Source organism: Papio anubis, chromosome 8 (genome assembly GCF_008728515.1).
Source record: "Papio anubis isolate 15944 chromosome 8, Panubis1.0, whole genome shotgun sequence".
Classification (NCBI taxonomy): domain Eukaryota; kingdom Metazoa; phylum Chordata; class Mammalia; order Primates; family Cercopithecidae; genus Papio; species Papio anubis.
The window spans coordinates 118,814,904-118,886,992 of record NC_044983.1 but is presented as its reverse complement, the minus strand read 5'-3'; the positions used below and the strand labels follow the sequence as shown (position 1 = coordinate 118,886,992).

General features: G+C 44.6%; 1 protein-coding gene across 1 annotated transcript; it reads left to right on the top strand.

Annotated features, from left to right (window-relative positions):
* The first annotated feature begins 13,837 nt into the window (after positions 1–13,837).
* On the top strand, positions 13,838–57,199 carry FBXO32 (F-box protein 32). Its single transcript, XM_003903133.5, has 9 exons — positions 13,838–14,299; positions 20,409–20,521; positions 22,014–22,063; positions 23,274–23,366; positions 40,759–40,852; positions 41,707–41,891; positions 48,479–48,661; positions 50,327–50,470; positions 51,625–57,199. The coding sequence occupies exons 1-9, from the start codon at positions 14,184–14,186 to the stop codon at positions 51,712–51,714; spliced, it is 1,068 nt and encodes a 355-aa protein (XP_003903182.1). The 5' UTR covers positions 13,838–14,183; the 3' UTR covers positions 51,715–57,199.
* Positions 57,200–72,089: the final 14,890 nt, after the last annotated feature.

The following is a 72,089-nucleotide window of genomic DNA, read 5'->3' as shown; positions in this document are numbered from 1 at the left end:
GGTGCTGAAGCCTAAGTTCTTCTCATCTTCTGCTAAGTACCTTCAGCGACCAACAGCAACTGGAAACCAGACGGCAAGAGAACCCAGGTGAGGTGGTTTGGAGGGCTCAGCCTCCTTAGGCCTAAAGAAGAATAGAGAATGGATTGGAGAGAAGTGAAGGGGAGAGATGCAGAGAATAACCTGCATGGTCCACCCCTTTTGTATCCACTCAGCATCTATCTTGCCCCTCACTCGGGTGAAGAAATCCTCAGCATTTTCGAGACGGAGTCTTATACACTGTCACGTCATGGTAAGAGATGTCAATACAGTCATACTCTCACCTGGAACCTAAATTGTAGCGTGCCTTTCACACAACGGAGCGGAAAGGTGAGAGGGAAAAGAAAATTATAATCCATTAGATAAGACGAGCATAACAGTTACATTCCACACCTCAGTAACTGGTCATGTAACGGAAATCAACAGCCATAGCTTCCTCCTTCCCACCTCTCCTTACCCTCAGCATCTCAGATGGGTGGAGTTTTTACCTGATAGAATGACTCAACCCTTTATTTCCCAGGATCCAAGCCCTAGTGATCCTGTATTACTGAGTTGTCACAGTTTGCCATCAACCATTATGATTGCACACAGGAGTGCTAAGAAGTGACCCACTGAGTCTTTTAGGCTCCTAGACATGGTTTTTCTTGCCATTGTTAGATAGCAGTGGCCTAATTTCCCTTGATTAAGATCAGTCACTCCAGTCACTACAGTAACCTTCTTGTCTGTCTGTTGAGTCAGTAGCATGAGGATCTTAAAATGCCTAGGGGACAGTTTTAGCTTCAGATTTAATAGAAGCATGTCTGTGTTCCTCAGTGGAAATCAGAATCTGCAAATGCACCAACCCAGGGTTTCAGGGATGAAAACCCAAAAGGCTACATCTAAGTTACTATGTGTAATAGTCTCAAACGAGATTGGGCTACACCCATTCCTTCCATCCTTGGTTCCAAGACCACGTATTCTGGACATAGGGGAAACAACACCATATCGACCTCCTTCTGTAGGGCAGTATCCCTACATTTTCACAATGTTATTTCTTAGCTGGTCTTTAGAAGGTCATTCTGCAGTTCTACAAAGCCTCTGAGTGATGAGTTACACATAAGATCAGTTCATTTCACCAATAAGAGCGCGGGCCTGTACTTCTTTTGCTGTAACGTGACTTTCTTGGTTATTTAGAGGTGATATTGTATGAGTTAGCAAGACAATCAAAACTCCTCAGACTACACAATGGCGGCTATGAAAAACCAGTCAGCTATGTCTTCAGTCCCGATTCTCATTTATATGGAAGAAGAATGTTCTTCTAAATTCTAAAGTCTCTCTCTCTGTACTTTTCTCTCCTGTTGACCTCATGAAATCTTTGAGAGAGGCAGATATGGTAGGATAGGAAGAACACAAGCTTTGGAGTCAAAAGTCCTGGATTCAAATTCCAGTTCTACCACTGGTGAACTGTGTGATTCTGAGCAAGTCACCTACTTAGTTTCCTTGTGAATACAACAGAAATGTTATACCTCCTTTGTAAGGTTTTGAGGTAAATTAAATAAACCAATGTAAGGCCAGGCATGATGGCTCACACCTGTAATCCCAGCATTTTGGGAGGCCAAGGGGGGAGGATCGTTTGAGTCCAGGAGTTCAAGACCAACCTGGGAAACATAACAAGACTCTGTCCCTACAAAAAATATAAAAAGTTAGCCGGGTGTGGTGGCACATGCCTGTAGTCCCGGCTACTCAGGAGGCTGAAGCAGGCAGATCCTTTGAGCTGAGGAATTCGAGGTAGGAGTGAGCTATGATTGCACCACTGTGCTCCAACCTGGATGGCGGAGCAAGACCCCGTCTCAAAAATAAAATAAATACACAAACCAACGCAGATGAAAGTCATTCACACAATAGGCACTCAGTAAATGTTGCTCTCTTCCTCCTGCCTTCAAACTAAATTTCATGTCTGAAGCATGAATTTTAGAAATCATTTGCAACAAAACACGTGCCTTGGGTACATTTATAAAATCTCACCAAATGCACTTTCTCTGGGCTCGCCCTTGCTGCGGTGATGATACTCTTGCCATGGTTTTATAAGCAAAATCTACAGCTCTAAGCTTTTCAATGCCTCATCTTTGACTGTCACAGAGGGATAATTCAACATTCTTTTCTGTCTCAATATTTCTAAATCTGCCAGTTTTGTGCAACACAAAATCCTTTCTCTGGGCTTGAGTCCAGTTTTCTCAGCAGATGATTTCTTTTGGTAAGTCCTAATACAAATCATTCTTTCTGGTCTAATTCAACTCTTGGCCCCAGTACACACATAAGCACGTAAGATTGGAGGGGCTCTGGGGAGTACCGGGTGAAGGAGAGGGTGTGTGTATGTGACCCTGTCTCTGGATACCTCTCCTGCATGGAAGGTCTACACTGTCAGAACCAGTATGCAAGCAACAGAAATCAACCCTGGCTCAGGCAAAGATTTTATTAAAAGACTATTTGGGTGCATAGTATCAGCAAGAGGCTGAAGACACAGACTTGAGAAATGCAGGAACGGAGAAAGCTCCGGAGGACCAGGCCGCAAGAACCATAGCAAAGCTCCCACCACAGGAACCATTTGTGGTCAGCACCCCTCACCGATGCTGGCAGGAATGCCCTCCCAACAGAGAACCATCAACCTCCTTCCCTCACTCCCCCAGAAGAATGTGTCATTCGCCAAACCTTCTAGTCACATCCTGGTACCCTGGCTGGACCACAGCAGAGAGTGAAAAGATCAGATCTTTTTAGGTCCTGTTTTTGGAAGTGAGTGTGACCTCCCACCAACACTGCACGCAGTGAAGCACCCTCTAAAAATCAGGGGGCTAGCAGAAAATGGGTCCTAACCAGATGGCAAAAAAATAATAATAATAAGATAATTTTTATCATGAGTTCATCGACTTATTGATTTCAGGCCATTGCATTATTTGTTTGTTTGGTTAAAATAAAGTTTATTATAACCACTTTATAGAGAGAACTAGCATGATATATATATATATATATATTCATAACATTTTTAAGGCATTTGAAAATGGAACATGTACAGGAGTGCTGTAATCACTGGCAGAGAAAGACCATCTTATTCAAGATGGATCAGATAGGTGAAGGTAACAAGAACAGATCCCTTCTGAATGTTGTTCCAAATACAGTTCCTGCCTCTTCCTCTGGGCAGGCCTGGGCAATTAGGAAGAAATCCTTCCAGCAACACAGGCCATCTCCCCAGGGGCACAGGAAGCACAGAATTTGTTCTGTTCTTGGCCTGAAAGCCAGAGAAAGTGAAGTCTCTCTCAGAACAATGAGACTGCAGTCCTCAGGCTTCCACTCAACCATTTATTTCTTCTTTTACCTAAACCAGAATCTTGAAAGGCCCTGCTTGGCGCTTCCCTTTCCTCATCCCTTGCAAGGAGGCAGTCAGGGTGTCCTACAGTGTTTGCATCTTAGGTATGGCGTAAGTCTGTCCCGGCTCTCTGTGGCACTCCCAGTTCTGCTGCTCATCAACTGCTGCTTGGAAATAGCCACATCCTCCTAACTGGTCTCTTGCCCTCTGTCATGTACTTCTTCTATCCATCTCTCTACTCCGCAAGAGAATCTCCCACAGCGCTATCTGCCCATTGGTGGTCTCCTGCTTACAGCTCTTCCATGGCTCCCATCATTTCAGACAAAGCCCAGGCTTTCCAGTGAGGCACATGGAGGCCTCTGCAATCTCACCCTTGCCTATTTCCCCATCACCAGCTATCCTCATGCCCTGCTCCACATGCTATTCTTCACCATGTCCTATGCTGCTCCTCTCCTCTTTGCCATTGTTTCTACTGTCTCCTCTCCCCAGAATGCCCACCCACTCCCATCCTTACCTCCATTTGCTTGGTTAGTTCCTACCCGTCTTTTAAGACCTAACTGAAGACCAACTCCATGAAGCTTCCTCTGACTATTCCAGGCTGATTAGGTGCTTTACCCTCCTAAGTGTTCTAATAGTACCCTGTATCTATCTCTCTGTCTGTCTCTCTCTCTCTCTCTCTCGCTCTCTCTCTCTCCCCGCCCCCCCATCGCTCCCTACCTCCCTCTCTTCTCCACCCCGCTCACTGCACATAGGCTCGGCTTTAGATATACATATTAATGTCTCTCTCTCTCTCTCCTTACAGCCTGTACACTCACTAAGGGTAAGTGTTCATCTTTGTGTTCTCAAAGCTGCTTTAGAAAAGCACCAGGATCATAGCAAGGGCATGATGCATCCCTATTGAGACAATGAACGAGTAATAATTTGTAGTAAATTTTACCACCCCAAGAATGCTCTAAAACAGAACTAAAGATAAGCATTCCTATTGCTTAGCTGATAGAGCAGGGGAAAAAAATCTAAGACATGCACCATCTCTTCAAAATATACACAGTTTCAAGACATTCAGCAAAGGTTTTATGGCATACCATTTTTAGCAAAGCAGATGCTTAAAAGACTAAATTATTTCTTAAATTACTATCAACCGTGGTTGAAAATATTATGTCCCTTAAGGGACTGAACTTCTCAGGCTGTAGTTGGAATGAAAGAGAAGATGAACATTCTGTACTTCTTTTTAAATCACTTTCTTCTTCCTGAAATGAAGGCACTATTTAAAAGAAATCAAGGATCCATTTGCTCTTTATTCATATTGAATCGCCTGAGAGAAGCAGTAAGACGGCTTGCAGTTGATGGGCCACGGTTGACACACACTGAGATCTCCTATGTGCCAGGAATCAGGTATTTTTTTTTTTCATAAAATAACTTCTATACAGGATTAGTAGATCTGTTTACATACAAAAAACAGAAAGGACCTCATTACAGTCAGATTTCACATAAATTACACATTGACTTTTAAAAACTACTATTCAATTTCATTTAAAGTTCCTTTTAAGGACAGCATGAGGAGAAATACCTAATGTAGATAACAAGACGATGGGTGCAGCAAACTACCATGGTATGTATATACCTATGTAACAAATCTGCATGTTCTGCACATGTATCCCAGAACTTAAAAGTATAATAATAAAATAATAATAAAGTCTCTTTTAAAAATTTCATTTTTGCTGGGTACCGTGGCTCATGCCTGTAGTCCCAGCACTTTGGGAGGCCTAGGCGGGCGGATCACAAGGTCAGGAGTTCGAGACCAGCCTGGCCAACATGGTGAAACCCTGTCTCTATGAAAGATACAAAAAATTGGCTGGTCGTGGTAGCTTACGCCTGCAATTCCAGCACTTTAGGAGGCTGAGGGGGGCGGATCATGAGGTCAGGAGATCGAGACCATCCTGGCTAACACGGTGAAACCCTCTCTCTACTAAAAATACAAAAACTTAGCTGGGCGTGGTGGCAGACTCCCGTAGTCCCAGCTATTTGGGAGGCTGAGGCAGAAGAATGGCGTGAACCCGGGAGGCGGAGCTTGCAGTGAGCCGAGATCGCGCCACTGCACTCCAGCCTGGGCGACAAAGCGAGACTCCGTCTCAAAAAAAAGAAAAAACAGATACAAAAAATTAGCCGGGCATGGTGGCACACTGTAATCCCAGCTACTTGGGAGGCTGAGGCAGGAGAATCACTTGAACCTGGGAGGCGGAGGTTGCAGTGAGCCGAGATCATGCCATTGCACTCCAGCCTGGGCAACAGGGCAAGACTCGGTCTCAAAAAAAAAAAAAAAAAAAAGATCATTTTCAAGGCACAGTGCATGAAATAAACCAAAGACTGAAGCACTTGAGATAAGTAGGTGTTGGGCACCTCATATAAACAGTTATAGGTTGCTCTGGAACTGGGAGTATCACTTGGAAAAAACCGGAGAGGTGAAAAGTTTGCAGACTACAACTGCAGACTTTTGCTTTCTGTGAAAAAATGACAGACACAACAGGCAAAAATAGACAAACCACCCCAGAAAAAGGACAGGAGGAATTGTGTTTTTCTATTTCCTAATGAAAAATTGTCATCACTGTTAATGATCATCCTTCAATCAATAATGTCAAAGATCCATACAACATGGCTGTGCATGGTGGCTCACACCTGTAATCCCAGCACTTTGGGAGGCACAGGTGGGCAGATCACTTGAGCTGAAGAGTTTGAGACCAGCCTAGGCAACATGGCAAAACCCTGTCTCTACGGGAAAAAAAAAAAAAAAAAATTAGCTGGACATGGTGGTGCACACCTATAGTCACAGCTACTTGGGAAACTGAGGTGGGAAGATCACTTGAGCCTGGGAGGCAGAGGTCGCAGTGAGCCAAGATCACACCACTGCACTCAGAGCAAGACTCTGTCTCAAAAAAAAAAAAGAACCATACAACCACAACCATCTTTATAATGTGTGTGTGTATAAACGTGAAAACAGAACACCAAACAGGTTACATGACTTCTCCAGAATCCAACAGATCAAGAGCTGACTCACACAAGGAAACACACTTAAATGACTCAGAAAACGCTTCTCCAATCACTAGAGTCGACCAGTCAAAACATGCAGTGGTGACAAAAATGTGTGCAAGAATAACCAGCAGCAGATCTGCATTTATTCTGGTGGTCAGGGAAGGGCTTCCAGGGTGCCTGATTTTCAAATCTGTTGTTTCTCTAGGATTCTGGTTGACTTTGAAGAGTAATCGCTTTCGGGGCTTAAGTACCTGTTACCGTTTTTCTTGTATTCTTTGGACAAAACTCATTAGATGAGAAGTCCTGAAAATATTCAGTTACTGGGATGTGTAAATCAGATGATTTGAATTTTACTTCAACATTATATTTCTCAGGGACATTGGTCAGAACAGTAAGTGTAATGGAATATTCTGTCCCTGTTGGTTTGGTCTCACGGTGTCCAATTCTGCTACTACCAGCTAGCTCTGTGTACTTCAGTGAGTCTCTCTTCTGTGAGCCTTAGCTTTCTCATGGGTAAAGGAGGACTGGACTAGGTCACCTCTAACATCTATTCTGGGTTTTTTAATTTTGTTTTTGTTTTTGAGACAGAGTCTCGCTTATGTGACCCAGGTTGGTCCCAAACTCCTGGCTGGTCAAGCAGTCTTCCTGCCTCAGCCTCTCAAGTTGCTGAGATTACAGGCATGAACCACCACACCCAGCTCCTGTTATGATTTTTAAGCAGATCTATGAGTAAGTTAACACATCTGAGCCTCAGTCTCTTCATCTGTAAAATGGGAATAAAAAGGTCTACCTTGCAAAGTTACATGAACATTGTTGATATAAGTAAACCACCAGACACATATCTAGACAAATTTCAGTCCAAGCTATTTTTGCACATGAGAAATCTCAGAACTAAAATATGACACTCACTCATCCAGGATACCATTTGAAGGATTATTGATAGGCTGGTTTTAACCAACTTCAGGCACTAATATTGTATTGAAAGCTCTGCATCCATAACAAATTTAACATACAAAATTGACGGTCACAAATTTAACATCCTCACTTTAAAATCTTTGTTTAAAGATACACTAGAAATCTGACCTATTGATGTAAATGTTGTGGTTTCATTCACTTCCTTATATTACACAAAATTTAGCAGGCTTGTCTTCAAATCCTTTTTGCTACTTATTAAGAGAGAAAAAAAAAAAGAATTTTCATTAAAACTGAGCAATTGGCCTACAAAGGGGGGAGGAGGATTACAAAATCCCCTTGACTCTCTCTCAGAAACAGAACCAGGCCCACATTTGAGGAATGCCAAATGATTCTCATTAAAGTAATGAGCATACTTTCAGTGACATGTGTCTGACTGCCTTTAATTTAGTTGGCAGGACTTGTGGCAGCCAGAAACCCAAAAATAACACCCAGCTGGCAATTCCTGCTCACACACCTAACAGACGTATTTCACACTGTTTCAGAGATGCCCCACCCTAGACAGATGGGGTGTAAGGTCATATGCAAATTGTTGTGACATTAAACATACATTCCTTGTGACCACACTAACAGGTTGAATTTAATACATTGAATTCCCCTAGTTCCTCCTTTATAAAATTCCCTCTAACTGAACAGATTTAGTTGCTTTCTGCTCCTGCCCTACCCAACAAGCTAAAGTTATTTTTAACTTACAACTACTACTGATAAGTACTTTTCACCAAAAAAAAAAACAAAAAACAAAAAACAAAAAAAACCCTTTCAGAAAGAGACACCATGAAAAAACAAAGTATCATTGCACTTCAGTGAGAAGTAGTCAGCCCCTCAGCCAAAGCTATAAACCAAAGTCATTTTGGTTTAGAAGCAACAAAATACTTTATGTTTATGATTTTTTTCACAGTCCTTTCTACAATTTCTGTAAACAGTCTTATGAGGAAGTGGACAGGTAAATTTGTGTTGTGTGTACCTTTGAAAATATAGTCTTCCAGCCGGGCATGGTGGCTCACTCCTATAATCCCAGCACTTTGGGAGGCCGAGGTGGGTGGATCACCTGAGGTCAGGAGTTCAAGACCAGTCTGGCCAAGATGGTGAAACCCAGTCTCTACTAAAAATACAAAAAAGGCCAGGCACGGTGGCTCACACCTGTAATCTCAGCACTTTGGGAGGCCAAGGCGGGCGGATCACCAGAGGTCAGAAGTTCGAGACCAGCCTGGCCAACATGGTGAAACCCTGTCTCCACTAAAAAATTACAAAAATTAGCAGGGCATGGTGGCAGGTGCCTGTAATCCCAGTTATTCAAGAGGCTGCGGCAGGAGAATCTCTTGAACCCAGGAGGCAGATGTTGCAGTTAGCCAAGATCACGCCATCGAACTCCAGCCTAGGCGACAAGAACGAGACTTCGTCTCAAAAAAAAAAAATTAGACGGACGTGGTGGCATGCACCTGTAATCCCAGCTGCTCAGGAGGCTGAGGCGGATAATTGCTTGAACCTGGGAGGCGGAGGTTGCAGTGAGCCGAGATCGCGCCGCTGCACTCCAGCCTGGGTGACAGAGCAAGACTCTATCTCAAAAAAAAAAAAAAAAGAAAAGAAAAGAAAAAGAAAATATAGTCTTCCACATTTTCTACTGAATAAGGCCCATTTCCATAGTTCAAGTGTAATAAATAGTAACTAATAAGATGCAAGGAATTATTTCATTATACTTGTACTCCATTAGACACATTTGTCCCACATCTGGAAATTTGCTGAGTGAGCTATGCTCCATGCCCTTAAAACCTTACAGTTTGATGGTGAAGGTGGACATGACTTAATTGAGTAAAAGATGGAGGTGCAAACTTTGCATAAAGATAATGACAATAAAGAGCCATTAGCATTGGCACTGTTAGAAGTTCTTCATACATATTACCTCAATAAATCCTCAAAACACCTTTTGAGGTAGGTACTATCATTATTCCCATTTTACAAAGGAAGGAAGTATGGTACAGAGATGTTAAGTAACTTGCCCAAGATCACACAGCTTTTTAAGTGGGGACTATGATTTGGACCCAGTGAGTCTGGCTCTAGTCAGGGTTAGAGGTAAGCCTGGGTACCCGCTGGAGTCCCACCACATCTGCTAGGTGATCTCATGCAGGCTATTTAACTTTTCTGAGCTGAAGTTTCCTCATCTATAAAATTGGACTAGCCAGGAGATCGAGACCATCCTGGCTAACATGGTGAAACCCTGTCTCTACTAAAAAATACAAAAAAAAAAAAAAAAAAAAAACTAGCCAGGTGCGGTGGCGGGCGCCTGTAGTCCCAGCTACTCGGGAGGCTGAGGCAGGAGAATGGCGTAAACCCGGGAGGCGGAGCTTGCAGTGAGCTGAGATCCAGCCACTGCTCTCCAGCCTGGGCGACAGAGCACGACTCCATCTCAAAAAAAAAAAAAGAAAAGAAAATTGGACTAGCAATTTCTAGCTCACAGGTTTATGAGAAGTATGAAACAGGAGTGTGTTTGCAAAGTGACTGGCACACTGTCCTCAGCATGGCAGACATCTATCATCAGTGGAATAGGACATTAATTTTTTTTTTCTAAGATGCCACCTTTTGACTACATTCCCCATCTGCCTCACTAACCCGTAAAGCATCACTATTGGAGAATGCAGCTATACGAGGCAGGACTGGGGACTGCCAACCCTCCCTTTGCCCCACCCTGCTATGTCCCTAGAAGTAATAAAATGTCAACAGGTAAAGACATGGGAGTTAGTGTTAGTGCCTTCCAGGTCAGCTCAACAACATTTGTTGATTTTTTTTTTTTTTTTTTTTTTTTGAGAAGGAGTCTCACTTTTGTCACCCAGGCTGTGCAATGGTACAATCCTGGCTCACTGCAACATCCACCTCCTGGGTTCAAGCGATTCTCCTGCCTCAGCCTCCTGAGTAGCTGGGATTACAGGCACACACCAACACGCCTGGCTAATTTTTATATTTTTAGTAGAGATGGGGTTTCACCACGTTGGCCAGGCTGGTCTCGAACTCCTGATCGAGGTGATGCGCCCTCCTTGGCCTCCCAAAGTGCTGGAGTTACAGGTGTGAGCCACTACGTCAGGCCCATTTGTTGATTTATTGATGTAAATGTACCATGTACCAAGAACCTTGTTAGACACTGTGGCACTAAACTCCTAAGACACAGTCCTGCCATCAAGGAGCTCACACTCCTAGAGGGGAGAAGAAAACACAAAAAATGAAATACCCAGCATGTAATTTGGGTAATGTGTTATACAAAACTATGCAGGAGAGGCAGTAGCTAAGTGTCTAAGCAATGAAACACACAGCCATGGTACACACGTTGTGTACACTGCCAAACCATTATCCTGCATGGGGTCCTAACCAGTCTGTGCTGTGCCTTGTGAAATTCTCTGAGTATCCACCTGTCTCTATGTCTTCAACCTGAAGCTGTAACACTGATATTTTGCCTTTGGTGATTCTCAAATTCTCAGCTATGATAGGGTTTACAATCACAGAGCCTTCACAAAGTCAAGCCAGCATCTGATGTGAAGGTAACTGTTCTGGACATAGCCTAGCAAGTTCTTTATCTTGAGGGGTCCAGCATCACAAAACTTCCCAGTAGAAACCATGTGTTTAAGTAAGTGTCAGCTGCCTGTACTCCTAATGCTTTGGGAGGCCAAGGCAGGAGGATCACTTGAGGCCAGAAGTTTGAGATGAGCCTGAGCAACATAGCAAGACCACATCTCTCAAAAAAAATTTTTCTTAATCAACCAGGCATGGTGTTGCACGCCTCTTGTCCTAGCTGCTCAGGAGGTTGAGGCAGGAGAATCACTTTAGCTTAAGAGTTCAAGGCTGCAGTGAGCCATGAATTGCACCAGTACACTCCAGCCTGGGTGATAGAGAAAGATCCTGGTTCCAAAAAAAAAAAAAAGATGTGTCAATTTAGATTTCTTATGGTGGGAAAAATCTAAAACAGTCAATCATACTTCAGAAGAAGCCTGCATTAAGATATGATAGCAACACTTCTGGGTTTTTTTGTTTTGTTTTATTTTGTTTTTTGAGCAACAGAAAGCTGAAGGACTAGAGACAAACACTGAGGCTTCCTAAGATTAGTTATTAGACAAAAAGACAAGGACCAAAATAATTGTAATCTCCTATTTGTGCTTGAATTTTAGAAGTTAAAGAAACTTTCACCAACTTTGAGCCACTCAACCCTTTATAGTAGTCAGCCATCGACACAATAATGCTGTGTAACAATAAATCACAAAAATCTCAGTAGCATTCAACAAGACACTTTTATTTCTTGCTAACACATCTGTGAGGTCAACTGGCGTGTCTGCTCCATGTGTCACATCCTGGGGACACATGAACATCACGCAAGCCACTCCAGGAGCAGTGGCTACTCAGGGTATGCTCTTTTCATGGAGCAGGTGAACACACAAAACATCAAGACCAACCAGGCAAGTACATACATCAGATCCTCTGCTCACATCACATCCATCAGCATCCCATTGGCTAAAGCCAGTCACATGGCCAAGCCCACTGTCAAGAATTAGAAGAATACACATCACCAAAAAGTGTGGGCGCATGATGCTACTGGAAAGGAGGGAAAATGGTTACTAATAATTCAATCTACCACAGCTTTTAAACCATCCTGAAAGGTAGGCATTATTGGCTCCATTTTTTCATGACAGTTGAGTAAATGGGGCCTTAAGAGTTTAAGTCATTCATCCGAGGGAGGACAGGTAGTAAGTATGCTGCTCCAGCAGAATTAGAATTCAAATCTTCTACCTTCCAGCCCTTTATACCTACATTCTATAGGTATGTAGCTAGCTTACTAACACATAACTAACACACATCTTTAATAATCACATCCCAGCTGGACATGGTGGCCAACGCCTGTAATCCTAACACTTTGGGAGCCCAAGGAAGGAGGATCAGTTGAGCCCAGGAGTTCAAGACTAGCCTGGGCAAGATGGCAAAACCCCATCTCTACAAAAAATATAAAAAATTAGCCTGGTGCAGTGGTGAGTGCCTGTAGTCCCAGCTACTGGGGCTGAGGTGGGAGGATCGCTTGAGCTGGGGAGGCTGAGGCTACAGTGAGCCATGATCACTCACTCTAGCCTAGGTGACAGAATGAGATCCTGTCTCAAAAATAATCATAATCACATCCCTTAATTATGCAGATACCAGTTCTCTCCAACAGAGACCAGACACAACATTGCCTCATTTGTTAGCACCATCACAGTGTTTAACATTTGTTTGGGACTTCTGTAATGTTTTTACAAGCTTTTTTTTACTATTATTACACCAATAAATTATTTACGGTGGGAAATCTAAATCAGAAAGCTCTGGCTACTTGAAAACAAACTTTATTAAAAACATCTTCCCAGTCCAACATGTAGCCTCATAGGGCACACACAGTTTCTTTGCCTGAGCCTTAAAGATTACACCGAGTCATTGGACGAGATGATATTGACGGCAGCAGAGAAAGGAGTATGGAAGAATCAAGTTTGAAGCTAATGCTTGAGCGTGGGATTTTTACTCTGCTGCTGCTGTCCTGTGCAAACTAATTGCCAAATAGACCAGGCTGTAAAGCATCATAACTAGAGGTGATGAAGGGCAAGAAGCCACCCTCACGCCAGCAGCCTCCCATATCCATTCACTTATTCACACAGTTGATGAAGGCCTGCACCTGGCCTGGCAGGGTGCAGGGGCTGAAATGCCTCCAGAACAAGACAGACCAGCTCTCATGGAGTTCCCACTGCTGACAGGGGTAGATTGTTACAACAACAACATAAAGTAAAAGCAAACAGGGTAGTTTCACATTGTACTGTAGCATTGGCCCTGGGTACATCATTTAACCCCTGTCTTAGAGTGTTCGGGTAGGGTGGGGGCGCTGTTCTTTTTCTCCACTCCCACCCTGCGGGAACCAGATACCTCCCGGGGCTTCCTCTCCTTCCCCTCCTTTGCTACCCCAGAGGCAGGCCTGATGGAGGACTGGTTAGTGACAGCTAAGAGGTCCAGAGGGCTGGGAGGCTGTCCCTCCTCCCCGCCCCAACCCCCGCGCGCTAGGGCGGGGTTGGAGCTGTGAGCGAGGTCAGTAGGCTGCGCCCCCTACTCTCCGCCCGGTTACGCGGTGCCGGCCACAGCTCTGCGGACGGTCTCGGAGGCTGATCTGGCTGCGGAGGTCCATCCTGACAGCTACAGGGCAGGAAGGCGGCTGGCCCTGCTCCCCACGCCCACCACGCAGGGACCCAGACGCCGCTCTGGCCGCTTCCCTGCACCTCGTCAGGCCGGGAGCTGCAGGAGACCCGGGGACAGCTTTCCGAGCGCCGGGCCTCGCTCTGGGACTACGGTGTCCTGGGGGAGGGGAGGGCGCGCGGAGGTGCCAGGGGCGGCGGGGGACCCGGCCTGGCAGCACCGCTTCAAGTTTCCACCGGCGCGGTTGTGCAACCCGGAGAGGAGCGTGAGCCGCGGGCGCCTCGGAAAACAAGCTGAGCCCATAAACAAAGCCACGTGGCCTCCGGGCCGGGGGGCCGGGCTAAGAGCAGGCGGCTCTTCCGGCAACAAAGAGCAGCGGCCGGCAGCGGGCATAAATACTGCGGCAGCTACTGCCGCGCAGCACTCCCGGAGCCTGCAGCGCCTGAGACCCTCCCCGAGCCCGCCGCCCCGCAGGGTGCCCCGCGCCGTTCCCGCCGCCCCCACGCCTGTTCCCGGCCGTCGTCCCCGTCGCGGGCCCCTGCACCCCGAGCATCCGCCCCGGGTGGCGCGTCCCCGAGGCCACCAGGCCGGCCTCTTCTCCCCATCCGTCCCGTCCGCTCGCGGTGCCATGCCATTCCTTGGGCAGGACTGGCGGTCCCCCGGGCAGAGCTGGGTGAAGACGGCCGACGGCTGGAAGCGCTTCCTGGATGAGAAGAGCGGCAGCTTCGTGAGCGACCTCAGCAGGTGAGGGGACCCTTCCAGCCCCCGCGAAACTGACCCGGGCTGGTCTAGGGGGCGCAGGGACGGCGAATGAGGGGTAGGCAGGGCTGGAGCGGGCTGAGGAGGGAGACCCTGGCCCGGAGGGTGGGACCGCAGTGCCTGATTTCTGTAGAGGTCTCCGGACCATCGGAGACGGGAAATTCGGTTTCTTTTAACGTTCAAGGTCAGTGTCTCCAAGTGGACCCGACTCCTTACAGAACACCTGGTCCCTCTGAGAGTCTGATGACATTCGCGGATCGTGTCCCCAAACGCTCGCTCAAACTTAATGACACAGCTTTAGTGGTCCGTGCTTTAAGGACACAGAAATCGCGCACTTTGCCCTTGTGAGGGCGCGAGCTGGTGGGCTGAGCCGCTTCACCGCGGGGTGGCCCGGCTCCCAGCGCCCAAGCACTGTGGACGCGACGGGTGACGGGATCCAACGCAGGTCCCGCCTGGAGCGCTTCCAGGCCCTGCCCAGTCACGGGCAACCACAAGTGGCCGGGAGGATGAGTAACTAGGAAGGGACAGCCAGATGGTCCCTGGAGCAGCCGCTTACTGGGCGGACTTGGGAGCGGTGGAGGCTCGGGGCTGCAGAGGTGCAGAGGAGGGAAGTGGGCAGGGGATGAAACCCACGACAGCTCTGCTTCTGGGAGGACAGGGCTCTTGCACCTGTTTCCTCGGTGGCCCTCTCGGTCGATCGGCTTTATATAGAGAGTGCGCGCCGTTTCCAGGGGTGCCTGTCAGCTGCGAAAAGCCTGCCTGGCCCCGGTGAACCTCTGGATTCGAGGTCTCACCTGAGCCCTGTGGTCTGATGGGAAACCTGAGGTCCGCTGCGCTCCCCGCTCAGCTTGGCGAACGACGCTAGCGCCCGGCTAGTAAGTCAGGTAGCCTGGAATTTCTCGGCCCCTGACCTCAACAGTTGACTTTCAGAGACTCTTAGCATTTAGCCTCGTGAGGCGGGGGGGCGATGAAAGTGGTTCCAGAAGGGACTGGTGCAGCCAGAGTCACCCTTGGGAGCCTTTTCCTGCCGCCTTTGGTTAAAACCATGGGCCCCTGCACCCTTAAATTGGCTTCAATGGAGAATTCTGTTTCTGGGCCAGGTTCCCGCTTACTGAGATTTACCAGTGGTTGCTTGGATAAAGCATTGGCAATAAATTTTGAGAAGACTATCAAGAAAATGTGGTTATTTTGTCAGCTTGACCTCCCGTGCCTCCCATTTGTTTGCGATTTGTAATGCATCAAATTCCCATTGTCTCACAATGTAAAGAAAGACATTATTTAATCCTGGTGGTCTGTCCGGAGAGACTTAAGCATATTAACTGCCAGCATATAACCATTTATGTTGGAGTTACTTGGAGGCAGTCCCAGGGGAATTTAGGGACCACCATAAGGAAATCTTATTTACATAAAATCAGGTAATTTATTTACAGTAAAGTAAGACCAACTGCTGTTGACAGACTGTGTCTTTTATCTGCTGGAGTTACCAATTATGCCTAAATTATTCTCCCTCAACAAAATGGGAAACTTCCTTCCTCCTTGTTCCTAAGGACAATGATCTAATATTTTGGTACTTTATTTCTGTCTACAAGTTCAGGTTCTTTCTAGAAAAGTGCAGAAAGGGTCTGAAGAGTCATATTAGAGCCGCTCACCCAAATACAATTTCAGGATGCTTCTCAGTGGATAGCAGATGATTGCGTTCAGCAGGAGAAGATTTAAAATGTAGGGTTGTATTAATACTCACCCTACTCGGGAGGCTGAGGTAGGAGGATCGCCCAGAAGTTCAAGGTGGCAGCAAGTTATGACTGTGCCACTGCGCTCCAGTCTGGGCCACAGACCAAGACCCTGTCTCTAAAACTAAATAAAAAATTAAAATTTGCTTTAAAATACCCTGTACCAGCATCAGGAGAGAAACTGGTGTCACTCTCCTTTAGAAATGAATAGTGGTATCTCTGTCTTCACAGTATGGAAGACCTGAAGATGGTCTTAACTTACCACAAAAGTTTAGACTGGGCTGGGATCAGGTGGCTTCCTGCACAGCCCCCCTCCCATGTCCCTGTCCCCTTCATAAGCCTCTTTTCTTTCTTCCCATTTCACACCTGAGCTGGAGCTGTCACATCCATCATCATTACCGCAAATAGTCATTGATATACTGACCACCTGTGGTCTCCTTTGAGTCAGCGTTTAGGAATCATTGGGTAGCCTCCTAGCAAAGCAGCTGGCTGTTTGTTTGCAGGGTATTTTTTTTTCCAGCAACTGTAAACAATCCCTTCCCTACTTAGCATGAGAAGCCTGCCAACTTCTTAAAAGCAGTTGGCCTTCTGTGGTCTGGGTTTGTCATCTCAAATATCCTCAGTTTTTGGTGTTGGTGACGTTTCCCCGTGATGTCAGGTTTGGGCTGTGTGTCTGCCTACACAGGTGAAGCTGAATGCTTCTCCTGTTTTGAGAAAACAAAAGGCAGGCCCTTAAGCGGGCAAGGATCATGAAACAGAACTACAGAGACATGGTAGACTAATTCTCTAATTCCACAGACCATTCGGCAAGCGGCCCAAACAAGAGCCCAGAATAAAGGATGCATTTGTTGGTTTTCAGCCTGGGGTTATTATTTTGTGTTGACCAAGGCTTGTCCACACAGCACACCTATTCTGGACTCAGCTGGCCATCTTCTCTGTGGTCCAGGACTCCAACCTTCTCCGGTGTAAAATGTTACAAATCCAGTCTCAGCCTTGTGTCCAGGAGTGAGATCATGGGAGGATTTAAGATAAGCTTAAAGCAGGACCCCTTCTCAAAAATGTTGAAATTATATAAAATAGAAGGGGAATGGCAAGTGTTAAATATGGTGGGGCAGATTTAAAATGCAAGGAAAGAGCTTGGCGTGAATTGGGATGATCCAAGAATGCTTCAAGGAAGTGGTGGTTCAGGCGCCTGCACAGCCCTCCTCAGCAACCACCCCCTCACCGCCCACCCCCAGGATGAGTAACCTAAGCTGTCTGAGCCTCTGCCACTCTTTTCTAAGCCTACACTTCTGTCTTTGAAAACTGACTCAAATGTTGCTTTACTGTATAGCTAAGGCTGGACCCGGAAGCAGGAAGTTTACCTTGGTGCCTGGATAAAAATAATAGTTAAGATTTTATGAGTGCTTACTGTGTGCAAGACACTGTTCTATGAGCGTTATACACTAGGCTGTTGGTTTCACCAGAGCATTCTGGGTACTAGCCTTGTGAGTTTGGCGATCTAGAGATGTGTCAGTAAATTGACATAGAAATCTCACTGGCTTTCATCAAGGCTACATAACTACAATTAAGCCTCTGGGGGCACGTCACAGCTTTCTTCAATGGTTTTTATTGCAAATGAAATGAGAAATAGGGCTTTATTTTTTTTTTCATTCCCTTCTTTATCTGCTGCCAAAACAGTCTTATTTATGGTCTTATTTTGAATTTTTTCTACATTTTTAAAAAGTTGCCTTAAAGTATCTTGGTATGTGGTAATGTGGGGCTGGGGAGTGCGTCTTTTTCTTATTCTAGGCCTGTGCCTATAAAAATCAAGATTAGTAAATAGTGACTACAAAATAGCAACTTGCTGGCTATTATTGAATTTAGTGAAGAAAGCAGCCTCGTTGAGATGGTTTTGCTTATTAAAAAAAAAAAAAAAAAACCCAGTGCTCCAATTCCTAAATGGTGGTGGTTTTTCTTGTTAAAAATTTCGGTTGTAATTTTCCATTGGCTTTGCATTTTCTTGAAAAGGACACAATTGAACTCTCAAAATAGCCTCTAACTGAATATATTATTGCTTAAAAGAAAACATATAAGTAGGCAACACAAATAAACCCCATAGGCCTTCTTTCCAGGCCCTACCTCCGGAATCTAAAACCTAATACCAAGTGAAAATATAGGGTTTCTCTTTGGTTAAAACTTTTCTACATTCGACAGTGAGAGAACATCATCAATTATGTAAAATTCTTTCTAAACTAGCTTTTGAAATGAGTCACTCAGGCTTAAAGCAGGTTATTGTAGTTTCTGAGGAAAGTGAGTGCTCCAGTTCCTTTAAAGAATGTTTTCAACTAGAAAAGAAAAAGATGAAATATAAATATTTGACCTTGCTAAGTAATGATCACAGTGTATGGCCCAGGCTCGGAAGATCTGCTGCTGAACCTTAAATGTTGAGAATAAGACAACCTCATTTTATGATTCTCTCGATGTGGAATTTATACTGTAGGTTTTGTTGTTTGTGGGGGGTGTGTGTGTTCTTTCTAAGGAAGCCTTCATGTGGTATTTTTGCACACAAAATGTTCTAGCTTTGCTTTCTAAAGCTGATCTCAGCTGTGGTACATCACGGACCACTCAAATGACCTTCCATCTTTTGCTGTTTTTCTCAACGTTGATTGAAATGTCTTAAGTTAGCCTCAGGAATTCAGCTCTGTTCTTTGTTCTGTCCCTCTTTTCCTTCTGACCTTGGAGCAGAAAATCAACTGGTCAGTGATTCTGTACCCCTATAGTCATGCAAATAGACAGAAACACACTCCTGTGTTATACAAAGCCTGGCCCAAAACACTCATCCTTGGCTTGTTTTCGAAAGTGCCTCTGAGAGGACATTTCTGCAGGACTCTATCTGAAACCTAAAAATATCCTGTTTCCCTGAATGAAAAGGAGAAGGCTATCGAGTTTAGTAGGAAACTCAGTAAATGGTATTAAGCATGGCCGTATGAAGGAAGATTAACAAATGATTATTTATCATGTTAGCCCTTAAGGGTCCAGAAAAGCAACACTGAGTATATTGTTGGAGATGTCATATGTGAGCATATTAGCAAGATACTTGTACTAACTGAAGTGCTACTTAAGACAGTATTGTATTAATAACAAAAAGATACTGGAAGTTGCTTCAAATCTTTTTTTCTCTTCTACCATTTATACAATGCCAAGGAAATAGAGAAGTGCAGATGTACATAATTGTACCCAACAGATGTATATCCAAAGAAAATATAAATCAAATTGCATTTTAAATTCAGCAGAAAAACTCAGAACATTGAAGGAGTACAAAATATCGGTGGTATAGCAAAAAAAAAAAAAAAAACGAATTTATGTTTTACCAGTTGGCATTATAAATCCTGTTTTATATACTTCGTGGGGGTTGAGGGAGTTAGGGAACCTATCTTATCATACTTCAACATTTCTCCTGCATTCCTTCTGTAGAAATTATTCAGATTTACTTTGAAGTAACATTGTATAGTTGAATAGCTTACTACCCCTCAAATGATTGCTCAGCCCACTGAGGGAAATAATCGCCAGGCCCGAGGCGAGCCTGCCCATCCTTCAGTGACCTGTGAATTAGGCAGGTACATCCAATGTCTGTTCAGCCCTTATAAACTTATCAATTATGAGTTTACCTTGTACAGTCAAGACCCAAAGTCTTCGCCTCGCAGCATGATGCCTAGTGTGTGTTAGTCAAGGCACTACATGAAACCTAAGCAACTAGCACTATACACAAAGCATCTCCTAGAAATGGAGTTTATAAGTCAGATTTTTGTAAATGTGATTGTGTTTTAAAGACATGTTGGAAGGATACTACTTAAAAGCAGCTTAAGAATACTTTAAATGGATGAATTGTATGGTATGTGAAGTTTATCTCAACGAAGCTGTGTTTTTTTTGTTTCTTGTTTTTTTTAAGCAGCAGCAGCAGCTTGGGGTAGATGCTTTCGCAAAATGAAGGCATTGTGTAGTACAGCGATACCAGTAATCACCCCTCCCCTCCATTCATCGTTTTTGTTTAAAGTAATATTGTAGTACTCTGCATTGCTCTTAGTTGAAGAGTAGAGTGCTGTGTGCCAAATTACAATGCAAGGCACTGTTGGGGAATTCAAAAGAAGTAGAAGCTCCCATCCCTGCCTTCCACACAGATGTGAACTTGCTTCATCCTAAAGGAGAAGTCTGTGCCTGTATAGACTTTTTTTTTTTTTTTTGAGTGATCATTTTATTGTTTTATTTTGTTTGAGAAGCCTGTATGTTTGTTTGTCTTATAACTCAGTGAGTTATTTATAGAAACAGCTCAGGTTCATGTATAGCTGTTACATCTCATCCTCTTTGTCTTCTGTTATTCATAGTTACTGCAACAAGGAGGTATACAATAAGGAGAATCTTTTCAACAGCCTGAACTATGATGTTGCAGCCAAGAAGAGAAAGAAGGACATGCTGAATAGCAAAACCAAAACTCAGTGTAAGCCATTTGTTTTGAACTTCAGAAAAAAATCTGTGTGAGATAGTTATGATTGGTTCTTGGAGGGAAAAAAAAAAAAAAACACCTCCCATGTCACAGGTCTGCCTCAGTGTTTTACTGTGTATCCCTGACAGAGGTTACTGAGATCTTAGCACTCAGAAACCTGGCTGTGCATTTTACAAGCGAGATTAACATATTCTTTATAGTCTTGTTTATAAGTCAGTTGCTAGTTGAGGGCCTTTTTTCCTGCCAGTCATTTGTATTTGGTTATTTTACAGTGATGTGGTCGGCTGAATGAGTTCCAGTGTGCATTTTTATTTTGAACTGTTTTGAGGCTTTGAAAACAGATTTTTCTCCCTCTTTCCTTCTATAAATCCTATTAACATTTCTAGACACTATATGTAAGTATCAGCAGAGAATATAAAGTTTTATTAATAGCAGGAATTACAGGTTACTTTATCTGTAATGCATGTTTTCCTCATGTCATCTGTTTGATTTCTACTTTTCATGGGCTTATATAAGTTTCAGGTTTGGCATTGAAAATAAACTTGTACTTGAGTATTAGGTTTGTGTGGTTTTTTTATTTTTTTATTTTTTATTTTTTGGTGTTTTTTTGTTTGTTTGTTTTTGTTTTTTGAGACAGTCTCTCTCTGTCACCCAGGCTGGAGTCAGTGGCATGATCTCAGCTCACTGCAACCTCCACCTCCCGGGTTTAAGTGATTCTCATGCCTCAGCCTCCTGAGTAGCTGGGATTACAAGCACCTGCCATCACACCTGGCTAATTTTTGTGTTTTTAGTAGAGACGGGGTCTTGCCATATTGCCATGTTGCCCAGGCTAGTCTCAAACTCCAGGGCTCAAGCTATCCATGCCCCTCTGTTCACAGCATGTGACTCAGTCTGTCAAAACCTAATTTCATTTTTTGGTGGGGACGGAGTCTCGCTCTGTCGCCCAGGCTAGAGTGCAGTGGCACAATCTTGGCTCACTGCAACCTCCACCTCCCGGTTTCAAGTGATTCTCCTGCCTCAACCTCTCAAGTAACTGGGATTACAGGTGCCTGCCACCACGCCTGGCTAATTTTTATATCTTTAGAAGAGATGGGATTTCACCATGTTGGCCAGGCTGGTCTCGAACTCCTGACCTCTAGTGATCTGCCTGCCTCAACCTCCCACAGTGCTGGGATTTCAGCCATGAGCCATTGCATCCGGACTGTAATTTCTTATGGCATAATGTTTTAGAAAAAAATAATAATAATTTGGAGCTTTGGTATACGAAATCTGGCTATCAAAGATTTAGAGTGCTTCAGACAAAGCAACTTATAGCCCCAGTATTTCTACACTGTAGATTTTAAGCACTTGAAACTCCTTAGGTTGTCAGTAGAGTCCTTATCTTTTTTGTCAAAACTTTTTAAACTTTGGAATACATGAAATGAAATGTCTTAAATCTTGAGCATGTTGCAGATGTTAAAGCTGTGTATTCTTTTTGTCTCTATAGATTTCCACCAAGAAAAATGGATCTATGTTCACAAAGGAAGTACTAAAGAGGTGAGCATCCAATCATTTACTAAGTTATGCTAAACCTTATCCCTTCCTGATAGCGTAGGGAGGGATATGGTAGGGAGGGAAATTACTTCAAATCATGAGTGTCTTCTTGGATGTGGGAGACGGCAGCTATTAGTCTATTATCTAGCCAACCATCAGAGTTTGGACCAACAGAGAGAGAAAGAAGCAAAAAAGTCACTAGGTGGACCCTCTAGTCCTTCAATGAAATTATGTATGTAAAAGTGCTTTATAAAGACTGACATGCCCATCTCAACCATATTATTATATCGTCCTGGGTTTTGCCTCAGGGCAATGTCTCCCTTTTGTTCTAAGATCTCTTTGGACTTCAACTCAGTTAAATTTCAGTCCTGGAAGGAATAATCACTAAATATAGTAGAAGTTTTCAATGCCTGCTCAGTGTGATGTGGGAGGGGACAAGACATTATAATAACTACATTTGTATGGTACTTTATAAAGCCCTTTTATGTATATTTTCTCTCTGCACAGGCATTTGCTAAAATAACTAGGACACAAGCATATGAAGAATTTCTCTGATTGTCAGGGACCTCAGTGAACATCTAGTTCCCTCTGTAATTTGAGGTCCAGAGGGGTCACTGATAGTCCCAAAACCACCCAGATACCCAGATACCGGGACTATGAGCCAGGACTTTATACTCCCAATTCCCTCTGTGTTCATAGGTTAAAAGATCAAAACTTCTTTGCTTTCTCCCAAAACCTTAAAAACACTTTTGATGATCACAGTGAGAAAAGCACTATTGGTATAAGGCAAGCTGGTGACACAGTTGGCGCAGGTAGGTCTAATTCTCCTCCTAGGAGTACGTTACGGTCACCAACCATCATGACCTCCCGTATCCCATACCTTGCTCCCAGTCTTCCCTTAATATGCAATTACTTATGATTTTTCTAGACTAATATGTGGAAAAATCATAAGCAAGGTCCCAAATGGTACAAGTCAAGAAAAGGGCGTGTTTAACATGTGAGGGGCTGACTGAGGCAGCTGCTGGCTGTGTTACCCACCTTGGTGCCTCTCAAGGGCTTGTGGATACAGGAAAGAAGCCAGTGCCCCAGGTCACCTAAGACAGGCATCAAGCTCATTTGGCAAAATCCAGTTGGGTTGTTGTAACTGGCTCATTCTGACACGGATGACCTCTGCATGCAGGAGTAACTTCTGTGCCTTTGTTTTCGCGTTCAGCGCCATGGATATTGCACTCTAGGGGAAGCTTTCAACAGACTGGACTTCTCAACTGCCATTTTGGATTCCAGAAGATTTAACTACGTGGTCCGGGTAAGTCTCAAATGCCTAAAGGCTCATCCAGGCCCTTTCCCAAGTTGAATCATCTCTTTGGGTTGTCTTGAAGTGGTTTCCCCACAAAATAACTTTTTAGGACCTTAAGAATTTTGAGGCAAGCAGAAAACAGACCCCTCAATCTCCTCCTTCCCCAACATACTTCAAGTTCTTAAGTGGGTCACACTAGGATGTCCCTGAGATTGGCCAGGACGGGCAGGGGCCGCCATATTACCCCAGTGAGTGGGTTAAAGAGCCAGCCTCTTCAAGTGAAATTTCACGCCAAGCCCCTTCCAAGCCCGCCCTGTGGATACATGGGAACATGTCACAGGCAGCACCAGCCCTGGCAACAGCCTTAGCAAGAGAGAATTCAGCAGGAAGCAAACCCTAGAGCACTTTGGCCTGTTTCAAAACCCTGCACCTCTGACTGTTCTCACTGTCTCCCACTTGTCCTACTTCAGCTGACTCTGGGGGACCCCAAGACATTCTCAGAAGAGGCCACAAAACTGGATGAGTTAAAGCACCTCCGTGTTTTGTGCCTGTGGTTCCCTTCCACCCCCGTGTGATAACAGTATTCAATCCCATGTCCACCGAAAGCTTAAAACTGCCTGTTTTGGCCAAGTGCAGTGGCTCACACCTGTAATCCCAGCACTTTGGGAGGCCGAAGTGGGTGGATCACCTGAGGTCAGGAGTTTGAGACCAGCCTGGACAACGTGGTGAAACTCATCTCTACTAAATTCAAGAAAATTAGCCAGGCGTGGTGGCACACACCTGTAATCCCAGCTACTCGGGAGGCTGAGGCAGGAGAATTGCTTGAGCCCGGGAGGTAGACATTGCAGTGAGCTGAGATCACGCCATTGTATTCTAGCCCGGGCAACAGGAGTGAGGCTCCATTTTAAAAAAAGAAAAAAATACAATTCTGACTGTTTGGATCTGCCATTTTCCATTTTAAACCCATTTTGAAAAAAAAAAAGACTGATTGCGGTGACTCATGCCTGTAATCCCAGCACTTTGAGAGACTGAGGCAGGCGAATCACGAGGTCAGGAGTTCAAGACCAGCCTGGCCAACATAGTGAAACCCTGTCTCTACTAAAAATACAAAAAAAAATTATCCGGGTGTGGTGGCAGGTGCCTGTAATCCCAGCTACTCAGGAGGCTGAGGCTGGAGAATCACTTGAACCTAGGAGACAGAGGTTGCAGTGAGCTGAGATGGCGCCACTGCACTCCATCCTGGGCGACAGTGCGAGACTCCATCTCAAAAAAGAAAAAGTTAATGAGCAAAATATTAATGATGAATATGGTAAAGCAGATCAGCTTAACCATGACTGTCATGTTATTATTTTTAATTGGTTTATTATTTTGTTGTCTCTGCCTACCCTCCAAAGCTCCCTTGTGTATTTTTGTCAGCAGTCAACCTGGGAGGTAGCAGCTGTTTGGGTTTTAGGCTCAAAAGTAGGAGGGAATTTTCCCCCGTGGGTGTGGTTGGTTTGGTTTTTATTTTCTTTTTCCTGGATTGTTGTGCTTCTCGGTGCTGTGCCACTGAGTCAGATGATTGCAGAGGCTCAGCCAGGGTGATGACATTCAAGGCCCCTTGAGACCTGGATCCTTCACCTGTCATCTGGGCAGATGCAGGCTTGGCTGTCCAAAGTGACCTGATAAAAACCCAGGCCTGCAAGAAGCAGGTTAGGAGCTGTGAGCTGAGCCTGTGACCAACAGAGCAGATATATTCGCTCTTCAGCTAAGCTCTTCTTCCAATCCAAAAGGGATAAAAATAAGAGACCTTCTTGGGTGAAATGTTCACGCCATTCAGTGTGACTCTGCAAGTTCACGGAGGTCACCTAGTCCTCCTAGGGCCCACAGACTAGTCTAGGCTGGTTGGAAATGGGCCCAGGATGATCTGGAAGCTTCCACTGCTAAGAATACGAATAGTTTCCATCTTCTGGGTATTAGAGGAAGACGCTTAGATCTGATGTCTTATTACAAACTGATCTTCAAAATGGTCAGTTTTTAGATGGCCTTCCTTTCTACCTGCTTTTCCTTTTACAAGAAATAAAGCAAAGGAACAAGCATCATGATAGTGAAAATCTATTTCATCCAATATGTTCATTTTCACCTTTTATCTTTTTAGTAACCCTATAAAATATGGGTGCTTTGATTATCTCTCTTTAAACAAATGCTAGTACAGTAAGATAAAATGACTTGTCCACGATCACAAAGGGATGAAATCAAGATCTGAAATCTGGGCAGTCTTAGAGTCTACACTTTTAACTGCTATCATGAGTTCTCTGTGAGCAGAGGAGCTGAAGTAAAATAGCCTGAGGGCAGGTCCCAGCTCCACTGATTTCAAACTGTCTCAGCCTCCCTAGAGACGTGGTTTCCTCCTCTGTAACAATGACTTACCTCAACTTTCCAAGGTAACTGGGGAAACTTAGTGATATAAACAGAAGCACTTTGCACAGTAGAATCTATCTACTGTGCAAAGTCAGCCGCTAATGTTTACTATTACCCACTTACCAAAATTATTGATTTCCCCCTAAGATGCCTTTTCAGTTGAGTTGATTAAAATGTTTTCTACTTTTAAAAAAATAATTGGTGAATCTGGCACTTGCGTAAGACGCAGCACAGAGAACACGTATCCAAGAGTATCTAATTGTAAAATACATCAGAAGCATTTTGCTTTAAATAATCTTAGAGAAACTGCTGAATGCTTTCAAAGTTGTTAGGCTCAGAAATAGTGGAAAAATATGTCTATTTTGCAAAGAACAATTTTTCCCCATCACTATTAGAGACCTCTGTAATTTGAGGAATAATATGTTATTTTTATAAAGAACTTAAAAACTTTTTAATGATAGCCACCGTGTTTTGAGGTTTTCCTTCTTAGGAACTCAGTATACTTCTCATACATTCTTATCCTTAAACCAACTCTGCAAAGTAGCTTGCCAGTATATTATCCCCATCATACTACTTTGACCTAATGGTGTTTAAATGCTACAATGATTACTGGTTTCACTAAGGAGCTAAACTGATTTTAAGGGCCATTTGGAAACAAAAAAAAAGTTCAAAGCCTTGAGAGCCAAATACATTTTCTGAAAATCTGTTATGTTCATGCTGGTTGTCATCTTCCAAAAAAGAGCCATGCGGAGGTAATAAAAGAGACGGCTAACACTGCTATCTCAAAGTGTTATCACTCAGCATGAAAATTTCATGGAATGTTTAGAGTTGGAAAATTTTTTACTATAACTTGGAAAGATGTTTATATAACATTTCTACATCAATTTCACTGGCTACAAGCTACATGTATTGGCCCTGCTCCCTCCCCTACACAGCCCCAGTGACATAAAGACAGTTCTAGCTATGTGTTTTAAAGATTTCACATCTCTAGAAGCAGCAGCTTACCTACTCGTGGAAGGACATTTAAAACATAGTTTACCCTATAGCTCAAGACCAACACATTTTGGAAATTCCCTCGGGGAGCTGGAGAGGATTCCAGAGGCTGAGCCAGTCGGACTGGAAGTTTGTAAACATGAGTAGGTGAGTGCTGACTAACCAGGTCACAGAGAGGTCAGAGGATTGAGTGAGTCTTGAGCATCAAGTCAACCAGGAGAAGGTTTCAGAGACCATCACCCACGTAATGGCTCTGCAGTGAGCCTGCTGTGATCCCAGTGGTTCTTAGCCCTGGCTGCACATTGAAATCACCTTCGAAGCTTGTTAGACTACAGAAGCCCACCTCTGGAGCTTCCAATTTAATTAGTTGAAGGTGGTACCCAGGCATTGCTACTTTTAAAACGTCTGCCTGGTGATCTCAATGAGTTTTCAAGTTTACAGACCAGCTCAGAAACTACTTTGGAGCCCAGATATTACATTTTGCATATTAATGAGAATTTTTAAACAAAGTGCATGGAGACATTAAACTCTAGATATGACTTCTGGGGCGTGTACTCTGGTCCTTCAGGAATTTAGTGATGGAAAGAGGACAGCCCCTCCTATATTCCAGCTCAAAGTTCGAAGCTTGTTTTTTTGTGGTACCTTCTGCGCATCAATCACTTTACTTCTCTGAACTATAAAACTGGGATAACCATACCATACCTATACTGAAGCATTTTTATGAGAATGAACAAATAAAATGTAAAAATAAAGGCAGTGGGTGTGAAAGTGTTATATACATTTCAAAATGCAATGTAACTTACTTTTCAGAAAGTTAAGTAGGATTTTAGCATATGCAACCATCTTTCTAGGGTGACTAAACCTGAAGACTCAATTCATAGGCCAGATACAGTTGGGGACAGAGATTTGCCTATTTGCAGTGGGACTTCTGAGGTCCTTAGAATGGTTGTACATTTTTAAAATCTTTATATTCTCCCCAGTGAGCCTCAATGACAGAAAACACCAACATTTATCCAAACAACTGCCCCTGTTCCCTTGGTCCCTAGTGAGTCCCTTGAGAAACTGCATTATTGGGATAAGATGGAATTAAGATAAAAACTGAGCAGTACCAATAAAAAATATGACTTTAAAAGGTCATGAAAGCAACTGTTATTTGGTGTCTGTTATTGCTGAGTACAATGTAATGCAGAGCTTAAACTTGAATTCAAACTTATACTCCTCTAAAACCTGCATTATTTTCTCCAGGCCCTGCCACTAGCCAGTGAGGGAAATAGATGAAATAGATCTGACTCTACCTTGAAGGTCTGCAGCAGGGGTCAGCAAACTTCTAGCCCTCAGGTCAATAGCCTACCGCCTATTTTTATATGGCCCATGAGATAAGAATGATTTGTACATTTTTCAATGTTTTAAAAAATTAAAAGTATAATATTTCATAACACATGGAAATTATGTGCAGCTCAAATTTCAGTATCCATAAATAAAGTTTTATTGGAACAGCTATGCCCATTCATTAGATACTGTCTGTGACTATTTTTGTGCAAAATGTCAGAGTTGGGTTCAGAGTTGAGCAACAGAGAGCTTATAGCCTACAAGCCTAAAATACTTACTATCTGGATTTCTACAGAAAGAAAAAAAAATTATTGCCCCCTGCCATACAGTGTAACTGATAGCCTGAGAAGTGTGCATTAAAAGAAGTTACCTACCCTGACACCATGAGAATGAATTTGAAAAGAACCAAGATGTGGTAGAGGCAGATAGGCTATGAAGTTTCAGAAGGGTAGCATCACTGTGGGCAGGATATTCAAGAAAGACTTCAAGGAAAAAATGGGATTTAAACTGGTCTTGAATAAGGGTAGAACTCAGGGGAACTGGTTTGAGGCAGGCAGGCAGGTATAAGGTCTTTTGAGAGATCAGTGAGCAGAACATTCAAGTATGGACAGAAGTAGCACAGTGTGCTTTAGAATATAGGATCATGAGCTGGGTGCAGTGGCTCATGCCTGTAACCCCAGCACTTTGGGAGGCTGAGGCAGGAGGATCATTTGAGGTCAGGAATTCAAGACCAGCCTGGCCAATATGGTGAAACCCTGTCTCTACTAAAAATACAAAAATTAGCCAGGTGTGGTGGCGCACACCTGTTAATCCCAGCTACTTGGGAGGCTGAGGCAGGAGAATCACTTGAACCTGGGAGGCAGAGGTTACAGTGAGCCAAGATCGTGCCACTGCCCTCTAGCCTGGGTGACAGAGGCTGTTGTTTTAGAAACTCTGTCTCAAAAAAAAAAATAATATAAGATCATCGAAGGGTGTTGCCATGAGCTGGTTATTATGATCTTGGGCAGGCCTCTGTTGCCCATCTGTAAGATGGAAATGATGACAATAGCACGCTGCTCCTAGATATGATGAGGACTAAATGAGATAAGCAGTTTATGAGTGTTAGTCATGTATAGTAAGAAGTTTATAGACACTACTGATGATTGTTCATTTAAATATGGCTAGAAAAGGAGATTGGACAGACTTGAGAAGAGGCTTCGAGTGTGAGGCTACATTATCTAGTACGCAGGAGGAAGCCACTGGAAAAAAACAAGAAACAGCACCTTGGCCAAGCAGTGTTTCAGAAGGTCATGACTTCTAACAGGCTCTGGCATCCCCAGATGCCATCAACCAGCAAATTATAAATCTGTTACTTTGTGGTTTACAAATTCCATCTTTGTGTATCTACGTCTTTGATAAGCACAGTCAGGCTGTACAGTAGGCAGATGTTGTTAACCCATTTTAGAGGTGAGGAAGCAGAGGCCAGGGAACTGGGTGATTTGCACAAGGTTGCCTGCCCAGGAAGGGACGTGGAATAGAGGCAGGACCTAAGCCTGGTTCTCCAACTCCTGCTCCAGTGCTCTCTCCTTTCAACCGCATTGCTTAGAAGGCAAAATGCAAAATGGAGCCTGCCTTTTATCACCACTAAAATATTTGCACACATGCACATACGCTATCACAGGAGAGGGTCTTAATGCCAGAATGACCTTTGATCTGATTACTCCTAGCTCTCTCTATGGGATGAGAATGAGCCCAACTCTATAGTAACTGTAGCTGCCATTAACAGCCCGGGAAGGTCAGGGAGAACTTGAGTACCAGTTTTCTCACTGGAGTAAACTGACCCATACATGCTAGTGGATGAAGAAGGACAAATAAAAGCTTGCAACCCGTTTCTTTGTCCCTCTGCAGCAGAGCATCACAACCTAAACCGATGCACATTCCTATTTTTTTCTGCGTTACCACCCTAAGTGCATTTGAATGTTTCCAGCAAGTTACTGCATTCCTACCACCCCTGAAAGCGTTTTCCAAAAACATGTTTTAGTTTAAGTTGACTGGCGGTTTGGCAGACAAAAGGCTGGAATATGGCACAATGACTCAAATTTAAACCCAATGCCTTAAATTAAAGGCACGCTGTTGCCAAGCCCCTGGTGGGCCTTGATGTGCATCAGCATCCTGGCCCCTTCACACAGGTTCCTCTGCCACAGTGACCTTGGATTCACTGGAGGCTGTACATGCAGAGGCCTTCCTCTGATGGAGGGTGGCCTCAGCCACCTGGGCTTTAAACTGGTGCTATCTGGGATGAAGGAAAGGCCAACCACTGCAGCAGCAATAAAGGCAAAAGAGCAGAATCACGGGCCCGTTTGAAAATGATGCACAGAGCCGGGCGTGGTGGCTCACACCTGTAATCCCAGCACTCTGGGAGGCCACGGCAGGCAGATCACCTGAGGTCAGGAGTTCGAGACCAGCCTGGCCAACATGGTGAAACTCCATCTCTACTAAAAATACAAAAATTAGCTGGGCTGATGGCACACTGCTGTAATCCCAGCTACTCTGAAGGCTGAGGCATGAGAATCACTTGAACCCGGGAGCCAAGATCTTGCCACCGCACTCCAGCCTGGGTAACAGAGGGAGACTCTGTCTCAAAACAAGAAAAAAGAAAAGAAATGATGCACAGAAATGATTGTGATCCCACCCTTCTGAAACTTCCAAGCCTATCTGCCTCTACCACATCTTGGTACTGGGGGCATTCACTTAGTCCCAGTTACTCAGAAGGCTGAGGCAGGAGAATCATTTGAACCTGAAAGGCGGAGGTTGAGGGCACAGGGTGGGTCCCTCAGTGACTGCTGGTTAAACTGCTAGTGATTTCATGGGAGGAAATCTGTATCTCCTGGAATTTCTGGCCTTGTTAGTCATTTTTATTAGCATTCAGGCAGGCAGATCCTGTGGTGTCTCGGTGCCCACAGAAGTGGAGGAGGCTCATAGACATGGGGACATGGCCACAGCATTAGAGGGGGCTGTGCGGAAAAAGGAGGCCACCTGAAGAGGTGGGAGATGCCCGCACCACCCTAGGTGTAGTAGGGTATTTGCAGAAGTAGGAGGGTACCCACAGAAATGAGGGCTCCCGTGGAAATGGGGGAAGATTAAGAGACTAGAGCATAGACTCCTAATAGTATAAAATAATTTAAGCATGCGCTCTCAATTTATGCATATTCATAAATTCACTTAGAACTCATACACCTCTAAAAGATGCCAGTAATGATGTCTGCCCTGCAGTGTTGCTGTGAGAATGAAACTGAATGTCAACCTGGTAAATGCTGTAGAACCACACCTGGGATGTGGTAACATTCAAGGAGTGTAGTAGTTGTTGCTGTTACTGTCATCATCAACTTTAGGGACCTTATGGTGGGCATTAGAAAATACACAAAATCAGAGATTAAAGATCATATAAAATACTGAGATTTCTGTTTTATTAGTTTTCTACCTGATTTTCTTTCCAGTGCTACTTCAGAGACTGCTGGATTGAAAGTGTGCCCATTTTGTATCATTTTTGTTCTTGATGACTCAGGATCTAAACCTATAGCACTAGCATGCCAGCAGTGTTTCTTCTTTTTTTTTGTTTTTGTTTTTTGTTTTTGTTTGTTTGTTTGTTTTCTCTTTGTTTTTGTTTTGTTTTGTTTTGTTTTGAGACAGAGTCTCGCTCTGTCACCAGGCTGGAGTGCAGTGGCGCGATCTCAGCTCACTGCCACCTCTGCCTCCCGGGTTCAAGCGATTCTCCCGCCTCAGCCTCCTGAGTAGCTGGGATTACAGATGCCCGCCACCACACCCGGCTAATTTTTGTATTTTTAGTAGAGACAGGGTTTCACCATGTTGGCCAGGATGGTCTCTATCTCTTGACCTTGCGATCCACCTGTCTCAGCCTCCAAAAGTGCTGGGATTATAGGCGTGAGCCACCGTGCCCGGCCAATGTTTTCTATTAAAATTCTAGCTAAGCATCTTGGCCCTGTCGGGGGCTTATCACACCTTGGGATGTGCCGAATTGTTCAGGTGAGCTGGGTTTTCAGTGCCAGTCCCACAGACCTTTTCTCATCCAAGGAGGGATGCTCCTGAGAGCATTTACACTGTGCTCTAAGTATCTGGGACCCAGAATCTGAAGGCCTCATGAGTCCAGTAAAGGAAGAGGTCTCCGACGGCAAGAAGTGGGAATTGACAGCATCCTCCTGCTAGGTCTCCATATGCAGCAAATTGCTTCAAATGAATGCTTTTGAATCCCTGAACAGGTATTTCTACATTGGGGTCCAAACACCTAGTGTTGCCATAGCCACTTGAGAATCATGTCAGACCTGGCCCCTGCTTGTCAGGTGCTTCTGGGCTACTCTGCGGGGGACAAAGTATTACTATTCAAATGGCGAATTGAATTAGCACAGTCTGGGAGCCTTGGAGACGGCTTCTTGAAAGAGGTAGAACCTGAAATTCTCCTTCCTTGAGGGATGGCCAGGATTTGGCCAGATGGAAAGGCAAGTGGAAGGCTTTGCAGAGACAAGCGATGTAAGCAGAACCTAGAAATGGGAAGGAACGAACGTGAAGGGGAATGATTTTGGGTCGGGGCCAATAGCAATGTGACATTCAGCCTATAGAACTGTAGGGCAGAGGTGAGCGTTGCTGGAATAGATGGGAGCTCAGTTTAAGGAAGATCACTGCCAAACGTCACTGTTCAGATGGATGCAATGGGGAATCAACGGCCATTGTCAATTCAAAAGTAACCAGGGCCAGGTGTGGTGGCTCACACCTGTAATCCCGACACTTTGGGAGACTGAGGCGGGCGGATCACTTGAGGTGAGGAGTTTGAGACCAACCTAGCCAACATGGTGAAACGCCATCTCTATTAAAAATACAAAAATCAGCCTCACATGGTGGCAGGTACCTGTAGTCCCAGCTACTCAGAAGGCTGAGGCAGGAGAATTATTTGAACCTGAAAGGGGGAGGTTGCAGTGAGCCAGTTCACACCACTGCACTCCAGCCTGGGCAGCAGAGTGAGACTCCGTCTCAAAAAAAAAAAAAAAAGAAAGAAAGAAAAGTAACCGGGATGGGTGAAAGATGAAGAGGCAAGTCTCTCTCTGCTGAGAATACAATTAATGCATGTAAACTTGGCTCTCCTTATTATTTTAACTCCCTCTGTTAAAAGAGAGCTGTTTCACTTGCAAATAATATTTATCCAATCTTGACATGCCTGCAGATTATTAATGTCGCTGAAATTTTTTTCTCTTTCAACCTGTCAGTGTTCAAGCTCAAAGTCAGAACAAAACTTTCCAGGTTTTTTATCTGTGTTATTCGCTGAGTAAATAAGGGTCTTGGAAGTACCCAGCACTCAGAGCAGGGAGAGGCACTGCCTAGTCTAACTGAAGGTTTATTATAGAAGACGCCACCTTCCTATAGATGGACACCCAACTTGGGTATTGAGCATGTGAGGCATGGCGAGGCTGCTTGAGGCTGGGCCTCGTTTCTGCCTTTGATAACTCTGGCAGATTTTCCAATCAGACATATACTTCATACTGTAGCACCCCACTTGTATACAAGAGAAGGAATTTGGGGATAAATTGTGTTCTTATTCTTAACAATTCTATATGAGAATGATAGAGTATACTTAGGCAAGAGCCTTGTGGTTTTGTCCTTTTAAACTAACAGGTAGAAGAAGCTGCTATTTTTGTTGATGCTTCTGAAAGCCCAAGTGTTTACTGTCCCTCCAGATCTCAGGCTGCTTGCCCTTCTGGAAAGTGTTTGAGATATGTTTGCATTATAAGTAATTTACTCCTAGGCCCATGCCACTCCTGGGGCATCAGTCTGGAACCAGTCCCCATACAGATATCAGCCTGACCAGCCAGATGGTCTGCCATTGACCTTGATATGTCATTTGGCCATCATGAGCCGCCTCACCTGTAGCAGGAGGAAATTCGGGTAAACTGTTTCCTGAGTCCCTTCCAGCTACAACACTCTTTGATTCAAAAAGACAAATGTATGTTTAAAAAAAACACTATTTGTTGAGTGCCAGGCTGGGGGTAGAGTGGGAAACAGGACAACACTTGCTGTCTTGAGGGTTCCATCCTAATTAGCCCATCAGCAAGTAAGTGAGCAAGACCAGTTCAGATATGCATAAATGGAACAATGAAGAACAATGAAACCATAGTAAGGTGAAGATGGCACCAGGGAGGCTTTCACATAAGATGGCCAGGAAAGGGTCCTCTGAGCCCGGGGCAGGCCACATTTGAACGGACACCTGAGGGATGGGATGGAGCTGAGCATGTAAAGATGTGGCAGAGGCAAAGGCCCAGAGGGATGGGATGGAGCTGAGCATGTAAAGATGTGGCAGAGGCAAAGGCCCAGAGGTGAGAATAAGCTTGACCTATTCAAGAGACAAATAACCTGTGTAGCCAGAGCAGAATGAAATTGTGCAAAACTAGGCTGGAAAAGGAGTAGAAACCAGATCAGGGAGAACCTTGCCAGTCATGGTAAGGAGCTTGAGTTTTTTCCTAAGTGCAAGGAGAAGCCATTTGAGGATTTTAAGCAAAGAAGTAATGTGAACTGATGGATTTTTTAAACTATGAATGCTATACTAAAATAAATTGTAGGGAAGAAGATGTAAGAAGCCTGCTCTTGACACAAGTGTAGTGAGATAAGAGGGAAATCTCTCTTCTGCCCATTCATCTTGCACACACCACTTCAAACTCTGGTTCATATCCGCTCTGAGATTTGCTAGACGATATTGCTTGCAACTAGATTTGTCTCCTGTTCGTTGCCTCCAGAACTAGCATGAGCCAAAGCTGAAGGGCAGGATGTGGTTTCAGCATGCGGTGACCACCATCCCTCCCTCCAGTAGCTCAGAGCCGTTCCTGGTACTGCACAGCTCATCACTGCAGATCATGCCGGATGCCCAGAGTGCCCACACGATAATGACACCATGGAATTCCAGAGGAGCCGAGAAGCCTCCTCCTCCTTCCCCTTCCCTCCCCCTGCCTCTCTTTAAACATAGCCACAAATTACTGGCACCTGGGCTAAAATTTGCCCAGTCAAAAACAAGCAGCCACTTCCAAACAAGACATTTTCCTCTGTTCTCTTTTTCTCTTGTGGCTAGGGGCAAAGAATCCAATTGGCTAAGTCATCTTGGTACACAGATTGCTAGATACAAACCTACTTTCCTAGGCACACAGCTCTCTTAACACAAATAAAATCGATAAATTTGGGCTGTGCGCGATGGCTCACGCATGTAGTCCCAACACTTTGGGAGGCCAAAGTAGGTGGATCACCTGAGGTCAGGAGTTCAGGACCAGCCTGGCCAACATGGCGAAACTCAATCTCTACTAAAAATACAAAAAGTATCCAGGTGTGGTGGCGAGCACCTGTAATCCCAGCTACTCAGAAGGCTGAGGCAGGAGAATCATTTGAACCCGGGAGGTGGAGGTTGCAGTGAGCTGAGATCGCACCATTACACTCCAGCCTGGGCAACAGAGCGAGACTCTGTCTCAAAAATAAAAAAATAATTTAAAAGTCGGTAAATTCTGCTCTCTTCACCACTAGTTCCATACATCACTACCTAGTGGTTTTGGGCCTATAGAGTGATGCTGATGTGGGAAGTAGAACCTGTGGTTTACCTAAAGCAGTTGCTTCATCCTAAATGTGCTGTTAGCACTTTCTGGGCATTATAGCGCCCTTAATATTAAAAGTTGATTACCAGTCACAGCATAATATTATATAAAATTTCTAGACTCTGTTTCCCCAGAGCACAACAGTAAATGGTATTGCTCCCATTTTTGGAGTAAAATTTGGCCCTCCATGCAAATTGATTGGCCTTGACAAACTGAAGTCCTGAAACTGTCAGAATATATGTTCTGCCAGGCACAGTGGCTCATGCCTGCAATCCCAGCACTTTGCGAGGCTGAAACAGGAGGATCACTTGATCCCACAAGTTCAAGGCCAGCCTGCGTAACATAGGAAGACTCTGTCTCTGCAAATAGAAATAAAAAACTTAGCCAGGCATAGTGGTGTGCCCCTGTGGTCCCAGCTACTTGGGAGGCTGAGGTGGGAAGATAACTTGAGCCTCGGAGGTCAAGGCTACAGTGAGCCATGACTGTGCCACTGCACTCCAGCCTAGGTGACAGAGTGAGACTGTCTCAATAAAAAAAAAGTAAATGTGTTCTCTGTTAGACATATCTGGGCTCAAGTCCTGGCTCCACCATTTGCTACTGCTGGTATGGCTTTAGGTGAGTGCTTCTCTGAGCCTCAGTATCCTCTTTGGTTAAATGGAGAACCTACCTCATTGGGTTGTTGTTAAAGATAAACAAGATTACACATGTATAGTGCTTAGCGCAGTTGCTGACACATACTAAGCACCCCATTGTTATTGTTAGTGTTAGCAAAATAAGACTCCATGGTAGAAAAACCATGCAAGTCATAAAATGTATCAGCATTAACTTTTATCAACAGATAGGGTGCTATTAAATGTATCACCAACATAGTAAAATGATAGAAAGGAATATTACAGTGTGAAAGCATTTATGCATTTGTTTGACAACAGGTACAATTGAAATATAAATATGCATTTGTTTGACAACAGGTACAATTGAAGCAATTCCAAAGGTCTTTAAATGGGTTGTATTTGCCCTGTTAACTCAGTATTTCCTGACTGGCAATAATTTTACTTGGTAATGCTCTGTATTATGGTAAAAGCTAACGATAATAATTTATCGAGTATATTCTTTGTACCAGGCAGAGTTATGAATGCTATGTGAACACATTTAATCTTCACTGCAACTCGGAAGTAGGTACTATTACTGTGCATATTTTGCAGGTGGGAAAACTGAGGCGGACAGTTTGCCTCTGGAGCCCTCACTCTTAAACTCTATGATATATACCAGAAACTCTATGATACAGCCCAGGTGCCAAATCTGGCCCCTCCACCTGATTTGTAAATAAAGCTTTATTGGAACACACCCACGCCCACTCATTGACACATTGTCTATAGCCATTTCTGTACTATAGCTTCAGGGTGGAGTAGTTGCTCCAGAGACCATGTGGCCCACAAACCTTAAAACACCTGCTGTTTAGCACTTTATGGAAAAAGTTTGCCAACCCCTGATGTCAACTTTAAACTTCACAAAAAGACTGGAGTTCAGAAAGGAAAGAAAGAATACCTTGTAATAAAAATGCTTATGTTTGGTATTTACTGTGGATTTGTACATATTTATCTCACTTAATTCTCATAGCAATCCTGTGAAGTAAGTAGTCTTTTTATTTCCATTTTAGAAATGAAGAATCAGGAGTTCAGAGGGATTAAATGATTTACACTGTAGGCTGGAGAGCAAACTCCATGAGTCTAGGGATCATGTGTCTTCATCGTCATGTCCCTGTCACCTACCACGATGCTGGCACAGGGTAGACACTCAGAAAATACTTGCTAAATGAATGACAGTTACAAAGGTCACCCAGCTAGAGAATCCAGGTCTTCTCCTATTCCAGGGTTCTTTCTCCTGACTCCACAACTGTCTGACAGTTAAAAAAAGGTCGGCGGGGGGACTTTCCCTTGAGATAGGATGAAGCCCAGAGTGGTTAACATGTCATTATGCTGTCAATTGACAAGTTTTTGCTGCTATGTTCCTCCTTCTCCTTAGTCAGAGAAGATAATCAGACCAGAAGGCGGTTCGTTTCTCCTCCAATGCACAGTCATGGTGTTGAGAGTTTACTTGTCCTTGTGATTGGTGCATATTTTGACAAGATTAAAACTGACACCCTCATGAGATGGTAGTCACATGGAATCTGGGTTTTGGATGGATTTCAGGCAGTGCTCTGGCTGCCTTCCTCCCAACCCCTTGCCCCACCTCCTACCCAGTGATGAGTCACAGTGCACAGCCGATTGCCCTTCAAGAGCTGACCCAAGGCTTTTGTTTTCTTTCATCTGCTTCATGCTGGTCATGTGAGGATCAGGGTATTATTAGACCATCATCTTGGGCTTCCAAATCTTGCTGTTGGTCAGGGAGATACATGAAAGGTTTAGTCAGTCCCTTTGTGCCATTTTCACTCCTCTCTTGACTGTCACATGCTGGTTGGTGGCAAAGCTAAACCACAGAATTCAGTGTGGTCACCGCCCATGGCCATGGTCTCTACTGGTGTTTTGATTTCCCGCCTCTTTTAGCAGACACTCGGTGAGCTCCTGACTCAGACTAGATCACCAGTACTGATTGTAACAAACCACCTCCTCCTCCAGTCAGCTGGCCTCATCTCTCCCTGCATGTGGAAAAGATACAGAAGCAGGGAGAAAAAGGAGTTTGGATGGGGGTGGGTTTTTTTATATGTAAAGTAAAATTACATTCAGGAAATTAAAAGTCTGTGTGTGGTTTAACAGGCTCCTAAAGGACTCCAGAGGGACAAAAATTTTACACAAATGCCATGGAAGCGGAGGTGCTCTGAATTGCCTAGGCTGTTGATCCAAAAGTTTCCATTCTCCTCTGCCACCCAATCTTTAAAATTTCATTTTGCTTCTTCCCTTGGCCTTGATTCCAGCGCCCGCCAGAGTGTCATGCTCAGTGTTTACTGACCTGAAATGAAGTCGGGCTGAAGCCTAGCCAGGAGATGAAATTCTCTTAGAGAGTTTCCTAACAGCGAAGATTCTAGCTTCAATGTAAAGGAGGGTTCTCGGTTCTCTATGTCTAGTCTACTGAGTCTCAGGCTACTTATTACCCCAATTACTTTTGCACCAGCCTAATAGTTTTCTCTGGGGGCCTGGTGGGTTCTCATGAAGTTACTTACTTTCACTTTATATCATCCTCTTTTGTTTGTTAACCCTGTGAATGCATGAAGTGTGTTCTTTTATTTTGCTGTGTTGAGAAGGACTCTGCTGAGTCCTCACTGGTTGTGGAGTGGCTCATAAGGTGGGTCTCTTGAGCCTCACTTTGCTCATCTGTTAAGTGGATTGAACTAGGTGGTCTCTTAAGATTCCTTCCGGTCTAAAGTTTCATTTTTCAACAATAGGATCTTTGTTTTTTATTTTTGTTTTTTTATTTTTTAAGATGGAGTCTTGCTCTGTTGCCCAGGTGGGAGTGCAATGGCACAATCTCGGCTCACTGCAACCTCTGCCTCCTGGCTTCAAGCAATTCTCCTGCCTCAGCCTCCTGAGTAGCTGGGAGTACAGGCATGTGCCAGCATGCCCAGCTAATTTTTTGTATTTTTAGTAGAGATGGGGTTTCACCATGTTAGCCAGGCTGGTCCTGAACTCCTGACCTCAAGTGATTCTCCCGCTTTGGCCTCCCAAAGTGCTGGGATTACAGGCATGAGCCACTGCACCCTGTCTGTATTTGTTTTTTAATCTTGCCACATCGGTAAAGAATTTTGCTATAGAAGGAAAAAAAGATTGGACTAAGTATGCACTAACCTCAGTTATTATCTTCATTTATTTTTGTCTGGCGATTATGGGGTGGTAGGAATGGGACATACTTTTTCAACAAACAAACTGGCTGGGCTTGGTGGCTCATGCCTGTAATCCCAGCATTTGGGGAGGCCAAGGCAGTCGGATCACCTGAGGTCAGGAGTTTGAGAGCAGCCTGTCCAACATAGCAAAACTCTGTCTCCACTAAAAATACAAAAAAAAAAGAAAATTAGCCAGGCATGGTGGCGGGCATCTGTAATCCCAGCGACTTGGGAGGCTGAGGCAGGAGAATCACTTGAACCTGGGAGGCGGAGGTTGCAGTAAGCTGAGATTGCACCATTTCACTCCAGCCCGGGCAACAAAGCAAGACTCCATCTCAAAAAAAAAAAAACACTCTGTTTAGCACCGAATTAGTGCCAGGCTCTTGCTGAGGGCTTTATGTGCATTCTCCTATTATCACTCACAACCACCTTGTATTATTGACTCTACCTTGTATTAAAGGTATTAAATACTCAACCTTGTATTAAACACTCTAAGTATTACTAGTATAGGTGAACAAACTGGGTGGGGCACCAAGAAATATAGTAACTTGCCCATCATCATGGAGCTAATACATGGTCAAATCAAGACTTGAATCTAAGGCCAAGAGCTACAAGGATCCAAGTTTTTAGCCACAGTGACATCATATAAAATACATCCCTGCATTTCTCTCTCTTTCTGTGATAGGCATCTTTCTGCAGAAATTTAAGTGCGATGAAAGAGTCTAATTAATAGACATGTTTATTGAACACTGCAGAAGCAGGAGGTATCAGGATAAGACTCTCCACTTCCATGGAAAGTGCACGTGGCTGCTGAACATGGGCTTTAGGTGCCTTGTGAGCAGTCAGTGCCATTAAGGAAGAAGTTCAAGCGGGGGCAGAAGAATTCCCCTGGGGAGGTGATTCTGCAGAACTCAGCCATTCACAGGTCATGGGAGATTTTGTTCCCTTCAGGGTACGTCAGCTTCACTTGCTGAAGTAGGACAAATAGAATGAATTAGCCCTGGCTGAAGCCAAAATTCTTTATATTTAAAAGAAGAAAAGCAATTAAATACTCAGCCCAATCCTGGGTTTTGAATTACCCCATTTATCTTTCACTCTGAGCATCTGCTTTTTATTGCATTGTGGCCCTGCCTGCCATTTATCTCTCCCTGTCAGTCTGTATCCACGTGTCATGGGACTCAAAAGTGAAGATTAGAGGAGAAAAATATCTCTGTATTCTAAGCCTGGCAACTTCTATTTTTATCCTCAGCTGTTGGAGCTGATAGCAAAGTCACAGCTCACATCCCTGAGTGGCATCGCCCAGAAGAACTTCATGAATATTTTGGAAAAAGTGGTACTGAAAGGTGAGCCTTCTGTCACTCTCTCGCCCCTTTTAATAGGCATGGAGGTGGGCAGATGGATTTTCCAATAGAGTGGACATGTCATTAGATTTAAAGATGTGTGAATGGATGAAATGAACAACTCCAGCTACATTTCAGAGGCACTAAATTCCAGTTCAGAAGGGGGTGCAGTGCATCCTCATGGCAAAGGGTGAGACCGTCGCCCTCCTGTCCTTCCTTTGGGACCATCTACTTGCCCTACTAAAAGCCTCGTAGGCTTCTCAGTGTAGACACAGGTCCCAACACTGGCTCCCGAGCCGCCAGGTCCCAAATTCCTAGAAAATCGACACGTGTACAAAATCAGAATAGATTCGTAGACTAGTCGAGCTAGAAGGAACCTTAGGTCTCGGGTTCACCTGACTCATTATACACATGGAGAAACTGAGGCCCATGAGGAGAAGTGATTTGTCCACAATCACACAGAGTCAGCCAGACAGGATTAGAGCCCAGGCTCCAAACCCCTGAAACCATGCTCCTTCCACTGACTGTCCTAAAGGGGGGGTCACTTCTGGGCAAAAGGAGTGGCTCTCTGATCAGGTGAGCCATGGCTGCTGGGAGAACAATGAAGAGAAAGAGGCTTTATAGAAAATGAGAGAGAAGAGAACAAAGAGGGACCTAGATAATGGAAACTCTACCTTTTGACCTCAAGTGCAGAAGTTTGGCCAACCGTACAGTAAACACGCGTGAGGAAGAAAACCGTATCCCCAGAGGCAGTGCCTGGGTAACATGACTGGAATAGAGACAGAGAAAAGCTCACGTGTAAAATACAGGGTGTTCCAGTATCATAACTTTGATTATTTTTTTCTTCCCCACTCAAGTCCTTGAAGACCAGCAAAACATTAGACTAATAAGGGAACTACTCCAGACCCTCTACACGTCCTTATGTACACTGGTCCAAAGAGTCGGCAAGTCCGTGCTGGTTGGCAACATTAACATGTGGGTGTATCGGATGGAGACGATTCTCCACTGGCAGCAGCAGCTGAACAACATTCAGATCACCAGGGTAAGCGGGCAGGCCCAGCCTCCTCCCAGCAGTGGGTTCCTCCACGGAGACACCGAACAGCCTCGCCAAGACTTTGAATTCACTCCCGGGACAGAAGAGTCTGGTCTTTTCTGATGGCTGCTTTGTCCTGGTGCTGAGGGCGGGCTGGGGGACCTCCTGATAAAGGGAGGTGGGAAGAAAAACTTGGCAAAATGGGATCAAAGTACATGAAAGATGGCAGCCTGGTGAACTACTGTGGGAAAGCTGGAAACTGGGCTTTTGGGGAGAAGCAGCCCCGCTGCTGAAATCTTTAGCAGGGTTCAGAGATGTCTCTTTGCTCATTTCCTCATAAAGGATGAGTTGTTTGCCGCTTTAGGTTGCTGTCTTGAATATAACAGAGCTGGGAAGGCTTGGAGAACTGGTACCAGCCTTTTAAAATCCTAGTTCTGATTATTGGTAGTTATGACAAAGGAAGCCTTTGATGAAAGTCTGCGAGCTTACATGTGGGAAAATGATGAGCAATTCTCAAAGCACAAAGGAAAAGCCCTATATTACCAGTGAGGTTTGGCGATCTACAGCAGTTGTTCCTTTTGGCTTTCACAACCTAGCTTGGCCCTCAGCTCTTGTCCTCCTAATAGTGAGCAGGAGGACCAAGGCACAAAAAAAAAAAAAAAAAGGAAGATGCTGGTGCAATCTCTTAGGACTCACTAATGGACAGACACACTCAGGCGGCTCATGTAGCACTTTGCTTACTTATCTCATCACAGACTGTAACTGGCTTAAGTGGTTTCCGGGACCCACACTGATAAAGTTTGAGGTTGCCTCATATCAGGAGAAGGTAGCAGGAAGAAATCCTTTGACTGCTTTTAAATAACTCTTTTACTAGATGAAGTTTTTAGAATGCATGTTCATGACTTTACTGGTAATTACCTCTCTGTCCCTTCGCTTTTTAAGCTGTGAAACAGAATCATTCGAAGGCTCAGAGTTACGTGACTTCCTTAGAGTCACGTAGGTTACAACACCTACACGCTGTTCCCACAGACACACACGCAGAGCAGAGCACAGATGCAAGTCATCTCTCAGAAATCATCTCGCGTATTTGATTTAAGAGAATGTACATATTTATTATGAACATTTACCTGATTGATTCTAATAATTTACCCCATTCCTACATCTCAAGTGTAGGCACATAGTCTGACCATGTGAACGTGAGACCCAAGTTCCCAGCTTCTCTCTCACAGAACACCCACATACACGTTCTACCTGGTTTCTGGCGTTCTCTATGGCCTGGACTGACTGACTAGGATTTTTCTAAGACCAGGAGAGAACTGCCAAGCCAGTGATATAAACAAGCGGGTCCCATGTGTCCCAAGGGCACTTCCCTTCAGCAACTTCAGAACACCCATTTAGATGGTCACAGTTGGCCAGGTGCAGTGGCTCATGTCTGTAATCCTAGCACTTTGGGAGACTGAGGCAGGCAGATCACTTGAGGTCAGGAGATCGAGACCACCCCGGTCAACATGGTGAAAGCCCATCTCTACTAAACATACAAAAACTAGCCAGGCGTGGTGGTACACACCTGTAGTCCCAGCTACTCGGGAGGCTGAGGCAGGAGAATCACTTGAACCCGGGAGTTGAAGGTTGCAGTAAGCCGAGATCACGCCACTACTTACCAGCCTGGGTGACACACTGAGACTGCACCTCAAGGAAAAAAAAAAGAAAGAAAAACTCTAGATGGTCACACTGGCCTGGAGCTTGCCTCTGTTCCCTCTGTCCACCTCCAAGGACCCCTCCTGGCCACATCTGCCCGCATACCCTGCACTGCCATAGGCTTACATGCTCAGAACCCTTCTTAGCTGATCCACCAACGCTCTTCGGAGCTAGCTGTTGTAGCTGTTGTCACCCCTCTTGGAGTGGAGGTGGAGTGGGGACCAGAGATGCCCAGTGACTTTCCAAGCGATATACAGCAGTTAGGGCCAGAGCTGAGGCCAGAACCCTGGATTCCATATTCCTAAAATGTCAAAGCTTGCTTGAGTTTCCAAACTTTTTCAATCCAGCTTTCTTCCAACTATTTATCCAATGATCCAGCTGTTTAAAAAAACTCTCTTTGATCCAATGAGATCCCACAAAGAAGAGATCAAACACTGAAGTTCACTCACTATCTCTTCTGCATGAGGAGGTCCAGCCAAGCCAAGTCATTCTCTGCACTCTCCAGGCTTGGCCCTGCCTCAGGGTTTTGAAGCTTGCTGCCTTCTTTGACCATCCAATCTATGGACGTCACCATCATATCACCTTCCTCTGAGCAGTTATGATCTGAAATTGTCTATAATGTGTACTTTTCTGTCTCTGTCCACTGGGTTATAAACTCCACAAAGAAAAGACATTACCCATCTATTCCCTGTTCCTGGCACAGAGCAGGAGACAGTCAGTAAATCTGAGTTGAATGAATGAGTGGTTGAAAGGGAGTCTCCTTCCATTGCCTGCCTGAGTACTCGTTCAGTGTTCAAAAGAACACAGTTGGAAAACATGGCCCTGTATTATGAATGATGATGATCATTTACCAGCTGCAGGATTTCTTTTTTTGAGACAGGGTCTCTGTCGCCCACGCTGGAGTACAGTGGCACGATCTCAGCTCACTGCACCCTCCACCTCCTGGGTTCAGGCGATTCTCCCACCTTAGACTCCCCAGTAGCTAGGATTACAGGCGTGCACCACCATGCCCGGCTAATTTTTGTATTTTTTGGTAGAGACAGGGTTTCACCATGTTGGCCAGGCTGGTCTTGAACTCCTGACCTCAAGTGATCCACCCACCTCAGCCTCCCAAAGTGCTGGGATTACAGGCATGAACCACCACGCCCGGCCCCAACTGCAGGATTTGAGGCAAGTTATTCAGTCTCTCCATGCCTCACTTTCCTTATTTGGAAAATAGTTGCAGTAGTGTCAACTCATAGCCACGGTGTGAGATTTAATAAGTTAATATATAGAAAGCAAATGGCACAGTGCCTAATGTACAGTAAATATTGTAAACATGTCAGCTGTTATTATTAAGGGCTGGCTCTGTGCAGGCCCTCTTCTAAGTCCTTTACATGTATTGATTAACTCACTTAGTGAAGAATTGTTAAGTAGGAGTCATCACAGTGGCTAGCATTTACTGGGCACTACACTGAATGCTTCTATGCATTATCTCATCCACCCCACCCAACAACATTGGAGGATAAGCTTTTTCTCATGTTATAAATGAGAACAATTAGAACGAGTAGTTAAGAATCATTTGGCTGAGGCCTCATGCTCAGTAGGATGTAGCACAAGAACCGAACCCAGGCCTGTCCACAGAGGCTGTGCTTTCAACCACTGTGCCTTCCTCCCACTGTCCTCTGTCCCAACCCTCCTTGGCTCTGAGCTTTCTTATGTTGAGAACTGTACTGGAATCCACAGAGCCTTAAAGGGCTTTTCTTTTTTTGTTTTTGTTTTTGGTGTTTTTTTTTTTTGTTTTTTTTTTTGAGACAGGGTCTTATTCCCATTGCCCAGGCTAGAATGCAGTGGCACGGTCCTAGCTCACTGCAGCCTTGGCCTCCCAGGTTCACGTGATTCTCCCACCTCAGCCTCCCAAGTAGCTGGGACTACAGGCACTCGCCACCACACCCAGCTAATTTTTGTATTTTTAGTAGGGAGGGCGTTTCACCATCTTGCCCAGGCTGGTCTCGAACTTTTGGGCTCAAGCAATCCTCCCGCTTCAGCTTCCCAAAGTACTAGGATTACAGGCGCGAGCCACTGCGCCCAGCCTCCACACAGAAGCTCAACTCTCCAGGGGAAGGAGAAATTGAGAGAAAGAGAAAAGACTTAATTACTTCAGTCTGGACTGTATTTTAAAACTTACTTTTTTTAACAGTTTGACCCAGAGAGAAGTACATTATTACATGCAAATATGAAGTTGACTTTCAGAGTAAATGCTTTCTATTTTGCCAAAATTCTATCATTCTCCTCCCAGCATAAAATCTTATTTTCCTGCAAAATTTTCATATCTAATTCTATGGAGCCAATTTTTATTGGCAAAATAATATAATAAAGAATGAAGAAAAGAAATTAAGAGAACTGGGTCTTAGGGGGAAAAAATCAAAGACAGTGACAGTATGCGGTGGGCAGGGCACTGTTTTGAAGCATGTGAGGAGTGACATAGACCCGAATGGATGTTAGCCAAATGCTTGACTAGAGGAACGAGAGTGACTAATTTTTCTTTTATACGTTTATATTCGAAAGGAGGAGGCATGTAAGCAGTTAACCACTTATCAGGAGGAAGGGCTCAGCATGGGGTCTGGGCAAGGATTTTGGAAAAGTTCAGGTTTGAAAATTTGACAGAGTGAACTCTGCCAAGTGGACTTGCCTTTAGTAGGAGTTAATGTAATAATTGGCCTGGGAGTTTTAACCAAAAAAGTAGAGGCTTTGAAGTGTTGGAAACGAAAAGAAAATCTCATGGCAGTTTTATGAGCTCATATGATCAGCAGCAGATGAAAAACGATAAATAGGTCTAGGGCCTTCTGCGGCTGGCAAAGACCTGAAGTTTGCAAACAATTGAGAGTTCTGCCCAGCAGCCTGGGGTAGAACCGAGCCCTATAAATTGTCAAGTCATGGATACTTTGAATGAAACAGGAGGCTGAAGTCCTTCTACATCTGAGATTGTTGGAGCTGGGAGGGATCCTCAGAGTCTTCTAAGCCATTCATTTTGGACATGGGGAGACTTCCCAGGGGAGCTGGGATCCAGATGTGCTGCCTGTCCATCGGTGTTCCTCCCCTGCACCTCCCATTCTTCTCCGTAGCTCAGCCTTCCCAAGACCCCTTGCCACTGCTCCCTCCCCACCTCGTGCCTACCCAGCCTTGCTGGGACACAGGAGAGAACTGCCCAGACTTAGTGTCTCCTGGAATCCTCCATGTGTTTGGGCTTTGATGTGCTTCATACAGAGTTTGGCTCCTGTAAAAATTTGGGCAGGGAAATTGATACCCATTCTCAGGATATTTTCCCCCGAGCTAAGGGAGGGTTTCTTCATCCTGTATTGTTTTTCACCTGTGACCTCTCAGAGGTCACAGAACATTGATCTAAAAATCTGAGTAGTCCAAAATCAAGAGCTCACCCAGAACCAGCAGGGGCAGGACAAGGAGCCGCAGTCCCAGGTGGTCTATTGACCTATCTGGATGGCAGCATCCTGTTGCCGTTCAAGACACATCAGCAAATACATGCCCGGATTCCCAGGTGCAGATTCTTCCCACGGAGCTTTGTGCTCCCTCCATGACAGCATTTACTGTCTTATTTTATATTATTTTATGATTATTTGTTTCTGCCTCTGGGTCTCTCACCAGCCTAAAGAGCTTATTGCAACAACTTCAGCACCAGGCCATAGTAGACATTCAGGAGAGGTGGCTTGTGCTGGGCTGGTCTACAAGGGGCATAAAATTAGACCCTGCCTTCAAGGATGTAGATCTGGGCAGGGTATCATAAGCTCATCAAAATTTAAAACAATAAAGGCTTAAATATATTAGTAAGTTCAGGGATGTACCAGAAGCTCTTGGAGAAGCTCACAATTAATTGCCAAGGTATTATCCACAGACCAACAGTTTTCACAATGTTCCACGGAGGCCTCGGTTAGAATACAGATGTCTCAAGGGACGGTGGAGCTTGGGCCAAGGGCTTCTGGACCTGCCATTCCCAATGTGCGTGCGTGCACGCGCACACACACACACACACACATACACACACCCCCCAGCACAGAGTCTTTGTGTTGTTTTCTACCTATTTAATTATTTGGGCTTCATTCATTCCACAGGTATTTGTTGAGTGCCTTCTATGTGCTGGGCGCTCCTGTAGACACCCAGGACACAGTAGTGAAAAAAGATTAAAATTCCTGCCTTCATAGAGCTTAAGTTCCAGCAAGAATGTTCCTTTCAAAGTTTCTTTTAGAAAGAAAGCTCATGTTGCATGACAAAAAGAAGGATATTGCAAAAAGTGTCTCAAAGAGATCCTAGGAATTCTAGGAAGGTGCAGTGGGTAAGGGAGTCACAAAAACAGAAAAGGCCTTTCAGAGGAAGTAGGTTTGAACTGGATCTGAGCAGGACGACCACGTGGCCGAGCAGAGAGGACTGGGGAGGCGAGGGCATTGAGGTCAGGCTGAGTCAGGTGTGTTTAGGTGCCAGTGAGGAAACCTACTTGGAGGGACCTGAGGTCTGGAGGGCGGCCAGAGAGATGGGTCCTGGGGTGGCTGGCTGGGCCACTCCATCCAGGGCAGTGAGGCCTTCAGAAAAGCAGCAAATCTTCTAACTCTGTGAACTGAGTAAAGCACATGCACCATTTGGAGAGTCTTTAAGAGTGAAAGTTTCAAGCTTTGGAAATGTAGGGAGATCCCTCTGGCACCACTCAGCTCAGCCCACTCCACACAGTTCTTTGTGGCTCATGGCCATGGCCTCATGTCTGCATTTAGGATGGGGAGATTTACTCTGCTTTCGAGCTCTTATCAATAAACTGCCTCGAGGGTGGAGGACGGGGGACAGCTGCATGCCTAGAAGGCCTGGTGAACTGCTGCTCTCTGGCACCCCACCTATTGTCACCCTTCTCTCTGCAGCCTGCCTTCAAAGGCCTCACCTTCACGGACCTGCCTTTGTGCCTACAACTGAACATCATGCAGAGGCTGAGCGACGGGCGGGACCTGGTCAGCCTGGGCCAGGCGGCCCCCGACCTGCATGTGCTCAGCGAAGACCGGCTGCTGTGGAAGAAACTCTGCCAGTACCACTTCTCCGAGCGGCAGGTCAGCAAGGCCCAGCGGGCTTTCCTCCCACCCTCCTCTGGCCCCCACCCCAAGCTTCCCTGGTGCCCTGCTCAAGCCTGAGGTCTGGGTTCGCCCTACTCCAGGTTTGACTGAACCTTCCCTGCTTTGACTGAAAAATGACAGTTGAAGGAGTTTTGTGATTTTGTTTTTTGTTTTTTGAGACAGGGTCTTGCTCTATGGCCCAGGCTGGAGAGCAGTGATGCAATCATAGCTCCCTGCAACCTCAGCCACCTGGGCTCAAGCAACCCTCCCACCTCAGCCTCCCGAGTAGCTGGGACTACAGGCTCATGCCACAACACCCGGATACTTGTTTTATTATTGTTTTTGTAGAAATAGGGTCTCTCTATGTTGCCCAGGCTGGCCTCAAACTCCTGGCCTCAAGCAGTCCTCCTGCCTCGGCCTCCCCAAAGCACTGGGATTACAGGCATGAGCCCCCGTGCCCACCCAGTCTTGAGTTTTTAAATAGAGATGTTGTCTGTGTGTTTTTTTCAGGTAGTTTTTATGAAAAAAATTGAACTTACATTCTTAACCTATTCTTATTTTACAACTCACTCAAAAAAATCATAAATTGGCACCCATCCTTTTTTTCTATAACCCCATAACTTACATTTTCTGAGTGCTTTAAAGTACTTTTTTTGTTGTTTCTTTCTTTTTTTTTTTTTTTTTTTGAGACGGAATCTCACTCTGTCACCCAGGCTGGAGTAAAATGGTACAGTCTCGGCTCACTGCAACCTCTGCCTCCCTGGTTCAAATGATTCTCCTGCCTCAGCCTCCCAAGTAGCTGGGATTACAGGTGTGCGCCACCATGCCCGGCTAATTTTTGTATTTTTAGTAGAGACAGGGTTTCACCATGTTGGCCAGGCTGGTCTCGAACTCCTGACCTCAGGTGATCCGCTTGCCTCAGCCTCCCAAAGTACTGGGATTACAGGTGTGAGCCACCGTGCCCGGCCTTAAAGTACTTTCATAGATATTATTTCATTTTATTCTAATGGCCCAGGGAAGGATAGGTATTGTTGTGCCTACTTTAAACAGATGAAGGGACTAAAGCCACAAATGGCTAAGTGACATATCCAAATTAATGAAGTAGCTCTTTGGGTGAGGAAACTGGCCCTGACCTTGAATTTGGACCTTCAGACACCAACTCCAAGCCTGTTTCCCTTCATCATGCTGCCTCAAGTTTGTTGGTCTTTTTCCAGTTTCTTTATATGGATGTGTGAGTTCAGCAAGTTCTGTTCATGAAGCCACTAATATTTAGGTATAAACTAGAGCCCTGGTGCCAAGCAGTTATTGCATCTCCCTGGAAATGATCACTCAAGTCTATAGCAAAGAAAAGATTGAAGTTGTTTATTGAGATCCCCTAAACTTTAAAGGACCATCCAGCCGCAGTTTAGTAAAGGTCACTAGCAACATGTCACCAGCCACCTGTGTTTTTGTTTTGTTTTGTTTTAAGCTTGGTGAAAAGCTACTGTTTAACTGAGGAGAGCTAAGAAGGTACTTGTTTATATAGTGACAGTTCTCCCCTCGCTATTGTAGAGCTGAAAAGAGGGGGAAAGGGTGAGAGTCAACCTTTTCAGAACCAGAAAACCACAAGCCATCTTCTTGACAAACTCTCTTGGCATTTCTTTTATTCATTTGATTTTCTAGATCCGCAAACGATTAATTCTGTCAGACAAAGGGCAGCTGGATTGGAAGAAGATGTATTTCAAACTTGTCCGATGTTACCCAAGGAAAGAGCAGTATGGAGATACCCTTCAGCTCTGCAAACACTGTCACATCCTTTCCTGGAAGGTATGTGTCTCAGAGGTGGCTGCCACAGACCCCCAGCCCAGTCCCTAAGAGCCAAGAGTGCCAGCCAGCATGGTGAGGCCAGCGCCTTTCCGCCTCTTCCCCATCATAGCCCCCAGCTGAAAGTCAGGGTAAACTGATTCAGTGCCTGGGAGGGTGGGGGTTCCCTTTGTCTCACAGACTTTCATAGACCTCCATTTTCTTCACTTTTCTTATGTTTACATTTTTCGGCATTCCACCCACCCACCCACCCTTAAATCCTCCTCTCTGTGTGTACCGGTACACACACTTACACACGGAAACACATGGCTTTGAGTTTTTCCAGACTTGTAAAATTTTTTCATTGATGCGTAATACATAGTTTCAGGATCCATGTGATAATGTAATTCATGTAATTTGTAAAAATTAAATCAATGTACTTGACACATTCATAGCCTTAAATATTTGTCACTTATTTATGCTAGAACCATTCCAATTCTTCTCTTCTGGCTATTTTGAAATGTTCAATAGATTTTTTATTTTTATTTTTTTGAGGCAGAGTCTCACTCACTCTGTCACCCAGATTGGAGTACAGTGGTGGGATCTCAGCTCATTGCAACCTCCACCTCCCAGGTTCAAGCGATTCTCTTGCATCAGCCTTCCTGAGTATCTGGGACTACAGGCACATGCCACCACACCCAGGCTAATTTTTGTAATTTTTAGTGGAGATGGGGTTTCGCCATGTTGGCCAGGCTGGGTCTTGAACTTTTGACCTCAAGTGATCCACCTGCCTAGGCCTCCCAAAGTGCTGGGATTATAGGCATGAGCCATCGCGCCCAGCCTGAAATAATCAATAGATTATTGTAAATTACGTCCACTTACTGATCTAACAGCAGGTCTTACTCCTTCTATCATACCATGTATTTGTACCCATTGATCCACTTCTCTGCATCCCCTTCCTTTTCCCTTTCTCTGCACTGGTAACCACCAGTCTACTCTCTGTCTTCATGAAATCTGCTTTTATAGCTCCCACATACAAGTAAGAGCATGCAACATTTAGGCCTGGGGCGGCATTATTGACAGAGAATCGTTGCTTTGAAGTTGGAAAATGCCTTTTGGTGCCAAAAGCCAATGAGAGGCCTCTGAGAACTTGAAGCTAACCGTGTGTTCCTTTCCAGGGCACTGACCATCCGTGCACTGCCAATAACCCAGAGAGCTGCTCCGTTTCACTTTCACCCCAGGACTTTATCAACTTGTTCAAGTTCTGAATCCCAGCACATGCCAACACTTCAGAAGGGTCCCCCTGCTGACTGGAGAGCTGGGAATATGGCATTTGGACACTTCATTTGTAAATAGTGTACATTTTAAACATTGGCCTGGAACTTCAGAGATAAGTCACGGAGAGGACTTGGAGGGGAGAAATGCAGTTGCTGACTGGGAATTTAAGAATGTGAACTTCTCACTAGAATTGGTATGGAAAAGCAAAATACTGTAAATAAACTTTTTTTCTAACAATTTGCCAGCAAGACTATAAGGGCAATAATTCTGTTTCAGCGGTGAAAATGGAATCCTCTTAATGGTCACAGAAACTCCCTTAGAGTTCCCTAGGAAGAAAAAGGCAAAACTCAAATACAAAATAGGACGCTTTGTTTACAATGTGAAAATGTGTTTAGAAAAGAAAAAAGAAGAAGGGAAGCTACATAGGAGAATTCCCTGGGCTTTGGGGTTTGATCTGGTGTTTGTTTTGAGAAGGCGAAGGAAGCGCCACCCATCCTAAACCTGCATGGGCACAGAGCCTTACCCTACAGAGATACCACACAATGGTCTACCTCTCAAAGTGTAGAGTGCCCTCTCTGACGACGCATGTGATCCAGTAGGCAGTGTCTGTTTTTCTTGTGAGTGTTCTCATCACTATAAAAAGTGATTTAAAATGGAAAGGGATATCGGAGGCAACCCTCATCTGGTTCCACACTTCCTTTTCAGGCAAACAGGGCCCTCCTTGGAGTTATCTGTTTACCAGAACAACCCAAAAGCACACGTTCCTTTTTTCCTGTCATGTTGTAGCTCATTTGGGGGAAGAGAAGGCCACCTTAAAACAGTCCCAGGGGAGGATTGCTTGAGCCCAGGAGTTCGAGGTTTGCAGTGAGCTATGATCGTGCCACTGCACTCCAGCCTGTCTCCAAAACAAAACAAAACAAAAGCCATCCCAGAGGAAGTCCTGCTGCAGAAAAGATGATAGAATTAGTCACCCAACTGATAGCTGTGAAGACTTTCTTATTCCTGCTTAACTTTCTTCCTTGGATATCTTCATGGATAAGCCTGTGTCTGTGGACAGAGTGGGGCCCAAGTGCTGAGGCTCGGAAGACAGGTTTTACAATCAGCCAGTTAAACATCTTACCAGTTGCTGTTGCCCTTGCCAGGGGGATGAGCTGAGGAGCTTCTTTTCTTTAGGTCCAACATCAAAATGAGTCCATCTGAGCTAAGGCTTTTTGCAAAGGTGATTAAAAATCAAGGCTGGAGTTCCAGCCAAATAGGGAGGAGAGGTACCACAAGTTCATCTTAAACTTGCTTCCAGGCTGGATAGTTAAAACAGGAAGATCCCAAGGGGATTTTGCAAGGCAAATATCAGCAGGTAACTGTGGAAGAAAGGAAATCTCAGGACCTAGTGAGTTCATTGTAAAATATTCCTGGAAGTAGATGGGGGATCTACTCCCGGTTTTTTACTTTCCACAGAATGTTGTTGCTTTCCTACAACAATGTACATATATTTGCAGTTGTATATGCTTTTTTTTTTTTTTCCCCAAATAAAGTTGTCACCCTGCATGCCCTTGGCAAATAAGTGAAGCAGAAATAGGAACATGATCCACATGCAAGTTGAGGAGCAGTGTATCTTTAAGAACTGACCTTTGGGGTGACCTGGAAAGGGGGAAAGATGGCTAAGCACGGAGAGAAATGAGGCAAGAGACAAGCTATGATACAACACCTCTTCAGCCCCTGCCCTCAATAGCACACAACCCATGTATCAGCTTTCTGAAGAGAAGGAACCTACTATTCAGTGCTCCTCACTTTGCAATGTTTCTGCTACGCGAGGATTTCTCCAATTTTTTTTTCATTATCATCCCCCCAAGGAGAAAAAAATTACATTGAATTTAGATTTTCCCTAATAAGGAAAATTAAATATGAAAGAGTAGGATTTTGTTGGGTAAGATTGAGCTTTGGAAGGTCACGAACCATTATACTATCTAAGGTGTGTTTTCTTTTTTTTTTTTTTTTTTTTTGCAGTCCCTCTCCCCCCGAATCAATTTCACATTGGGAATGCGGAACCTAGACTGTTGAATAAAAAGCTACTTCTTCCATAATTATCAGGTTCTCTCCAATTTCTCAGCCTCCTCAAAGACGTGGGGTGGAGTTGGGTGTGCCACCACTGAGAGAGCTCTGGAACCTTTGACTCTCAGTGACATTTTTAGATTTAGGGGTTCGTGGCCTTCCACATGTTGCCACCAACTTGCGATCTCTGCCCCATCATGCTGATCAAGAAAGTAGAAACTCCTCGTCGCCTTCAGGTTTGCAGTCCCAGAAACATTGCCTGCTGTGGACTGTCAGCACAAAACTGGGAACTGGTCTCATTTAGGCTGTCAGCAGTGCACGTGATTGTACGATAGACCCCAGGCAACCACGTGCATCTGGCAAGATGACCCCTGCCCCAAGAGAAGGGTTACGGTCTTCTTAAATGTTTACCAAGATGGTGCTGGTGGGCTCTCCCCATGTCCTTTGGTGTTATTGGAGTTGGTGTATGACAGAGTCAAGGAAATGTTTTAAGGAAAATGAAGAATAAATCAACCTTTATGGTTCTCTTTCATTGGAAGAGGAGAATAAAGAAGGAAATGGCAGGTAGAGAGGGAGGGGGAAAGGAATAGAAATGGCGTGTCTTTGATGCTGTGGCTTGTGCGGGGATGATGGGAAGAGCACAGCAGGCACAGCGTATCTGTGCTAGTGCCACGTGGTATCTGTTAAGTATGGCCAGAGCCTCACATATAAGTGAAGAGAGTTAAGACAATTCTTGCTCTTTGAACAATAATAGTCTATAGAATTTCTATTGGCAAACTGTCCCAGACAATCTGACCTATCAAACAAAAGCAAATAATCCCTATCTCAGAACTGCTGGTCTAAAAGCCAGAAGGGGCACGATGATGGAAATTGCTAGAAAAAAGAGAATGCTCTCCTCTCTTTCCTGGGCCTACCTACCCCCATCCTAAACCCTGTAAAACAGAATTTCAAAATAGATGTCAAATATGAAGTAACTCAGACTTCCAAAGAAGGAAGGAGTTCTGCCCAGGGCAGTATGAGCAAATCCACAGGGATGTTAAGATTTGGTCCAACTCAAAGGTTTATGGGCAGTGAGCCTAGAGTCTCTTGAGAGTAAGCCCTTGCGTTTGGGACAAGGAGAATATGTGAAGCTCAGGAGTGCTCACACTAGAGCAAGATCCGGAAAAAAAAAACAATCCAATGGCATTTTAAACTAGATTGCATTATCACTCAATGCTGTTACTTTGAGCAGACAAATCAGTTGAATGGGAGGGCAAATGGCAGAAATGAACAAAAGCTGTTAGGTGAAAGCATCCCCAATGTATCAGTTGTGAGATGATTTTTGTTTAATGATGATCAGGTTTACATTGAAGTGGCTTGGAAGATGTATTTCAGAAGGACTGGGTTTGCACTGCAAATCTGAACACTAGAGCAGGTTCTACTAGCACTTGGGCAATAAGGTAGTGGGTGTGTATAATGCTGTTGCCACAGTTCTCATCTTTGTGGATTCACATACCCTTTCCCATGAAGAGCTTGCTACTAACAGAGGCTCCTTGTTTCTGTTGTTTTTATACGGGAGAAGAGAAAGACCTTGGAATTTCAATTGTCTAAACAAGTGGTATGATTTACTAGGAAGCAAACTATTCAAGAGATGTTCAACAGTATATCATTCTTAGCATTCAATACAATGTTTATGATAAAATATACACCTGAGTTTATGTTTTTCTGCCAGGCTGAAAGGCAATAATGTCTTGCTATGCAAACACTATTTTATGTGTGGATTTTTTAACTGCAATTTTATGTGTGAATTTTTTTAAACTAAACTCTATCATCATTTTCTATGTTGACATCTTTTTTTTTTTTTTAATCTGTTTCCAACTCTGAGTCTGTGAACTGTCTCTTCTGACTGGATGCTGGCCTAAAATCCTATTAGTGCTTAAACAGACCTCGAAACACTCTGATCCTCTAGGCCAATACAGAGATGTTGTTATTTGATATATCTTGGGTCCTTGATGGCTTCAACAAACAAGGTCATAATTTGTTTAAATTCAGTGTTTTCTGTAGATACTTTCTTCTCAGTTTCATTAAGGAGAGTAACCATCTTTGGTTTTCCAAAGAATGGAAACTCCTACCCCAGACTTCAGACTTAGAACTTCTGCCTTTCACATGAGGAAGAGATCCAGAATGTTTAGGGGACGTGCGTCAGCCCACCTGGTACTCAGTGGCAGAGCTGAATGCTAACCTGAGGCCTCCTGAGGCCTGACCTTGTGTGCCCCCAGCCCTCCACCCCAAGCACCTTTTGGTGTGGCTGGAGACACATGACGTTGGATGTGATTTTTCTCAAGTCCTTCACTGCGGAAGGCATGGGAGACTGCCCAGCACCGGGCATCTGGCTGTTAACGTTTCCATTTCAAGTCCCTGATTCTTACTGGAGAAGTTAAGGAGCCACTTAATGTTTTTACAGACCTCTGATTCTGTTGTGAATGTGGCATTCCAGTGAGTACAACCTGCTTGCTATAAAGAAAGCAGCATATTTTGACAACTTTATTTTTTCCTTGGGTACTTACATTTTTATTACAAAAACAGCCCTTATTAAAAAAAGACAGAAAGGCTGGGCAGTGGCTTACTTCCTAGAAACTGAGATTCCAAAGCAGGTGTTTCCTCTCCGCTAGACTCAGAGGTACATTTAATCCATCTTCTCCATTTCCTCCTTCAGGACCAGCTATGAGATTCAGTGCATTTCTATCCCAGCGGATGTTCATTCTCCACTAAACTTCATCTTTTACTAAGCAAAGGGGGATTATTCCATGAGGCAGCCAGGAGCAAGGGGCCATGATATTCATGACTTTGTCTGCTGGGCATTTTTCAAAGTGTCCTTGAATTCACTCAGCAAACAAAGCTTTCTGGAGAATCTCTCAAAACAGGCCCTGCTCCATTTGGCCAAAAACGATGGCTGCTCCAAAACTCCGAACTTCTTGAAACTCCATCTGCTACATTATTTCTGGAGTTTAAACACGACTTTTTCTGTCTTTGAGTATAGATGTGTTTGTTTAATTAACGAAGCACAAATCTGTTAAGCAGAAGGCTCCAAGCTGTATTCTATACTTGGGAACCCTTGGTGCCATCTTTATTTTACCAAGTGCCAATCACCATGGCTAAAGTGGGTGTATATTACAGCCTGTGTCCTAAGCTTAGACGCTTTAAGGTACTTTTTTAAATGAAAAATATTAGAGGGGGTTGAACATTGTAACTAAAGCATAAAGCTAGACCAATTACATGCAGAGATGTTTATTTAATATTGTGTGAGCTGAGTCCTTCTGTATAAATTATTTGCACACTTTTCTTGCATGATTAACTGATTTTTTTATAGTTGTTTGTACCAGACGGTGGCATATTTTTGTAAAAAACTTTTGACACTGAATTGCAATAAATGTTTTTCCAACAACACACACTGGTGCATTTTTAGTATGTCCCAATTCAAGTTGGCTTTTTATCATACTAAATATGTTTATCTTTTGCCTATTGAGACTTATATTCCTTCTCCCAGAAACTTGTCACCATTTTTGTAAAATTTCTAGGAATCCATAGAAAAACAAGCTTGTTGCTGAATACCAACCTGAGTCCATAATACAGCGTTATGCTTAAACTGAAGGTTTTCATATACTATTTGCACAGCAGAATGATTAGGGAATAATGAATTTTGAAGTCAACATCAGTTTATTCATCAACAGGCATTTATGGAACAGTTGCTATATGCTAGACCTGTGCAAGGCACTGGGAATAGGGTGGTGAACAAGATAGAAATTGTCTTTGCCTTTTGTGTGTGGTTTTGTTTTGTTTCGTTTTGTTTTGTTTTTTGGTGACAAGGATGGGATCGTCCTTGCCTTCATGAAATTTAGATTTTAGTAAGAAAGGGGGCCTGGGTGCAGTGGCTCACGCCTGTAATCCCAACATTTTGGGAGGCCGAGGCGGGTGGCTCACTTGAGGTCAGAAGCTCAAGACAAGCCTGGTCAACATGATGAAGCACCGTCTCTACTAAAAATACAAAAATTACCTGGGCATGGTGGCACATGCCTGTAGGCTCAGCTAATCAGGAGGTTGAGGCAGGAGAATCTCTTGAACCTGGGAGGCGGAGGTTGCAATGAGCCGAGATAGCGCCATGCATTCCAGCCTGGGTGACAGAGGAAGACTCTGTCTCAAAAAAAAAAAAAAAAAAAAAAAAAAAGGCAGGGGGGGGGGGAGTGGAGGAGAAAGCAAGTAAAAAAAAATTATTTGTAATAACCAATACAAAGGGAATAAACAAAGGGTTGAGATATAGAATGACAAGTAGGACCCAGTTAAGACAGTGAGAACCAAAGCAGCGGGGGCCTCTCTGAAGAAGTGATGCTGAAGGAGCCAGCCCCAGAGGAACGAGGGCAAGAGCATTCCGGAAAGAGAGACAGCTTGTACAAGGTTCAAATCATGGTCCTGCCACTTACCTGCAGAGTGGCCTTTGTCACCTCACTTCACCCCTCTGTGTCTCAATTTCCTCGACGCTAAGAATACCTATATCTTATGGCTCAGAGGGTTAAGTGAACTAACACATATGAAGTGCTTGGAGATAGGCACAAAATATGAGTACAGCCAGTGTTAATGATTATTGTTATTCCCTGAGCAACAAGAGTCTAAGAATTGGGTTCAGAATTGCACTGTGTTTCCAGGAGGGTATGATTTATTCAGGTGACTGACTTGCGGGACATTGGCTTACTTGATACTTTCACTCTGGTACACCCTCCGCTCTGACCACTAACTGTCAATTAGAAAATGACAAAAGGTACATGAGAGTAATTAGAGATCATTTTTTTAAACCTCCACCAGGATCACAAAATCTCACCATTCCCTAAATATGACAAGTCTTCTTTGCTCAGGTAGTGTGCCTCCTTAGAATGTTCTACCATCTATCTGATTAGCACCTTTGGGCCACTTCCTCACTAAAGTCTCCCCCAGCCAAGTAAATCTCATTTCCCATCACACTTCTTTGCCTAGGGACTTTGTTACATTGTAGTCTTACTTGTGGCAATTGCATGGTACCTAGCACTGTGCCAGGACTGAATGAATTAATAGGACCATATATACCAGGGGTCCCCAACCCCCAGACTGTGGACCAGCACTGGCCCATGGCCTGTTAGGAACTGGGCCACGCAGCAGGAGGTGAGCAGCAGGCAAGTGAGCGTCACCACCTGAGCTCCACCTCCTGTCAATCAGCGGTGGCATTAGAGTCTCATAGGAACATGAACCCTGTTGTGAACTGCGCATGCGAGGCATCTAGGCTGTGTGCTCCATATGAAAATCTAACGCCTGATGATCTGATGTAGAACAGTTCCATTCCAGAACCATCCCCCCCGCACCCCCTGGTCCACAGAATCCAGTCTCTGGTACCAAAAATGTTGGGGACCACTGATATATACACTCAAAAAATGATTTTGAAAGTCTTAGGACCATATACTTACCCTTAACTAGAACAAAAATTGGCATGAGTTTATGTGCATAGATAGAATTACTTACAGCTTTTTGGTTTAAAATTACTGTTTGTTGATAAAGTAACAAATACAGAGACCCAGTTTTCATTAAAGTTTCCTTTAAATTCCACTAACAAATCTTGATATTTACAAGCCTAGTAAATTTTAATACAAAATAGTAGGACCTTTTATTCCTCTTAATAAACTCAAATTTAATAGATCACATTCCCTCTAAAAAGTAATTCTCTTTTACAAACTTAATTTAAAAAAATCCTTTAAACATTTTAAAGCTGCAATTATAAATCTGTTACTTTTGATTTGTAAGCACTTCAATTATAAATTGAATGCATTTGCTTTTTTAAAAAGCACTGCAGGCTGGGCGCAGTGGCTCATGCTCACAATCCCAGCACTTTGGGAGGCCGAGGCAGGTGGATCACGAGGTCAAGAGATCGAGCTCCAACCTGGCCAACATGATGAAACCCCATCTCTACTAAAAATACAAAAATTAGCTGGGTGTGGTGGTACAAGCCTGTAGTCCCAGCTACTCAGGAAGCTGAGGCAGGAGAATCACTTGAACCTGGGAGGCAGAGGTTGCAGTGAGCTGAGATCGCACCACTGCACTTCAACCTGGGGACAGAGTGAGACTTTGTCCCAAATAAACAAAGAAACAAACAAAACACTGCAAATACCTGCTCAGATAAGCTTACAGCCTTAATAAGCAAAACATTCTCAAGTAAGTTACAAATTTAACAAATTAAGCATGAATATATTTTATCTCAAACTCTCTTAGAAACTCTAACATTGTTAAGTAAAATTATCATACCTTTCCATTTAAAATCATATCTTACACTAATTACTTATTTTAAATGGAAATCATAAGGCTACCACGGTAGGCAAAATAATAGCTCCCTAAGGATGTCCACATCCTAATTCCTGGAACCTATGACTATGTTGCTATGTGGTAAAGAGAAAAATGCAAATGTGATTAAATTAAGCACCTTTAGATGTCGGGGTTATCCTGGACTACATGGGTGGGCCCAATGTAACTTCTTTTTTTTTTTTTTTTTCTGAGTCGGAGTCTCGCTCTGTCGCCCAGGCCGGAGTGCAGTGGCCGGATCTCAGCTCACTGCAAGCTCCGCCTCCTGAGTCTACGCCATTCTCCTGCCTCAGCCTCCCAAGTAGCGGGGACTACAGGCGCCCGCCACCTTGCCTGGCTAGTTTTTTGTATTTTTTTGGTAGAGACGGGGTTTCACCGTGTTAGCCAGGCTGGTCTCGATCTCCTGACCTCGTGATCCGCCCGTCTCGGCCTCCCAAAGTGCTGGGATTACAGGCTTGAGCCACCGCGCCCGGCCAACTTCTTTTTTTCTTTTTTTTTTTGAGACCGAGTCTCACTCTGGACTACAAGCACGTGCCACCACGCCCAGCTAATTTTTGTATTTTTAGTGGAGACGGAGTTTCACCATGTTGGCCAAGATGGTCTTGATCTCCTGACCTCATGATCCCTCCTAGGCCTTCTAAAGTGTTGGGATTACAGGCGTGAGCCATCACGCCCGGCCTTTTTTTTTTTTTTTTTTTTTTTTTGAGATGGAGTTTTACTCTTGTCGCTCAGGCTGGAGTGCAGTGGTGCGATCGCAGCTCACTACAATCTCCACCTCCCAGGTTCAAGCAATTCCCCTGCCTCAGCCTCCCGAGTAGCTGGGATTACAGATGCCCACCACCACACCTGGCTAATTTTTGTATTTTTAGTAGAGAACGGGGTTTTGTCATGTTGGCCAGGCTGGTGTCGAACTCCTGACCTCAGGTGATCCGCCCACCTCGGCCTCCCAAAGTGCTGGAATTACAGGCATGAGCCAGCGCCCCCAGTCCCAATGTAACATTTTTGGCAGGGTCTTTAAAAGTACAAAAGGAATGCAGCAGAGGTCAGACTGATGCAACACAAGGACTCCACTGGCCCTTGCTGACTTTGAAGGTGGAGGGGGAGGCTACCAGCCAAGGAATGAGAGCAGCACCTATAATCCGGAAAAGGCAAGGAAAGGGATTCTCCCCTAGAGCTCCCAGAAGGGAACAGAGCCCTACCAACATCTTGACATCAGTCTACCAAAACCTATGTCAGATCTGACCTGCTGAACTATAAAAATAACAAATTTGTGTTGTTTTAAGCCATTGAAAGTGTGATTTGTTGCAGTAGTAATAGGAAACAAATACAGTTAAGCTGGCAGCTTCTCTAGTATGTCTAGTAGCCCACCCCTACAACAGCTTTTCCCTGCCAGTTCTGCCCCGACCCCAGACAAACTCCCACTGTCCCTACTGCTGCATAGCCCTCAACCCAAGCTGGGCAAGGATCTGTCTGAAAATAAAAGGCACAACCATCTTCACTGCCTAATTCAGCAGCAAGACTTATTTTGACCACTAGATATGTGGAAGTGCAAAAGCTAGACAGGGGGTGTCAGCCTCTGTCCATGGTAGGTGTGAAGTTTTCTCCTTCCTGTTTCACATGGGCTTAAATTGAGGATGACACCAATCACGTTTCTGCCCAAGAAACATCAGAGAGAATCGGCGTTGCAAATTATCTCCACTGAGCAATGTTTATGAAGCAGCAGTGTCCTGGGCACTGGAGCAGCCAGGAAGAAGAGTGAGCTTAGCCCTTGCCCTCAGGGAACTTACCCCGCTGGTGGAGGAGTCAGAGGGGCTGGAAAATGCGTATCAATTACAATACAGGAGCCAAAGTTGTAAATGCCCAGAGTCAGTTACGATGCACTAGAGGAGTTCAGATAGGAAGAAGAACTGAGTTCACGTTTTTGAGAAGGAGAACAATGTGGGATGAAACATGAGCTCCTTCATTGGAAGCCAGAAATGGGACTAGGGATCAAAGGCCAGAGACCAATACTTAACACTTCCCAACCAAAGTCCATTCTGTGCATTGATAGATTTTTTGGGAGGGGGAAAAAAAAAGTACTCTAAGGTTTGGACAGAGTTCCCTTTTAGAGAGAATTAAAGCTGTGTCCCTGGGATCTCAGTACCAGAGCTTTCCCAGTGATCTAGAAAACTGACAGAAGCTCAAATGAGCTGAGGTTGATTTGGTTCTGAACCAAATGAATCAAATGAACCTTCAAGTGGTTCTGTGATGGTTAATTTTATGTGCCAACTTGGCTAGGCCATGGTACCCCATTGTTTGGTCAAGCATCGGTCTAGTTGTTGCTGTGAAGGTATTTTTTAGGTGTGATTAACATTTACATCAGCAGACCATGGGTAAGGCCTTCCATAATGTGGGTACACCTCATCCAATCAGCTGAAGGCCTTGAGAGAACAGAATGACATCTCCTGAAGAAGGAATTCTGCCTTTAGACTGCCTTTGAACTCAAGATGGCAACATCAACTCTTCCTTGGCTCTCCAGGCTGCCAGCCTACCCTGGAGATTTTGGACCTGCTACTCTCACAATTGCGTAAGCCAATTTCTTTTCCTTTTTTTTTTTTTTTTTTTTTTTTGAGGTGGAGTCTCACTCTGTCGCCCAGACTGAAGTGCAGTGGCACAATCTCGGCTCACTGCAACCTCCGCCTCCCAGATTCAAGCAATTCTCCTGCCTCAGCCTCCCAAATAGCTGGGACTACAGGTGCCTGCAACCATGCCCTGCTAATTTTTTGTATTTTTTAGTAGAGACGAGGTTTCACGGTGTTAGCCAGGATGGTCTCCATCTCCTGACCTCGTGATCCACCCGCCTCGGCCTCCCAAAGTGCTGGGATTACAGGCGTGAGCCATGGCACCCAGCAAGCCAATTTCTTAAAATAAATCTACATACATACTGTGTTAGTCTGTTTTCATGCTGCTGATAAAGACATAATCGAGACTGAGAAGACCATGCTGCTGATAAAGAGATACCCAAGACTGGGAGAAAAACAGGTTTAATTGGACTTACAGTTCCACATGGCTGGGGAGGCCTCAGAATCACGGCAGGAGGTGAAAGGCACTTCTTACATCCCAGCAGCAACAGAAAAATGAGGAAGAAGCAAAAGCAGAAACCCCCGATAAAGCCATCAGATCTCTTGAGACTTACTACACAAGGATAGCACAGGAAAGACCAGCCCCCATTGTTCAATTACCTCTCCCTAAGTCCCTCCCACAACACATGGGAATTCTGGGAGATACAACACAAGTTGAGATTTGGGTGGGGACACAGCCAAACCATATCACATACATACATAGATGATAGAGATAAATAGAGATAAAGGTACAGAGAGAGATTAAAAAAAAAAAAAATTTTTTTTGAGACAGGATCTCACTCTGTTGTCCAGGCTGCAGTGCAGTAGTGCAATCATAGCTCACTGCAACTTTGAACTCCTGGTCTCAAGTGATCTTCCTGCCTCAGCCTCCTGTGTATCTGGGACTACAGGCACACACCACACACTGGGCTATTCTTATTTTTTGTAGAGATGGGGTCTTGCTATGTTGCCCAGGCTGGTCTCAAACTACTAGCCTCAAGCAATCTCCTACCTTGGCCTCCCAAAGTGCTAGGATTACAGGCATGAGCCATTGTGCCTAGCCAAATATAGGCCAATTTTAAGGAATAAAACACTTCACTTTACCTAATAAAGTAGTTAAAAGAATAAAATATATCAGCCAGGCACAGCGGCTTACACCTGTAATCGCTTTGGGAGGCCAAGGCGGGCAGATCACTTGAGGCCAGGAAGTCGAGACCAGACTGGCCAACATAGTGAAACCTGCCTCTACAAAATATACAAAAATTAGCCTGGGGTTGTGGCACACACCCGAAACCCCAGCTACTCAGGAGGTTGAGGCACAAGAATCGCTTGAACCTGGGAGGCGGAGGTTGTAGTGAGCCGAGATCATGCTGCTGCACACCAGCCTGGGCGATGGAGCAAAACTCTGTCAAAAACAAAAACAAACTACCTATATAAGCATATATGGAGATGATAGATGGTAGATAGATAAATATAGATAGATGATAGATAGACAGATAGAGATACTAGACAGAAAGAGATTTAGAGACAGAGAGATCATATATATATACACACACACATTTATAAATAGAGAGAAAGACATGCACCTCCTACTGGTTCCGTTTCTCTGAAGACTAATACAAGCTCCTAGAAAGAGAAAAAGGGCAAGGAAAGTCTAGAGGAAGGTTTCAGAAGGCAGGGGGAAAGGGAGAAAAACCAGAGAGAGAACGGAATCCAGTGGCCGCAAGGGCAGTCGGCCAACCACCACATCCTGAGAAATCATGCTTGGCAGATGCCAAAGAGCGCAACAAAACAGTCACTCCTGACCCACATAAAAGTGCCTGTGTGGCTCCCTCTTCTCTGTACTTTTAAAACGCCTATTCAAACTTTTTCATTACATTGTACGATTTAATCCTTTCTTAATGTCAAAAGTGTCCCGAAGAGCCCCTACTTCCTTCAGAGAGGCAGAGCATAGCACAGTGGTGAGGGGCCCAGGATCTGAAGCCAGCCCACCACTTCCCAGCTGTGTTGGACAGTGTGTTAAACCTTGTCTGGCCAACAAAGTGAAACTTGCCTCTACAAAAAATACAAAAACGCCTCAGTCCCTCCATCTGTAAAATAGGCACGATGACAGCATCTGCATCATAGATTTGCCATGAGGAGTCATTGAGTTAGTGCATTTTGCATGATTTGATACGTTATGTGGTTAGAGCAGTGCTTGGCACATAGTAAGCTTTACATAAACATTTATTATTCATATTCACTAAGTCCACTTTCCATTTTTTCTTTCTGTCTCATATGCTCAAATCTGCCTAGCCTTATACCCAGTGTTGGGGTTTTTTGTTATTGTTGTTTTTTCAGAGACGGAGTATCGCTCTTTCGCCCAGGCTGGAATGCAGTGACATGATCTCGGCTCACTGCAACCTCTGCTTCCCAGGTTCAAGTGATTCTCCTGCCTCAGCTTCCAAAGTAGCTAGGATTACAGGCATGAGCCACCATGCCCAGCTAATTTCTCTATTTTTTTAGTAGAGATGGGGTTTCACTATATGTTGGCCAGGCTGATCTCGAACTCCTGACCTCAGGTGATCCGCCCACCTCAGCCTCCCAAAGTGCTGCGATTACAGGCATGAGCCACCGCGCCTGGCCTACCCAGTGTTCTTTTATGACACCACCATTGTCTCTCCCACACAGCACCTAGTGTAAAACTTTGGGAAGAGTCTGTGAAATATGTTTCCTGCACCAGATACCCAAGGTCTCTAGGATAAACCTTCATTAGCCTTGCCAACCAAATGAGCTTTCTATTGGAGGAAGACTTGCTGACAAATAACTGAAATATCTCAACTTGTGCTAAGACCCTGCCTCTGATAAGTGGGAATACACTAGACACAGAGCACTGTTCGGCTTCCATTTCCCTCATGTGGATGAACACAATGCTCTCTCCTTCCCCAGCTAGGATTTGTCCCTCTTTCTATGTCCGGCACTTCACAACTATGAAGTGCTTTGATATGAATGTAGTTTTTGCAACAAAGGTGAGAAGAGAAAAACCTTGAAACTAAGCAAACCTAAAACCATGAACTCTATAGACTCAAAGTGATACCTGACAGAGATCTGAAGAGGTGACGTGGTCCAGCTTCTGCCACCTTCCTACAGGCACACCTACCACCCCCATTTCACAGATGAGACAACCAAGACCTAGAAATGTTAATGACCTGCCCCCAAAAAACTGTAATAGGGCATCATACTCTGTAATTAACTAATTACTGTAATAGATGTTGAATGGAGTTTACTTTATTTTCCCAGAACTTTGGTTAAAAGTTAATGCTGGCCGGCCATGGTGGTTCATGCCTATAATCCCAGCACTTTGGGAGGCTGAGGCAGGAGGATCACTTGAGGTCAAAAGTTCCAGACAAGCCTGGCCAACATAGTGAGACGTCCATCTCTACAAAATGTAAAAAAAAAAAAAAAAATTAGTCTGGGATGGTGATGTGCACCTGTGGTCCTAGCTACTCAGCATGCAGGACCATTTGAGCCCAAGAGTTTGAGGCTGTAGTAAACTATGATCACACCACTGCACTCCAGCCTGTGTGACAGAGGAAGACCCTGTATCTAAAATAAATAAATGAATTTCTTTTAAAACCCAGTTCAGAGGACAAATGGCATTGAGTATCCTCCTGATATTCTAGTTTCCAATTTCAATAGTTGGAGCCAGCCACCTCCCTACAAGGTTTATCAAGAGGCCAGAATTGATCCTACTCATTCCCAGCATCAATATAAAAGAAGGGGTGAGGAGAAAGGACACCCTGGAAAGGAGAATAGTATTCATGGAAAGAGCCTATCTTATCCTGTCAGTCATAATGGGGACTCCAGGGGAATCATTCACAAAGCCCCGAAGTGGAACAGCATCGTTCATCTGGGGTGACACCTGAGATTCGTTGTCTCATGGCCACAGAAAACTAGGACGCAGACACACAAAGAGTGAGTTTAAGAGCAGAAGTTTAATAGGCAAAAGCAAGAGAATAGCTCTCTCTGCTGCAGAGAGAGGGGTACCCAATGGGTTTCGGTGCCGTGGTGAAATGCAGGGGTTTTTTTCAGATGAGCTTGGGGCGGTGTCTGATTTACATAGAGACAAAAGATTGGTCAGATCAGGTGTGCCATTTCCATAGGGTGTGAATTTCTGGACACTCCACCTTAATCTTTTATTATGCAGATGTTCTCTACCTGGCTGGCACCAGGTTGCTTCTTTCTGTATTGTACATGTGGTAACAAATAAAGGGGAAGATGGAGCCTCCATGATGAACATACCTGGCTCCCAGGTAGCCCTTTCTATTGGCACAGAGGCCGGCATTCACCTGTTCAAGCTTCCAGCTTGCTTATCTGTTTGCAGCTTGATTTTTTCAGTCTGCTCTTTATTAGAAAAAAGAATTTCTTAGGCTGATTTTTGTTAAAAGGGAAGCCCTGCAGAGGACTCTTTTACCCTCAATGTCTGCCTAAATAATTCTTTTTCTTTTTCTTTTTTTTTTTTTTTTTGAGACAGAGTCTCACTCTGTCACCCAGGCTGGAGTTCAGTAGTGGCACGATCTCGGCTCACTGCAACCTCCGCCTTCCGGGTTCAAGCGATTCTCCTGCCTCAGCCTCCTGAGTAGCTGAGATTACAGGCGCCCATCACCACGCCCGGCCGATTTTTGTATTTTTAGTAGAAACAGGGTTTAACCATGTTGGCCAGACTGAACTCCTGATCTCAAGTGATCTGCCTTTCTCGGCCTTCCAGAGTGCTGGGATTACAGGTGTGAGCCACCGTACCCGGCATGCCTTAATAATTTCTTTCTGTTTCCTGTACCAGAAGCTCCAGTTGGGCAAGTGTGTGGGGAAATAGTCCCAAAGGACTTGCTCCCATGCCCCATGGGATAGCGAGCTTGGAATGCCTACCCCGGGGAGACCCGGCAGCAACAACCCACAGGGAGAGCACAGAAACCTCTTCTTGAACGGCCAAGTCAAGAGGCAACTCTGCCTACCCCTAACTACCACCCCCCCACACTCTTATCCCCCAACACCCATATAAGCTCCAGAAACAGAGACAGCTACAAGGGTCCCAGTGGCCATTGGGAGCTTTGCCCTGCACTGTCAGGGAGAAAAGGAGAACTGCAGATGGATCCGAGATAGACATTATGAAATAATGTTCTGTATCAGAAGTGCCAGCAACATGCAAGCCGGTCAATCATTCTCCTATGCATGGCTGCTGGGTCAACAGACTTGCATATATTGCTTGGGGCTGGGGAAGAGAGACTTGGACAGGACAGAGGCCTGGGAACTGGAGGGGTGGTGAGGCAGCTTTCATTGCTCCCAGCAGCATACAAGGGTATGAGAGCTTTCCGTAAATTGAGAGGATACCAAGAAGGTAGCTGGGTTTGAGCCATCTTTGCTGCTTCTCATTAAGGGATGTCCCCTAGTTCAGCGTCCTCAGCAGCCAGTAAAGGAGGTGGGGACTGAAGTGGTATTTGTGGAACCATCCCAGCTCCCAAACAAGGGCTGCTAGTCACTGTAATTACAGGCTTGCAGCCTGTTACTGGGGAGGAAAAAAAACAAGGATAATAGCTCCATCTGCCTGTGGAATCCAAGCTCTCTCTGAAATCATTCAAAACATCTATTTTTATTCAATAAATAGAATATAGTTGCCCCCTACCTGAAGAGGACCGTGGCCTCATGAATGACATCATTGCATCTAGGTAGCATTTTGTGAAACTGAGAGGCTCCTCTGAGGTTCCCAACCATACAAATCCCCCAAAACATATTCTTTAATCAAGAATAGTGAGTTCCACTTCATAAGCATAAGACATGTTCATTAATCCATACTGTGGAGCAGGATTCCAGATGCCCAAATCCTGCATAGCGTCTTAGATCCAGTGAAACAGACTAGTGACTGAGACACAGAGCCCGTCAATTCTAAACACCTTTCCCAGATCAGCCGCCTCCTCTCCTCCACCGCCTGCCCTCTGACACAAGCCCTCAGCATTGCTTGCCTGGAATTTTGCAAGAAGTGCTTAACCTATCTCCCCTCCTCTAGGCTGAAAGCCCTCCAATCCACTCACTTAGCTTTCCCATAGGTCTTTCTAGAACACATTCCTAATCGTATCACTCCCCTGTTTATAATTACTCAATAGATCACTGTTGAATCTGGGTAATGGGCAAATAATTCCTTTTACTATTTTCTCTATATTTGGTAGATTTGAAATGTTACATCACAAAACAGGTAATTTGTCAATGAAGATGGCACTAGACCATTAACAATGTCTGTAGCAGGAAAAGTCACAAGCAAAACCTCTCAGACGCCAAGTAAAGAAGGAAGGGCTTCATTCCTCCAGGAGCGCCAGCAAGACTCACGTCTAAAAAACCGAGCTCCCTGAGTGAGTAATTTCTTTCACTCTTAAGGGCTTACAACTCTAAGGGGGTCCACGTGAGAGGGTCGTGATCGATTGAGCCAGCAGAGGGTACGTGACTGGGGACTGCATACACCGGTAATTAGAACGGAACAGAACAGGACAGGGATTTTCACAGTGTTGTTCCATACAATGTCTGTAATCTACAGATAACATAACTGATTAGGTCAGGGGTCGATCTTTAACTACCAGGCCCAGGGTACGGCGCCAGGCTGTCTGCCTGTGGATTTCATTTCTGCCATTCAGTTTTTACTTCTTCTTTCTTTGGAGGCAGAAATTGGGCATAAGACAATATGAGGGGTAGTCTCCTCCCTTATATCTATCTACCTCATTTTGGATGGGAGGAGGGATTCGGATGGACACACAGAGGGCATCCAAAACAACAAACAAAAAAAACTGCGCAATTTGGAAGTTTGCCAAGAGTTACTTTTTTCATTTTTGTAATAAATGTTAGAATCATTTTGAATCTTCCCATTAACTCTGGTCTAACACCCCAGCTCACTGCCATGGCAACAGGCCAGTACTCTCAAAGCCTCATCGAAAGCCACATGCATCCTCTGTTCCAGCCACACCAAATCGGTGCAGCTCCCTGAACGGATCACCTACTTCATGCCTCTGTTGCACGTGTTGGTCTCATTGTCTAGAATGCCCTTCCCTGACTCGTCTGCCTGGTAAACTCTCTCCCTCCAAAGCCTAGCTCAATTAAAGGCTTCTCTAAGCATCACCCCCTCCAAGTCAACCCTTTCTTCACTTCTCATTCATTTTCCACCCTTCTTTGTCTTCTTTGTGGCCTGGGAGGTGGACCTGCTGAACGGCATCTGTGGGTTCCTTGGCTGTAGCTTCTGGCCAGGCCTGGCCTATAGAAGGAAGACAGGAAGATTGGAGCATGAGGCAGGGTGAGGGTGGAGTGTTTATTCCAAATGACGCCTCCTTGCCAGCCCGCAAGAGAGCTGGGTGTCGATTGACTGTCCGTACAGCCTCCCTGGGATCTGGTCACACCCACACCCTTGCTGCTGCTTTATGCGTAAGGGTGTGAAGCCCCTGCATCCACTTCCTATTGCTGCTATAAAAAATTACCTCATATCTGTGGCCTTAAAACAAGACAAATGTGTTGTTTTATAGTTCTATAGGTCAGAAGTTTAAAATGGGGCTGGGCGCAGTGGCTCACACCTGTAATCCCTTTGGGAGGCTGAGACGGGCGGATCACCTGAGGTCAGGAGTTCGAGACCAGCCTGGCCAACATGGTGAAACCCCAACTCTACTAAAAATACAAAAATTAGACAGGCTTAGTGGTTCCCACCGGGAGGTGGAGGTTGCAGTGAGCCAATATCTCACCACTGCACTCCAGCCTGGGAGACAGAGAGAGATTCTGTCTCCAAAAAAAAAAAAAAAAGTCTAAAATGGGTTGGCAAGGCTCCATTGCTTCTGGAGGTTCTAGGGAAGAATTCATTTTTTGTCTTTTTCAGTTTCTAGAAGCTGTTTTCATTCCTTGGTTTGTGTCCTCGCATCACTCTGGCCTCAGCTTCTATGGTCACATCCCTTTTCCATCTCCGACCTTACAGCCTCCCAGTTACAAGGACCTGTGATTGCATTGAGCCACCTGGATAATCCAGGATAATCTCCTTCCATGAAGATCCCTAACTTAACCACATCTGCAAAGTCTCTTTTATCATGTAAATTAGCATATTCACAAGAACAGGCGATTTGAACCTGGGGACTCTGGGAGCCCATTGCATTACCTGCCATGGCTCTCCATCATTATTTTTGTTTTATCTTATTTGAGACAGTCTCCCTTTGTTGCCCAGGCTGGACTGCAGTGGTGCAATCACAGCTCACTGCAGCCTCGACCTCCTGGACTCAAATGGTCCTCTCACCTCAGCCTCCCAAGTAGCTGGGACTACAGGCACACGCCATCATGCATGGCTAATTTTATTTTTTATAAAGATGAGGTCGAGGTCTCACTATGTTGCAGAGGCTGGTCCCAAACTCCTGGGTTCACACAATCCTCTCCTGCCTCAACCTCCCAACATGCTGTGATTACAAGCATGAGCCAACAGGCCCGGCCCACAGCTCCCTATTATTCATTACCTTGGCCACTGCATGGTCCTTGGTTGCTTCTCCTAACCCTGCCCATGGCTTTGTTTATATGTTAAGGGAGATGTTATACTCCAAATGATCCAGATGAAGTATTACTTCTGTTTCTTGCCAGGACTCTGACAACGGAACCATCCAAGATAGGACTCTATTCTGCATTTCTAGCCTCAACTGTCCCTTGGTCCCACACAAACCCTCTGAGGTTGTAATTCTCCTCTGAACAACCACAGGCCTTTCTCATGGGTTTCATATCCAGATTACCAGGGAGGAGGAGGGACACAGACACCAAGACAGGAAGCCCCAGAATCACAGGAACCATGGGTGGGCTCAAGGCTATCACGCAACTGGGGATTCAGGTCAAGCGTAGTGAGATCTCTACGGGGAAGGGAAGCCTCAGGTCACATCCAGGTGACGCTATTGTATGTGCAGTTATGACGCAGGGTGCAAGAGTTGTGTTAGAGGACAGTATGAGACCACCTGAACAGAGTGTACATGATATGTACACTTGGCACCAGGGTATGGTGGAAATGCCTCCTTCCTCACTGAGGGAAAGTTCTTTGGTCCCCACCGTGTCTAATAGTTGGTCATCCAGGCTCCACTTTGATTCCAGCAACACTGATTTCCAGTGGCAAGGAGGTGGCTACTACAACACTACAACAGCTCTGGAAGGAAGCTCTTCTCTGGGCTGTGCACAAACCTCCCTGTCATTTGCTCATTGGTCCACTTCTGACCCTAGAAACCACCAATGTAAGTCTAATTCATGTCCGCACTTCAGCCCTTCAGATATGGAAGACAGCCCTTGTGTCATCTGCCCTGTCTTTTCACACAAACCACACTCAGTCAGGGTGGAACTCT

Bases quoted from the DNA above. Each gene is read 5' to 3' on its own strand.
- FBXO32 (XM_003903133.5), top strand. From the start codon at position 14,184: ATGCCATTCCTTGGGCAGGACTGGCGGTCCCCCGGGCAGAGCTGGGTG. The intron at 20,522-22,013 runs GTAAGCCATTTG...TTGTCTCTATAG, and splicing joins TAGCAAAACCAAAACTCAGT to ATTTCCACCAAGAAAAATGG. The intron at 48,662-50,326 runs GTCAGCAAGGCC...TTGATTTTCTAG, and splicing joins ACCACTTCTCCGAGCGGCAG to ATCCGCAAACGATTAATTCT.